The sequence below is a fragment of the Medicago truncatula genome, chromosome 4 (assembly GCF_003473485.1).
Source record: "Medicago truncatula cultivar Jemalong A17 chromosome 4, MtrunA17r5.0-ANR, whole genome shotgun sequence".
NCBI lineage: Eukaryota > Viridiplantae > Streptophyta > Magnoliopsida > Fabales > Fabaceae > Medicago > Medicago truncatula.
This window is the reverse complement of record NC_053045.1, coordinates 53164823-53225770: the sequence shown is the minus strand read 5'-3', so window position 1 is coordinate 53225770 and position 60948 is coordinate 53164823. Positions and strand designations below refer to the sequence as shown.

General features: G+C 33.1%; 7 protein-coding genes and 1 long non-coding RNA gene across 38 annotated transcripts; 2 read left to right on the top strand and 6 right to left on the bottom strand.

Annotated features, from left to right (window-relative positions):
* Nucleotides 1–240: 240 nt before the first annotated feature.
* Nucleotides 241–6803, bottom strand: LOC25493839 (pentatricopeptide repeat-containing protein At5g61370, mitochondrial). Of its 23 annotated transcripts, none has more exons than XM_039833589.1 (7): nt 6566–6803; nt 3843–6023; nt 2817–2885; nt 2637–2715; nt 2305–2367; nt 1877–1948; nt 241–742 (listed from the first exon to the last, which is right to left on the bottom strand). In XM_039833589.1, the coding sequence occupies exon 2, from the start codon at nt 5319–5321 to the stop codon at nt 3846–3848; it is 1476 nt and encodes a 491-aa protein (XP_039689523.1). In that variant the 5' UTR covers nt 5322–6023; nt 6566–6803; the 3' UTR covers nt 241–742; nt 1877–1948; nt 2305–2367; nt 2637–2715; nt 2817–2885; nt 3843–3845. The 23 variants fall into 23 exon arrangements, with proteins under 23 accessions (XP_039689523.1, XP_039689522.1, XP_039689529.1 ...); XM_039833588.1 differs by having other exon boundaries at nt 2817–2880; XM_039833595.1 differs by having other exon boundaries at nt 2637–2706; nt 2817–2880.
* Nucleotides 6804–12357: 5554 nt separating this feature from the next.
* Nucleotides 12358–17889, bottom strand: LOC25493837 (pentatricopeptide repeat-containing protein At5g56310). 4 transcript variants are annotated; one of them, XM_039833489.1, is made up of 5 exons: nt 15572–17889; nt 15031–15077; nt 14651–14832; nt 13400–13516; nt 12358–13308 (listed from the first exon to the last, which is right to left on the bottom strand). In XM_039833489.1, the coding sequence occupies exon 1, from the start codon at nt 17580–17582 to the stop codon at nt 15936–15938; it is 1647 nt and encodes a 548-aa protein (XP_039689423.1). In that variant the 5' UTR covers nt 17583–17889; the 3' UTR covers nt 12358–13308; nt 13400–13516; nt 14651–14832; nt 15031–15077; nt 15572–15935. The 4 variants fall into 4 exon arrangements, with proteins under 4 accessions (XP_039689423.1, XP_039689422.1, XP_024637155.1 ...); XM_039833488.1 differs by having other exon boundaries at nt 12358–13516; XM_024781387.2 differs by lacking the exon at nt 13400–13516.
* A 774-nt stretch (nt 17890–18663) lies between these two features.
* LOC25493836 (two-component response regulator-like APRR1) lies at nt 18664–23628 on the bottom strand. Of its 2 annotated transcripts, XR_003011090.2 has the most exons (8): nt 23087–23628; nt 21917–22078; nt 21672–21805; nt 20981–21172; nt 20729–20831; nt 20443–20496; nt 19072–20260; nt 18664–18846 (listed from the first exon to the last, which is right to left on the bottom strand). XR_003011090.2 is itself a non-coding variant. In XM_013602467.3 (7 exons), the coding sequence occupies exons 1-7, from the start codon at nt 23259–23261 to the stop codon at nt 19323–19325; spliced, it is 1758 nt and encodes a 585-aa protein (XP_013457921.1). In that variant the 5' UTR covers nt 23262–23628; the 3' UTR covers nt 18873–19322. The 2 variants fall into 2 exon arrangements, 1 of the variants encoding a protein (XP_013457921.1); XM_013602467.3 differs by lacking the exon at nt 18664–18846 and having other exon boundaries at nt 18873–20260.
* Nucleotides 23629–25178: 1550 nt separating this feature from the next.
* LOC25493835 (protein NEN1) lies at nt 25179–28350 on the bottom strand. The gene is made up of 6 exons (XM_013602466.3): nt 27946–28350; nt 27550–27707; nt 26926–26972; nt 26770–26833; nt 25673–26358; nt 25179–25569 (listed from the first exon to the last, which is right to left on the bottom strand). Exons 1-6 carry the CDS (start codon nt 28232–28234, stop codon nt 25335–25337), a joined length of 1479 nt encoding a protein of 492 aa, XP_013457920.1. The 5' UTR covers nt 28235–28350; the 3' UTR covers nt 25179–25334.
* A 10367-nt stretch (nt 28351–38717) lies between these two features.
* Nucleotides 38718–41436, bottom strand: LOC25493834 (uncharacterized). Of its 2 annotated transcripts, none has more exons than XR_003011192.2 (4): nt 41145–41436; nt 40696–41025; nt 40519–40563; nt 38718–39355 (listed from the first exon to the last, which is right to left on the bottom strand). It is a non-coding gene; the product is annotated as an uncharacterized lncRNA (long non-coding RNA). The 2 variants fall into 2 exon arrangements; XR_003011191.2 differs by having other exon boundaries at nt 38718–39218; nt 41145–41432.
* A 1039-nt stretch (nt 41437–42475) lies between these two features.
* LOC112420938 (CENP-B homolog protein 2-like) lies at nt 42476–44127 on the bottom strand. The gene is made up of 2 exons (XM_024780777.2): nt 42895–44127; nt 42476–42493 (listed from the first exon to the last, which is right to left on the bottom strand). The coding sequence occupies exons 1-2, from the start codon at nt 44125–44127 to the stop codon at nt 42476–42478; spliced, it is 1251 nt and encodes a 416-aa protein (XP_024636545.2).
* A 1588-nt stretch (nt 44128–45715) lies between these two features.
* On the top strand, nt 45716–48820 carry LOC25493833 (NEP1-interacting protein-like 2). Of its 4 annotated transcripts, none has more exons than XM_039833728.1 (5): nt 45716–46026; nt 46788–46966; nt 47172–47255; nt 48166–48324; nt 48480–48820. In XM_039833728.1, exons 1-5 carry the CDS (start codon nt 45921–45923, stop codon nt 48600–48602), a joined length of 651 nt encoding a protein of 216 aa, XP_039689662.1. In that variant the 5' UTR covers nt 45716–45920; the 3' UTR covers nt 48603–48820. The 4 variants fall into 4 exon arrangements, with proteins under 4 accessions (XP_039689662.1, XP_039689663.1, XP_013457917.1 ...); XM_013602464.3 differs by having other exon boundaries at nt 45718–46026; nt 48157–48324; XM_039833729.1 differs by lacking the exon at nt 47172–47255.
* Nucleotides 48821–54657: 5837 nt separating this feature from the next.
* LOC112421146 (F-box/kelch-repeat protein At3g23880) lies at nt 54658–58009 on the top strand. Its single transcript, XM_039832809.1, has 3 exons — nt 54658–54847; nt 54912–55823; nt 57555–58009. Exons 1-2 carry the CDS (start codon nt 54658–54660, stop codon nt 55691–55693), a joined length of 972 nt encoding a protein of 323 aa, XP_039688743.1. The 3' UTR covers nt 55694–55823; nt 57555–58009.
* The last annotated feature ends 2939 nt before the right edge of the window (nt 58010–60948 follow it).

Genomic DNA, 60948 nt, shown 5'->3' with positions numbered 1-60948 from the left:
TTGGTTCGATTGGTAAAATTAAAACCGCAAACCAAACCAAATCATGCGGTTGAGTAAAAAAATTGTCCAAATACATCCGAACCAAGTGCCATTTTTTGCGGTTTCAATTTAAATTGGTTATATTTGCGGTTTTTCTATTTTATTAGTTCATTTTAAACACGCTTAGTCAAACGTGATTTAACGATAATGAATACATCGAAATACACAATTTAGTTTAAAAAGAAATTTTACTAATTGTGATATTGGAATTTTAAATCATCTTATTAATGTAACCGTGCTTTTATTTTTTGTCAAAAATAAAAGAAACTGTACAATTTTGAAGTTTTATATACCCATCCCTACACACCAAGCCATGAGGTAACCGTGACCTTTTCACTCATCCAATCCCACATTGCTGAGATTACACCACCACCAGAAACCTTCTCCTATTCCTATTCATTTAACACCAAATTTATATGAAAATATGTTATAGATACGTCTACACAATGGATAAATAAACTGTTGTAGAACAAAAGAAAACAACACATGTGAATCCTCAAATAGAGGCGTTTTCTCGTATAGGGTCCTCATGGAATCGATAGTCCCTGGCTCGAGCACTCCTATATTGAAGTCGGTGATGTAGTGTCTCAGACATCTGGTTGAAAAATTCAGCATCCCATCTCTGAATCAATAAAGGGTCTTCTGCATAGGAAATATATATCGATGTAACAACACTCTCCACCACAACCATTGCCAATCCAACCTGAAAACAAAGTTACATATTTCACGTTCACACAAGACAAATAACTAACTTAATGCATGTTTGAAATCACGGAGAATTTAACAAAATCACTGGACACCGATTTCGTTGAAGCTCTAAAGTATAAATTTTACAAAAATCACGGTGGCATACCGTGATCCTATCACTCCATTTAACCCACACCCAAACACCAGCACAAGTTCCAGTTATGAATCCACCAAAAATGGTGCCCATTAGCAGAACAGCACCTGAAGGGACATATGCCACAAGTGACTCAACCCCAGTTGATTGGAATAACTCCCATGCATCTCTAGCTGAATTGTTAAAGCTTTTACCATTAACAGCTATCTGTAAGTGACATCATATCACCATTAACCATGTCATTGTTGGTGTAAGTTTACTAATTACACGGATCATTCAATATCAGTGTCCTATTACAAATCATGTTTAATGACATACCATTAAGATCTAAATTTTAATATTTTAGCCTATATATTCTTGATCTCCTTTTTAATTATTAGACTATTCACGGTCCGATCTATTCTCTTTATTAAGGCTTTTACAGGTATTTACCACACAAGCCCAAATCACCTTAGGTGAGATTCATCGTCTTTCCTACAACTGACTATACAAACAAAAATGTATTTGGTTTTGGTTTGTATGATAATGGCACAAAAAGTATCAGGGTATGTGGGTTGAATGTACTATCGAGACAATGAAAGTGAATTGATAGCACCTTAAATCATACAAAAGGATATAATTTAACATTTTCTCTTGAAATTACTAAAATTGCCTAACCTCTGCCCATCCCTTTCATTATAAAGGAGAATGAAGAAGCATGACAGAAATAGGATAAACAGTCAACTCATTGAATCACCATATCTTCGATAGAAATGGAACATTATTAAAACTTAGACTACATAAACAATTAAAAAAATATAAGATCAAAACATATAAAGCTTTTGGGTTATAGCATCTATGAACACTTAACAATAATAATAGCCTCACATATATATATGTTCGTACAAATGGAAATTTCAATTCCTTTAAACTGACTTTTTTCTTAACTTGAGAAGCATAAACATATTTTAATTGGGAAACAGCATAATTTGCACACTAATCAAAATTGGATCATACCTATTGATAGTAAAGTGAAACTTGTTATGAGAGATGCTCCCTAATTTTTCCCAGAATCATTTGATGTTGTTGCTGTTGAGCATAAAGAGTTCCATTAGTTCTCAGTTGAGCATAAACAGTTCCATTAGTTCTCAGTTGAGAGGCTACATTAGACAAACCCATCATCCCAATGTCTTATTGTCCTCTTGATCACAATTTAATCATGATAAATTATATTGTTTTGAACTCTTGCATGTTAGTTGAAATTAGGTTTTTCTCTCCCTCTCTTTTCAAATAAATCCGATGAACAAGAAAAAAGAAAGATAATTTAGAAATTTACCAATCTATGTATGCAGGATATGGATTGGGCTTATGGCAAAACAAATCAAAAACTAATAAGCAAGTTAATTGAAATGTTCATGAATAAAAAAAAAGGAACGACATCAAACCAGGTGATGTTGATGAGGATTCACTTCTGCATTTTATCAAACACATTGTGTGCATATATGAAACTGAAAAAGAGCAACACAAGATTAAAAGATATGATTAAATTAGATTTCAAATGCACACACAATCAATATGCATAACAGAAACATCAATAAGTGAATCACTAAACTATATATAGCTGATGTGAAAATAAACAAAAATGCAAGATTTGAAGAGGATGCAACAATGAAAAATAAACACAAAACATGAGAAAAAATGGATTTTGATACCTAATAAAATAACAAAATCATATTCTGCAATTGATTAAGGGAATGAGACAAAGATGGAACTTTACCTCCTTGTTTGTGTTTGTCGCCAATCATGAAGAAGTATTGCAAATTCCTTTTTGAGCTTTCCTACCCAATCTGTTTCAGCTTAAATACGAGATGGGAAAACACAAACAAATCAGATTTCCTACAAAAGTTGATAAAAGAAATTAATCAATAAACACTAAAAAAAAAAATCAAAACCATACCCCACAACACAACAAAGAATCAAGTGATTTCTACATCTTCAAGACTAAGCTCACAAACAGAAACCTAAACTGCAGAGGGAGAGGGATGAGACGATGGAGCAAACACACACACAAGGCGAGCTTATATAGAAAATGGGAACCACACATAACTTTTACTCGACAAATTAAATAAACAGAGGAAGGAACTCAAGCAAGAAATAATGTAGCTCGTGCTCACTGATCCGCCACTAAACGCGCCGACCCTGACAAACAGAAAAAGTTTACCGGGAAGGAGCGATAACAGTCCACCATGACTGTAAGGATGTACCCTGACACAAAAATCTCCATGAACCCACAAGAGAAGAAATGGATTTCACGAAAACGACAACGGAAGCCTGAAATTTGGACGTGAACGGTGGTGGGGAAACCCTTTCAAATTGGTCGATCTACAGGATCCTTCGAAGAACAGTAAACCCTTCCCTTCCCTGTAAGATTTATTGATTTCGGATACTGTTGACAGAATTTTTAAAAACAAATAGACACTGTTTCACCCGGTGGAAGAAAGGTTTCCTGTAAAACATCCTGACCACTACATAATATAATCATATATCTGATGGACAAAATTCAGTTTTCACCGTGAGAGACCTATGTTGTACGCTCACGCTAGCCCGAGCCCTAACCTAAAAGAGTGGCCCCCAATCTATACCAATCTGGTGGATTGGTTTGTCTAAGATCTACCTTGGGATCAAGTTGGATTGAAGGAAACGGTATGACCGTATGACTAACTAACATGTATAAAATCACAGTAAAATATGAACTTAAATTGACTATGATTTGCTAACATGTATAAAAAGCACAGTTAAGTATTATGAACTTAAATTGACAAAGGATAAGATGCAGTTTAATTGGTAGATCAAAAAGGTTTTTTCATGCAAAGTTTTAAATCCAACAATAAAGAGAGCATATGGTTGCTAAGCACAAACCTGCAGTAATACAAAGTTAATGTATTATTATAAATTGTTTGTTCACAAAGACTACATAAATTACAAATTAAGATGCTTCAGATTTCTTTTTCGTTTTCTTCTTCCATGCTGCAGCTTTTCTCATTTTCATTCTCTCAAAATAATTTGAAAGTTTCTGCTGAGACTTGGCTTTTGGGCTATCCACAACGTTGATTTTTTCTGGTCTTTTAGGTATATATACTTCTGTTATTGAAGGATCCAAAACATCCTTTGAACATTGAAGAGTGATGCCCATTAATGTGCCTTCATCCCAAAGCTCTCTTCCCTTTTCAAAATTCCCTCCTCTACAAAGCTTTGGAATGAGCACATCATAAACCGGTCCATAACCTCCCACTGAGCTTCCTTTCATTTTCTCAAACAAATCAAGAGCATGATTTACCCTTTCAACCCCACAGAGAATACCAATCAAACTGTAATAAAACTTATGGTTTGGTACCAAACCTTTTTCAATCATTTGATCCACTATCTCTTTCCCTTTACCAAATCTACCACTCAAAAACAAAACCCTTGCCACCAGATAATAGCTAACCCAATCTGGAGCAACACCAGATTTGTTCATTGCTTCAAGTATTTGACAAGATTCCTTAACTCTTCTAGTCTTCCCCAAACAAGAAAGCAAAATGTTGTAACTGATTGAAGTTGGAAAAACCTTATAAGACCTCATCTCCATCATCACATTCAAAGCTTCCGGCACAAGTCCGGAAGGATTATTTCTGAGATTTCTTTCACAAAGGCACCTAAGGAATGTATTATAGCAAACTAGATCTGGGGTTACCCCATTTGTCTTCATCTCTTGAATAATTCTCCTAGATTCCTTCACATTCCTCTCCACAGACCAACCATAAAGAAGACTTCTATAAACACAAGGTAGCACTCCTTTAATCTTGTCTTTGTGATGCCAAACTACACCTTCAGCTCTCTTAGCATGCCCTTTAGAGCAAAGAGCATTAATAATAGCAGTAACCGTGAATTCATCAATAAGACATTTATACTTATCCAAATTCTTGAAAATACCCAATGCTTCGTCTTCTTTTCCGAGTTTAACATAAGTCTCCGCTACAACACCAAAAGTTTGAGCCTCCATGACTCTACCCTGCTTCTTGAAATCTCCAAGCAAGATATCCATAGCCGTGTAATCTTTCTTTTCGGTAAAAACTCGAAGAGCATAATTATAATCCTTATCTTCCAAATCATTACTCAAATTCTTATTCGACCATAAGAAGAATCTGAGCAATCTTCTAGTGTGTGCCTCATGTTTAACGGAATCAATAACTTGAGCAACAAGTGGTGAAGTTAAAGAACCCTTAAACTTATTTAGACTTGATTCTAGATCATCTAGTCCACCAACAGTGCTGGTGACAATGTCGCAGAGGTCTTGCAACAGGGGTGGTGTAGATATTGGGTGCAATGTGGAAAAGAGGGACACTGAAAGTAATTGGAACTTGTGGGTACTCGTATTTTGGAGCCAATAGCGTTTGAAAGCGGAGTTCAACAAGAAATGCATGCTGAATTTTCATTTGAGAAATTTATCAAACATGTTATGTGCATCCGTTGTAACTCAAAACCTCAAAAATAGCACTGATAGTTGTTAGCGAGGTTTGAAGAAAATCCCCCAACAAAACCTTTTGTGATGAGAGGAAGAGGTGGAAATTCGAAGGGGACAGTCTTACTTCAATGGTTGAAGGCAGAGATCGAACCGTTAGAACCAATGGCAGAGCCAGACAAAAAAGTTTGGGGTGGCTGCTATTAAAAAAACTTGCGGAAAAAACGGGGAAAAATACAAAGAGGTGCCGCCTAAATACGTAACACCAATTCACCGAGAAAACCCAAAACCAACAATGGCATCAAACAATGAGGCCGAAGTATATACTAGCATAGAGCAAGCATACCCCTGCCTCACTCCCGAACTAGCCAAGCATCATTGAAAAGCAACCACCAAAGACAGAAAAACAGCTGCAAGCAGCGCTGATCTGCTACACCAGCAGCACCAAAAAACCAGTAAAAAACTGAAAACAGCAAAAAATAAACTGGCAGTAAGGCACAGACAGCTCCGAATACTAAACCATGATCTCTCCTATGGCTCTTGCTCTAGCTAGTTGTCAAACTCAAAGTTCTTTTCTAAGGTTTCATTTTATCATGAATAACTCTTCTTCTCTTCTCCAACATTAAGCTACAACCGCATAGCTATCTTCTTGCTCCAATTTATCTAACATTACATAAAAATATTCACAATTTCAAACAACCATCAAATATACTGCATATCATTTGTATCTTTAAAGCATTTATAAAAAGCAGAGCAAAGATGCAGAGACACTCTTATAAATACTAAAAAAATATTCACAAACTTGAGTCATCATCCATTCCACTCCATTGGATTTCAATTTGAAGCAGTTTAAGATGTAAAAAATTTAGTCCTGCATCAATAATACTATATTTCACATAAAATTAATCAGTAGATTCCTCCAAGAATTTACCACAAAGACTTAACTAAGTAATTTCATTAGAAAGTGAAACCATCACTAGGCTATGATTAAAACTATGATTAACAAAAAAATATTTGTAAAGAGAGTAAATGTTATGCAATTATGAATTTATCAATTAACAGAGGACAGTAAATATGGTTACCACCAAAGGGGCAAAGAACAACAGTCAACAGGTTTAACAATTAGAGTTGACAATCAACTAAAGAACATGTAATCATCAAATCATAATCATAATTGAAGGAAATTACATTCAATTTCACATTACCTTACAAGTTACAACAATTAGGGTTTGTGGAGAGAGATGGAGATAGCTTTCTAAACTGAAGGAGGAGGAGAGTAATCGCGGAGGCGGTGATGGATGGAGAAGGAGGAGAGTGATCGCGGCTCACCGGCGGTGGTGGATCGATTTGCTTTGGTTGGGAGAAGAAAAGGATCGCGTTTCTCACTTGTTCTCAGATGAAAGAGAAACGGGAAGAGGACATGAGACTGAATAGGAAATATTAGTACTATTGAAGGATAATTTCGTAATTTTAGTATATAAAAATTTTTTTTTTTTTTAGAAATGATATTTGAACATCCATTTTATGACAACTTTCTCTCTCTCATAATCACATTATTTTTTACTTTATCTCTATTATTTTGGTTTTCGTGCAAATACCAACTTTTTCTTTGTAAATTATGGTTGTCCCAAAAGTTGTCAACCAAATAGTTGTTCAAATAACAATCCTTTTTTTTTTAGGATGGGGTGGCGGTGGTTCTCCTTACCACCCCCAGTTCCGCCAGGAATTACAATGAGAAAGAGGGTGCTTTCGTCATATTTATAGTTTTTAGTAAAATTAATGGTTTTTTTTTTTTTTTGTTAAATGTAAAATTAATGGTTTGAATCAAGATATAAATGTGAAATGACCGGTGTAACACCCCGTTATCCAAAAGCATTTAAATAACAAATATTCATCAGAGTATTTCACCAAAACGGACATGCTACACTACATTTCAAATTTTCTTAAATATAAAGTAAAACTATTTAATTCAACATCATTCGTAACTTCAAAAATTATGCAGCGGAAAGTTTGCATTTCAAATAACCACAACAACGGTTAAATTCTCCAAAATAATATCTTGGCATAAAGCCTAAACAACAATAAATCAATCAACAAGGGCCACATCATCAAATTCCAAAAATTGATACATAGGAAGGAACAACGACAATAATACTAATAATAATTCACATCCCAAGTATCAAAGCCCTAGACACGACTCTTGAGTCACCACCTACTACTCAGGATCACCTGCAAGTTACCCATAGAAAGGACAACATTTTCAAGCAGAAGGGGTGAGATTCACAACAAATAAATATAGATAGTAAAATCTTTAATTGAATCTAACACCCTAAACAACAAACACATCACCTTGCAAATATAAGCATATAATTCTCAAGCAACAACAGACATCATCAAAATTCATCCACCACAATATGTATATAAATATATATTCATCAACAACATCATCATCATCAATGTAACAACCACAACCAACAACTAAGACTCATGCAAATGACATGACAACACTGCTAAGACAACACCTTAGACTCCTCAAATATGTAAATATGTATGTGGTACCAGACAGGACCGAAGCCCTCACCGCTTTTGAATGGTTAAAGCATTCATCAGGACCGAAGCCCTCACCGCTGTTGAGCAACTAGTGCTCCAGGACATGAGTCCTCTCCGCTGTTTTATGCATATGCAATGGACCTACTTGTGTATATCTACATACAACTTGACCATGCATACAAACTCCATATAAACTCCACTTAAACAACATGTATGGTTAATAATAAGCATACATTTCAGTCATCATCAGTAATCAACAATTCAGCAATCCAATCATCCAGAATAATGCATAATTACATGAAACTATGCTCAACACAACAACATTAAATCACTACCATTCATGCAAGCAAATCAGCACACAAAAACAGGGTAGCTCGCCTCGCGAGCACATCTGCTTGCTATGGTGAGTTCACAAAACTGGCTGCTCGCCATGGCGAGTTCAATGCGAACTCGAGGCGAGTGAAAAATAGGTGCTCTCGGGAAAAATGACATTTTTCTCACTCAAACCTCAATTCTAAGCTCCCTATTCATCTTTTTAACCTAAAACTTGCTCCAGTCATCATTAAAGTCGTCTAGGTACCTAAAACCATCCCTAAAACATCTTATAACAACATTTCAAAAATCAAGTTTTGTCCAGGCTTGCTCGCCATGGCGAGTTGGTCTGCTCGCGAGACGAGCGATGAAGTTGCTCACTCGCGAGGCGAAACATGAATGCTCGCGAGGCGAGCGATGAACTTCTGTACGGGCAGAAAACTGATTTTTCTCAAAAATCCCATTTTTCTTCCATTCACTCCCCAAATCAGTTTACAGATGTAAATTAGCTTTCTGTATGCACTTAGAACCTATTTCTAACATCAAATTCACACTCACAACTCCAAAAATCAACATTTCATCATAAAACCCCAAAATCCCAATTCTCACTAAAACTCTGTTAAATTCAAATTTAGAAATTAGTAACTACACTATTGAAGTAAACCTCACCCTTACCTTAGTTTTGCAGAAAGAAATGCACATCAAAAGGATTCTCTTGGTTCTAAGTTGCTCTTCTCTCCCTCTTCTCCCAAAAGTTGGTTTTACGTGAAAACTGCTTCTGACATCTATTCTTTTCCTAACTTCCCATTAATTAACTCCCTTCTATTTCATTAACTCCCCATTAATTTTAATAAATATTAAATAACTCCCCAAACTCCAAAATAATTAATATTTCTCACTTATTCTAATTATTATTAAAATAAGTCATACAATAAAATAATACACCACATAAATCACCAAAAATCATATATATCTATATATAGACTCCACATAAATCAAAATAATTAAATATGACGACTAGGGCGTTACAACCGGTCTCGTGATCATAGCTGAGTTGTTAGTATAATGCATTATTATATACAAGGGTCGGGGTTCGAACCCCGGACACCTCACTTATTCATGTTATAAGGTGAATTCTAGTCAGTAGGAAATAACTTGAATTAGTTTATCAAAAAAGGTGGATTCTAGGGTGAGGGTCCAATTAGATCCCTCATCGATGGACCATGAGAAAAACAACGATAGATGAAATAGATGGTTCAGATTTATTCAGATTAAAAGAGATAACATGTGCAACTTTTCACATTCAATATTATCCTTAATTGAATTTCACTTATCATGCACTCAAACCATAAAATCTGATATCAAATTATGAACCCTAAATTAAAAATTTCTTATTCTTCTTCAAACATCAATTCCTCCTTTTCATGTGCTTTAAATAACTTTATGTGAAGCCAAATGGAGAGGAGGAAAAATGTCAAATCAATGTATATATCTTAACAAAGCAATCAATTCACTTTTTACTGCCGTATTCATTTTTTCTCATTTCAATTTATCTCTGGGGTTGCATTCAATGCAAAGGTTCCCTTTGAAGATTTTATGAGATTGCAATTATCTGATTTATCGATGAAGAAGAATAAATTAGTTAATTTTAAATTTGATAATTTGATTTTCATATTTGATGGTTTGAGTCTAAGAGCGGTAACTGATCATGGATGAAGAAACTGATTATGGAGGAAGAATTGGAACACCAGTTGCAACTTTTCACATTCAATATTATCCTCAACTGAATTTCACTTATCATGCACTCAATTATTATGCACTCAAACCATAAAATCTGATATCAAATTATGAACCCTAAATTAAAAATTTCTTATTCTTCTTCAAACATCAATTCCTCCTTTTCATGTGCTTTAAATAACTTTATGTGAAGCCAAATGGAGAGGAGGAAAATGCCAAATCAATGTATATATCTTAACAAAGCAATCAACTCACTTTTGACTGTCGTATCCATTTTTGCCCATTTCAATTTATCTATGCGACCGCATTCAATGCAAAGGTTCCCTTTGAAGATTTTATGAGATTGCAATTATCTGATTTATCGATGAAGAAGAATAAATTAGTTAATTTTAAAATTGATAATTTGATTTTCATATTTGATGGTTTGAGTCTAAGAGCGGTAACTGATTATGGATGAAGAAACTGATTATGGAGGAAGAATTGGAACACCAGTTGTAACTAGGCTGAAACCATTTTAGGATAGGATTAAATGTGAGTAGTTGTACATGTTCCCACTTTTAATTTGAATAAATCTGAACCATCTATTTCATATATAAGTGTTTTTCTCGTTGTCCGCCGATGAAGGACTTGATTGGACCTTCACCCTAGAATCCACCATCAAAAAATGCTATAAATAGTAAAAATAAATTATAAACTCGTGAGAGAATAACGGTTACCAAATACAGAGGCGGAGCACCTCATGGGCCAAGGTAGATCATGACCCACCCAAAAAATAATAATGCTTAGTAGGTATATATATTGTTTTGTGCACAAAAATATCAGTTTTGCAATGTGTTCTAGTGGTTATGAGGTTTTTTGGCAAGCATATCGTGCATGGTTCAACTCTTACCTAAGCCATTTTTTCCTTCTATTTTTTATTAAAAAACAAAAAACATTCTCCGGTGATCTTGCACATAAGCATTAAAATTCATAATTGAAATGATCTTTGGTTAATAAAACACAACTCTTTTGTTCAATTTAAAACAATCCTTCTTTCTTTAGTACAATTATCTCTTTTACTCTATTTTTTTTTATACAGGAAAGGACTTCAACTCTCTTTTAAAACACATAACATATAATATAAACGTTAAAATATCCGTAAATAACATTATGTCAGTTCCCGTGAGCTTAGCTCAGTTGGTAGGGACATTGTATAATTTATGCAGGGGCCGGGGTTCGAACCCCGGACACCTCACTTCTCCACATTTAATTGTGTGACTGTGTGAGTTCTAGCCACTAGGCTACCAGACCAAAAAAAAAAAAAACATTATGTCATAAAAATATTTAATCGTATAAACACTATATTTTTTAAGTACAATTCTTTATTAAATAAAAATATATTTCATTACTACATGTCACGAGTTTTATTTTAAATTTTTTTACTCGGTCGTCTAATGCAATTCAATTTAATACATATACATCTGTTTATAGAAGTTGAGTCATTTGATTCAACCATGAGGTTCAATCAATGACCTAGTTGTTCGATCAATGATTTGTACTTTGTTCGAGTTGGTAATCGGTTCAAATTTAAAAATATTGATTTGAACAATATTCAACAAATAATAAGTTTATAGTCATTCGAGTTAACCAATGATGAATCGTACGAATAAGAAAATATATATTTCCGTACATTAAACAAATTGACCGTCTACAAAAAATTAAGCTCCATCACTGTTTATGGCCCCCCCCAAGATTTTTTTTTCTGGCTCCGCCACTTACCAAATTATCTTTTTTAATCATATATGAGATTATGAGTTAAAAAATATGTTTTGCCAATGCCAAACAGACCCTTTGAGGATTTGAAACATTTTACATTGTGAATAAGACATATGATTCAAAATTATTTTTGAATAAGCCAAAAACACATTGATCCAATGTTACTTGCTTTTTTGTGTACAAAAGTTAGTATGGTTTGCCACTGTGTTTCTAACGAAATAAAAAAAAAAAAAAAAAAAAATTCAAAGAAGACTTTGTGTTCACTAAGAAGAATATAATTATTTAGTACAATCCATCTTCAAAATGATAGTCGTGTGTGGATTGGAATCGTCTCCAAGCAGAAATGAATTTCATGTATGAAAATTCTAAATGCTACTGTATGTGGTGGTATGTTGTTCTAGTTTTAAAAAACGAATTTGCTACAGCCTACAGTGCTGCCCCTTGGAAGAGGATCCAAGTCTGTTATAGTATGTGTCAAATACCAAGGACAGAAAATGCATATTTAATTGAAGAAAAACTGAATTTTTATTATTTTGTTGGATCGCATTCATTTATGTTTGGCACCACACTCTAAACTTATAAAATCGCATTAGGTTCAAAAGACTAAAATAATAACTGGTAAATACATGAGGAAGTTAAAGGCTTTGAGTTGGCAATGGCAAAAAGGAAAATGTCATCAACTGGCCCTTGTACATTGTAATATTCACAGTCTTTACAACGTGCGAGTTCAGCTAATAAGATGTAAGGAAAACATGCAACTTAAGATTTTCTGTGTCCAGCAGATTAACAGAAACTAACATTTTAAAAAACATTTTATTTTAGTGCTTTGTACAAGGATTTCACGGTACTACAGTTGCAGGGCTTTGCAAATCCAGAAAGCTTCTGCTCTAGTGCTGGACAAAATAAAGCAATTGAATGATGCAAGCCAATGCCAGTTCTACAGCAACAGAAAGCATGCTCTGCTACAAAATTTTCTTCTTGAACAATCATGAGATAGACTGGTTCCATCATTTTCATAGCATTCGTTGGAGGATAAGCATCCGCCACCACGTGCATCACTTTCCTCTGTGGGAAAGATCCAGCAATCCAAAGACCCATTTGGAATAAACTTAAAACTAGTCTTCTAACAAAAAGGACTATTGGCCATACAAATCTGATTCAAAAACATGCCATCAAAGAATCAGCTCCTAAGCTTGTTCTGCGCTCAAAGGTCCCCATGTGGCATGAATTTGTTATCCACTCCAGCTTCAATAGATAAGCATGTAAGGCTCATTTTCACATTATCATCGTGGAAAGAGAAGCTTTGTAAGTCATAACTGGCCTCATAAGCATTCACCTTGCATGGGTAGATTCCTGCTCTTCGGTTAGAGCAGGCTGTCGGTGCAAAGGAGTAGAAAACCCAGTCAGCAACTATCTTTTGCCCTCTTATTTGTCCAGTTAATGCACTTAGCCTTCTCCATTTCAGCCTCTTTCTCAGTTTTATTCTTCTCAAATTCTTCTTTCTCAGTTTTATTCTTCTCTAATTCTTCTTGTTTGCAATTCTCTTCATGTGCTTTTTGGAACAACCTTGTAAAACTTAATATAGTTGCAGTAACTGCAATTATTAAACCAGAAACAAAAATAAGTTAGCTTGTTCATTGTAGAAATAGACAGGAGAACATATCACTACATATTCGAAACAAAACCTAATCCCACGTGGGTGATAAAACTTCATTCAGTTCAGCCCTCCCATTTTAATAATCCCATATATCCATCTTGCTACTCCTTGACTATTCATATAGTATATCTAATTATTTCAATGTCTGAACAGTCCATGAAAAAAAATGTAAGTCAGATAATAAACCATATAAAGTAGAATTAGATTAGTTCATGTAATATGATAGAAAACTTGATTACATAAAAAGAAACACAAATAATGTTTATGCGAGAAAAAAAAGCATAAAAATATTATATTTAGCTTGTCATCGCTATTGATCAACAACAAACAAGGACATGGTAGAAAAAAATATCCCATAGGAACATCGGTAAAATTTAGGTAAGAGCTGATCAAAAGAAATGGAAAGCCCCGTTACTATGATTTTGGGTGTACAAACACATATGTCTAGAGTTGGTGACATTAATCAGGCCTTGTACACCCAAAAAAAAAAAAGTGATTGGGCTTTCTATTTTTGAGAAATTGAGAGGATGTCCACTCTTAGGCGAAGAAGATAAGTAATAATCCCAGATAAGAAAAGTAAAGAGAACAATTTGGACACAGTGAGAAAATAGGTAAGAAAATGAATAAGGATTTGGAATTGTTGAAAACCTATTCTATTGTGTGCATCAGAAATTCTTGCTCAAGTATGCAGTTGTAGACAGTGCACCCAAGGGCATGTCATATAAGTCAGATTTATATAACCTCCAAAACAAAAGATCCCACAATGAGCATGAAAAAATAAAAAATGCACCAAGGCTTCCCATTTTCTCCGCATCACATAAATTGTCATTGTTCAATATTCATAAGCAAAACCAAAGAGAAGCAAAGGAAAAAATACATATATCCTCTATGAGCTTAGGAAATGAAACACCCTTAAACATATGAACATGCTCTAACCAAATAAATTATAAAACAAATAACAAACACCTAGCCACTGCAGTTAAAACTTGGAAGAAACATAAATCTGCTTTTTGAACAAGTCATTTAAAGGGAAGCCGGCTACCATATCCCTTCTTTTCAAATGCAGGTTTGGGGTTTTGAGATGCTTCTGGGATTCTGTATTTCATTTCTAAACCCAGGTGATTATGATAGTTGTCATAACTACACAATCAACAACATCCAAGATGCGGTAAAACCAGTACTCCAAATTTATTTTAGAAATTTAACTTTATTTGTCACTGTTATTATTATTTTACTGATATAATGAACAATCAAGAACCTGAAATAAAAAGATAAGCACCTTATAGAAAACTTCGGGCACAGGTCCATCAATTTCAGATGCAGCTCTTGTTTAACCTTTTCTAATCCCTTGTTGGTTTCCTGCACCCCTTCTGTTAATGATTTCAATCACATCTGAAAAAAATTCTTTTCTAATCCCTTGTTGATTTCCTGCACCTCTTCTGTTAATGATTTCAATTATATCTGAAAAAAATTAATTTTTCCAATCAATACAGATTGTAATATCATTAACTAATACCCAAAAGTTATACAGTCCTACCTGTCCCAACAATATATTATTCTGGCTAAAATGCAAATAGATATTTCAACTTTCACTAATAAGTTACGGGTATAGCAAATGACTAGAAGGCATGGGCTATAAGCTTTTACTGGCACAAGTACCTGTGTGTTTTCTTCCCAAGACCAAAATGGGAAGCAAGAGTAGCCATCTGCAGATAATAATATTACAAATTGTAATTTACAATTCACAGATGCTGTATGTCAAAACTTGAATGAACTAGCCTTCATTCCCACAAGGTGCAATGCTCTAGTTTGCATTGAATGGGATGTTTTGAAGAGCTTTTAACTCATATCGTACATGTCAGTATTTGAAAGAACCTATAAACTATTACATTCATAAAGTGTTTTGAAGAGCTTTTAATTCTTCAATTATAAATTTTTATTCTCTTATTGATTAATGAGAGGTTAATTTTAACTCTTATTTGTAGTGGTTGACATGGTTATGTTGCAAACCTTATTGTAGAAAAATGTAGGCAAATGTGGCTGCAATTGCTGTTGCAGAGACTTCTAAAATCATTATATTCTAAAACTTTGTATTGAGGTTACAGACTACAAATTAGAACTATGAAAACAAAAATATAACGAAAGAAGTGGCTGTATAAGGAATTATTGCGGCAAGTTATGAAGAGAATGATTATGATACCTTCATGTTACCAGCTCTTTTTCCGAACTTTTGAGTCAACAATACCAAAGAGTCAATTGTGTGTTTGGGTTCACACAGTTTTCTCGTTTTACATATTACAAGTTTTCCTATGGAGGAATGTGATGCGGTGTCAATGTTTTCATGGTGGATGAAATTTTTTAGAAGAATACTCTAAATCGTTTTCATGGTCACTGCTTGGGAACTAGTGTTTGTTTAGAATCACTGTACGGAACTAGTGTTGGGCAATGGCAACTGATACACTTGAAAAAACAACAAAATGAGCACTTGCCTTCTGATAAGTCCATGCAAAAATAATTGTAAAACCAAAATGCACGAAGCAAAAATTATGTTCTTCCTATATTTCCTATCCCTCGGCATCCAAGAGAACCTCTGTTATGTCTGGTTTATAGCCTTCGACACGGGCTTGCTCGGTAATCTCACAAAGGGTTTCATAGATTAAAGATGAATGCTTATGAGTCATATCACCCACCACAAAATTATGAACAACCCCATAAATTTGGATCCAACTTTGGCCAGGAGGTTTTTTCACACCCATCTCAATCATTTTCTGTCTTACTGCAATGACATCCTGCCACCTTCCGGCAAAGGCATATATGTTTGACAAGAGCACAAGATAGCCTGCAGCTTGATCGGTGCTGTCAAGCTCAGCAACTAACGTGTTCGCAACTCGTGATGCTAGCTCCGAATTCTTGTGTATTCGACAACCACCGAGAAGGGCACCCCATATTGCATCATTAGGCTTAAAAGGCATAGTTTCAATAAGTCTATATGCTTCATCTAAGCAACCTGCGCGACTCAAGAGATCAACCATGCATCCGTAGTGTTCAATCTGCAGGCTGATTCGCCAAGTATGTATCATCGATTCAAAAATTCTGCATCCTTCCTCTACAAACCCTGCATGACTGCAAGCACAAAGAGCTGCAATGAAGGTTGTTCCATCAGGTCTTATCCCACTTTTCCCCACACCATCACTAAGCATATCTTTAAACAGATCAAGAGCTTCCTTACCAAGACCTTGTTTTGCAAAAGCCATGATGATGATAGTCCAAGACACAGTGGTTTTCCAAGACATCTTGGTAAACATTCGATAAGCTTCATCAATGATTCCACAACTAGCATACATATGCATGAGTGCATTGTTCAACCGGACAGAGGCTTGCCGTTGCCTCTCTTGAACATACCAATGGATCCATCTTCCTAACTTCAGATCCCCTAATTCAGCACATGCTGATAAAACTGCCACCAACACCACCTGATCCAATTCCACACGTGCTCTCCTCATCTGACCAAACAACGACAAAGCTTCAACACATTTCCCATTCTGAGCATACCCAGCAATCATAGTCGTCCAAGACACAACATTTCTAACCGGAATTTCCTCAAAAACATTTCTCGCAGCATCAAAATCACCACACTTAACATAGCCAACAAGTAAAGAATTCCAGCTAACAACACTTCTTTGAGTCATATCATCAAACACATACCGCGCTTGCTCAACACCACCACAATCCGCATAAAAATTAATCAAATTCGTATTAACAAAAACATCGGAGCAATAACCTTTTGCCAGAACAATCCCATGCAACTGTTCCCCTTCTCTAACCAACCCGCCTCGCACACAAGCACTCAATAGAAACGAATAAGTAAACCCGTCAGGCTCACAAGCATTTAACACCATTTGATTGTAATACTGAACCGATTTCCACGGCGTAATACTACTAGCATAGGCTCTAATCATGTGATTCCAGACAGTGGTTTTTGGGTTATGGATTTGAATGAAGAGTTTGTGGGCATGTTGGAGTTTACCAGAGGCTGCATAGAATGAAAGAAGCTTGGCGATGATGTTATGCTTGTGAGAGAGACCGTTGAGAATTACTTGGGTATGAATTTGAAGGATATTGGTTTCGGTGTTGTTGCAGGTTTGAAGTAATGAGAAAATGTGTTCTTGAATAGCTCTTTTCCCGGTTGCAGGAACACCACGTTTGATCATAATACAACCCCAACAATCAACAATGCACCCTAATCAAAACCTCGAACATGGCATTGAGTGTTTGAAGGAAGTTCTCCAAGAGAATCTCTCGATATTTAGCTACTGCACCAATATGCGCTCAAAAGAAAATTCAAATTGCAATAAGTTACTTCCTTGATCAGAGTACAGGACTTAGGTCACAAAAGAAAAGAAAAAATGGTACATGACTTATCAACATTTTTTATTTTATTTTAGAGGGGGACTTTATCAAAAGTTTTAGATGGTGCATCCTATCAAAAGTTTTAGTCATTGTGTTACATCACTCATACCTCTTACATCATAATCTAAAAGTGTTTGGGATGATAAAGAATATTTTTCCTGTTTGTTATAGCTTTTTTTAACAAAAAAAAAAATCACTTGTTTTAAAAAAATAATCACTTGTAAGAGTTTTGCATTCATTTGTTACAGCTTTTTAAAAAAATCAGAATCTAAAAATAATCTAAAAACAGCTTTAAATAAGAAGTTGTTAAGAGGGAAATGTAGAGGAAAGTTCTTTTTATAAAATCGGAGATTTGTAATTGATGTATGTGTATTGAGATTAGTTAATTCTATGTCTCGACATATATCTTCATTTAATAGAGAAAAAAGTGATAACCAGAAGAAGAAGAAGAAGAAGAAAGAAGGAAAGAAAAAAAAAAAAAAAAAAAAAAAAAAAAGGAAAATAAGATGATGGAAGGGTAGAGGTCATTTCCCTTCATTTAAGTTAGGGTGTGTTTGAATTGAGAGTTTAGGAGGGGAAGAGAGGAGATGGTTTACTTTTCTTTTTTAAATTACGGACTATATAATATGTAAAATAAATTAAGTGTGATTGAAGTATTATATGATCGTTTATCATTTTAATATGTTAACTTTTTAAAAACATTTCGTAGTGTACATAATTTAAAAAGATTATGAAAAGTAAACCATCCCCTCTCTTCCGCTCCTAAACCCTCCGTTTGGGTTTGAACTTAGGACCTCCAAGTCCAACTCCGTTTCCCTTAGTTCCAACCAGTTGAGCCACCAACCCCCATTTTGGTTTTAACGTTGTTTTATTTTAGTCTCATTGGTATGTACAATTGATTTGAATGCCTCTAATAAGGATTACATAACAACTAAAAGTCCAAAATGAATATTAGACAGATATTACAGGGGTTAAAAACGATTTTAAGCCCCAGGGAATTACATGTAGCCTGCATCTGTATCTTTTACAACCCTGTTCTTTATTTTGTTTTGCTGAAAGAGCCCCCTGAAAATTTCAAGAGTAATGAGAAATTCTAGAAAGAATATAAGGGAGGGGGAAATGCTTTGACTGATTGTGAATTTTGTTTGACAAAAAACTCATTTTTTGGGACAACTTAAAGGTGTCTGACATATTTATATTTATGAAAACCACAGCCTGCTCCAAACAGTTCCAATTAAACATAAGTGTAAAACTTTTAAACTCATTGGACATAGCCAGCAGGAGGTTCACCTTCTGCAAGAGCTCAGTAGGATGAATCATTTGAAGAAGTGATATTCAAAAGAGACCAAGCAAGAGTTTGTCTGAACTCCACAGGATGAGGGTGCCCAGTGGAATTGGATCAGCATTTTAATCAAAGGCACGCGCTCGTCAACTAAAGCGAATACAATAACTTTCCATCAAAGCAAGGATCAGAGGCAAGTCCTGCATAGGACAATTTTAGTGCAGGGAGGAATTAATGGGACAGAGGCAAATTGACCTTCTCAAGCATCCTTAGGAGAGGAATCTCTGGTGTCATTGTTTTCTTCCTCCTCTTCATCCTCATCGTCATAGTCGGTGGAAGCAGGTTGTCCATTTAGATCCACATTAATACCATTCAACTTCCTGACAAACTGTCCCCTAACACGAGGCCGCCTTTCTGCAAGTTGTTTCCGATTGACGTACCTAATTTTCTTATCGAAGCAACGCTCTTTTCTTTTCTGTCTAAACTTCATCAATGCTGCTTCTCTCCTATCAACTTTTCTTAAGTTTGCTTCACATGAAGTTGAACTTCCTAATGACGGCCATGGATGAACTGTAGAAACCTGACCGGTTTGTAAACAAATACTCATGGGAAAATATGGGTAGGGTGCCATCCCAGTTGCATGAGGTGGACATTGGGGAAGTTGATTGTACTGGGAAATCATAGATGAACTAACATGACTCTGAAGGTTCTGGATATTCTTTTGATACATATGCGTTGCTGACTGCATCATAACATGATTAGCAACTCCTGGCATATAATACGGATAAGCATGTTGGGCAGGCATGCCCGATTGGTTGAGCTCAGAACCATAACTTCCATTTCTTGGATGAACCACCCCTTGTGGATGTTTTTCCTTGTGATTACTATTTTGCTGTGAAACCTCCATTGATGCAGGTGGGGTACACGATCTCTCAACAGAGAAAGAATCGGGGATACTATTGCTTCTAGGTAAGTCATCTTGTGAATGGCTTTCAATCGTTTCTCCATTTTCATGTCTTATAAGGTCATTACCCCCTTGTTGAGAACATGCTTGATTCATATCTTCCACCCTCACTAGTAATGTACCGCTATTGTCTAAATGAGCAATCTCTTCCAAGTTTCTCTTCATTGTTGTTGCTTTGACATAAGTGAAAAAGGCTGATGATTCTCCAATTCTAAGTTCACTCTTCTTCGGACCTGATGAAAAAATGTTTTACAAAATTATGTAGGATCAGAGGCAAAATAATGAAAATGACAATGGGTTCTCGCATCAGTAAATTTTATTCAGCTTGAGGAACTTAACTATCCCTTCTAGACTGAAGTCATTTTCATAATTAAAAAATGAAGCTACAGAAGGAAAAATAAGATGTGCAAACTACCATCAAAGCTACTATTTGTAACTCTGTTGCACGGCGGATGCGGTGCTGAAGAACCTGTATAATAAGCAACAGCAAAGCATGAACAAAAGCACTTAATTAGTTTTCTTTAAATTGAATAGAAGATATGATATAACAGAAAATTGGCTACTAGAAGGCAACAAAGGATAGGAAAAAATCGAAGTTAATAATAATTTGGCATATATCTATCATACAAGTTGTCTAATGCAACTACAGGAAACAACTAGCTGTGCACGAAATTGTATTCTTCAAAGGAAAAGGAGTCTACCTGTTCTTCTTCGATCACTAATTCCAGGTACATCAGGCTGATATTCTGATACATGAACATATGGATGCTCCTCAATAACAGCAGCAGCAGTGGCAATACTAGCCTGAAAAAGTATACGTGAGTTATATAGCACAATCTCGACCATACCATCATAATCGATATGCCTTTTTGGAAAGCAATATATGAGAGTGTGAACCATGCTGATATTAAAGTCAACACACTGAAATAATTTCCAAAGCAATTAACATTCACCTCTTCTTGTTGGATTGAAATTTCCGCCTGTTCTTGTTGGATTGAAATTCCAGCCTCGGGATTATTGCTTCTTTTGGACTTGTCGTCTGTGTCATCAGAGAAGAAGGTGGCACTGTTTGTATTGGCATCACTAGGGTCTGATGCTACCAGATCAAAATCATAATTCAAGATGTTGTTCTCTATAAGTCCAAGCTGTCATAATAATAGATTAAAAAAAAAAAACCATTTCAAGTTCCATTTGAGAATATAAAAGCTATGCATTGCATTGGAAATTAAAAGAACAATGTAATGTGGATGTGCAATGGAGTGGAGATATGCCAAATGCGCGTGTAACACAAGATTAAAAGGGGCAAGGATACAACAGACCAAAACGTACAAGAAGACAAGGAAGAATAAGATAAGGAAATGTTCACAAAAAATCCAGATCGGAAAAGAAGCGAAATGGAGATACACAATTGCACATGCATAATAAAGAATCAAACAAGAGTAAAGGGGAGACGCTACCCCAACATTATTTATATATTTCATTTATGGTTAGTACATGTGAATGTGTGTTTGTGCATGAAATCTGCTTTTAATTGAAAATGGATTTACAATCATCGGGTGAAGTTTAAGAACAAATGGGAAAAGAAAAAATAGTACAAATAAACACAAGTAGCCGACATCCTTAAATATGTAGTACAATACATACCATGCGTCTCCTTCTCCACATGTGGGTCCACAAATTTAATAGTTCATTAGTACGTAAAGGCTTTACTAGATAGTCTGCTGCTCCGAGCCTCAAGCACTTAACAACAATTGATACCTCATCTTGTGCAGACATCACTAAACCAAAAATAAAAAATAAGAAAATAACGTTGACAAAGAACATAATATAATTTGCCTAAAACAATTAGTCTTACAAGTTCCTTATGAAAACAAAGAACTAAAGCTTACTTATAATAGGGATTCGGCGCAGTTCTTTATCCCGTGCTATGTACTTCAACATCTTCATTCCCTTTTTGATTGGAAGGTCAACTTCCGCTAGTATGATATCTATATATTGTCCTTCCGCATTCAATGCATCAATCACTTGCCGTGCGGATTTTACAGACGTAACTGTGAAGCATGAAAAATCCATAGTTTATATATCTTCAGAGAATATTTGAAGAATCAGAGAAACATTAAATCATACAAGCCAGACTGTCTCCACGAATAGGAAGAACTTAATGAAACCATTACATGTAAAGTAATTTTCGTTCTTGGAATTGAAAAGGAAGGGAGAGGTTGCTCCACAGGGGAAAATATTGCACAAGTTCATACTTCTAGGCGTTGATTCTTACAGATAAAATTGAATTTCGAAATTCATGAAAACTCGAGAAAAATCCACACTATTCATGGTTCTCAAAGTTGAAGTAAGCAAGTTCCTTGCGCAGGCTTAATTAAGTCTAGCTTATGGAAGCTAAATACTCCTCTTGGAATAATGTTTCATGTACACCTTGAACAAACATGCGTATGCATCAAACGGGAAAAACAAATTTGATAATTTCAACCAGCCAATGAGCACAAATACTTAGGCAGAGAACAGAATCAAGTAAATAAGGTCATATTTGGATAAACAGCTTAGTTAAGGGTTTATGCTATAAGCCCTTATCATATAAGAACTTATGTATAAACTATTTCTATAACAAAAGATAAAATCAAATCAAATTATTCTCATATAAGCTATAAATTGTTTTCATAAACTGTCCTATAAAGCTTATGGAAATAAGCTGAAAACAGCTCATGGACATGATATCAGTTGTTTCCATAAGCTCTCTCAAACAATATCACATGTGGTTATGCCGGTAGATAAGTTCAAATAAGTCAATCTAAATAGGCCATATCTCCACAACAAGAAGGCATCAATTTATAGCCAGATGAAATTTTAATCTGGCTTACAAAATAACAATATGCTAACATGTTTGTTTTTCTACCTAATCGAATAATACTCTAATGAATTTAGAAAACTCAACCTCACTCACACTACACCCTTATAACAAAGCAAAATTTGATATATAATTAAGGATTTAGCACAAGAAAAAAATTCACATAGCCAAAAAAAATAAGGAAGGGTGAATTTCTTACCCTGATAAGAGCAATTAATAAGAAGAGTAAAAACCTCTTCTGAACTCTTGGAATCACTATCACACAGCAAAATCCTAACTTTACTCCTATCAATGAATCCATCACCACTCTTGCTATTATTTCCACCACAATTAAGCTCTTTACTGTTTAAATCAATAAGTTCTTCAGTATCCATCTCAAATCAACCCCTTTAACCTAAACTACACACAACTCAATGTAACAACCTAACCTCCATCCAAAATCAAATTTTTCACACAAACCCTTAATTAACTAGATGTATGAAATTCATAAGCTATTCTCATCATCAAATTTATCCAAAAATCTAACAGCTAAGGAAAAAAAAATCAAATTTTTGGGGACCCAAAAGGATGAAAATTGGAAAGGAAAATGGGGTTTGTGAGATTGGGAAATTTGCAAAGGGTGGGGGGACTAACGTGCGCTGAAAAGGAATAAAGAGGGGAAGATGGGGGTGTAAGATAGCAAAAGGGAAATGACGTGGAAAGAAAAAAGAGAGAAAAAGTGAAAAAAGAAAGAGAAATAGATATTTAGTAATAGTGGGTGTGGCTGTGGGTTGAAGTTAGGATATTTTGTTAGAGATAGATAGCTGGCCACGTCACTTCAACTTCAATCAAAGATCTTCCTCATTCATGCCAATTCTATGCAATGGAGCCATTGATCTAATCTCAGCCAAAATATCCCAAAATATCTAGTTGACCAATCATGCATTTGTACGCAATAGATAATCCAACCTACGGTCGTTGTTGTAATAAATACATGCAGTTTTAAATTTTGGTCGTTAATTGAAGATTGAACTGTTTAAATTAAGTGTATCTTTTGTTAAAATGATCTTGAGAGTAAATTTTTAGATCAAATGGCTAACATCTACTGTAAATCCTATAGAAAATCTCAATCATTGAATTAACATGACCATTTTTTTTTTACGAAAATAAAATACGTTTAAACTACGTCGCAAAATATAAACTAGATTCAAAGACTAGGTATTTGTTTGATATCAATGTGAATTTCTCGAAATCAAAATATAGTTGTAATACAAAACAAGCACTAAAAGTAGTTGGTCCCAGGTGAACGCGGAGAATCCACTTCCAAAATATCTTTCTTTCATTTTCTGTTGGATGCATTGCTCTCTACCAAACAATTTTTGACACGTGCCATCCCATTCTCATATGTCAACCCACTTACAAAAGAAATTTACTAATTATATACTGTTTTCTTTATGAATAAGTACAAATGGTATGTCACAGTTGTTAGTGTATAAGCTAGGCTTAATGGCTTATGGTGCAGTACAGAATTATATTACATAATAATAATCACAACTAAGACTTATTGAACATAATTCACACCTAAAAATGTTAATCGAACATTTAAAAGTTAACAACACTGTACCTATATTATATACTATACATACACTGTGTTGTACTACAAAATCATTTTCCAAATAACATTTCTCATTGCCTAATGTCAAGGTCTACAGGAGCTATAGTTCACTAAGCATGTTTTTTTTGCTAAATCTGTGCTTGTCATTTACTCATAATGTGATGTGTATTAGATACTATGTAACAGTATTAGTCACACTAGTTAGTTATTCTAATACTTTTTTTATCAAACTTACGATGTTACTCAGAAAATAAAAGAACAGAGTTTATTTGAGATGTGTTTGAAGAAACTGTGCTGAAAAAGAAGTCCACTATACTTTCCTTTTTTTTGTCAAGTAGCCTAGTGGCTAAAGCTCACACAATTAAATTGTGGAGAAGTGGAGTGTCTGGGGTTCGAACCTCAGCTCCTGCATATAATATACAATATCCCTACCAACTGAGCTAAGCTCACGGGGATACAATATAAGAAGTCCACTATACTTTCCTTTAATATTATCACACCTTTGATAAGAAATATCACCCATTGTATTATTAGTCTAGTTCTAAATCGCATTTTTCAGTTATTAGCAGGCCTTCAATTCAATAATTATCGGTCATTGAAATTAATTAATAATCTCATGTTATTTTTGTATTTATTCGTTTCCCACAAGAAAGGAGGTTTATCCTTGTAGTCCTACATCTATATGGAGTTGAGCAGATGTCATCCATGAATAACCAGAAAATTTATAAATGTGAACATAAATTAAAATACTACAATGAAATATAATCTTTGCAATATAAACAATGGTTAATCTATCAATCCTGATGGCATGAGGTATGTACCATCTAATCTACGCTTCAATCTATTCTTCCTTCTAGTTGCAATGAATGGTTAATTTCTTGGCAACCAATTTAATCCCTGCATTCTGATGATAGTCATACAGATCTAAGGAGAAGGCTGCATCAACAAACGTCCCAGGCTTGAACAAGGAATCAAGTTCTGCAGCATCAAACTTGCTGAAGAGAAGCCTTTGCACAGATCCAGATGATTCTTTTTGATATATTTCTGTTGCGTAAATGGCAATCTCTTCGCACACTGCTGTAGGTATACTGTAATGCATATGTCACGAATGTCAGAGAAATTTTCATTAATCAAATAAATATGTGTGTGTGTGTGTGTGCAAGCATACATGTGTACAGGTCAAGAACTTACTGCAATCTGATAGTAGGATAGTTGAAGAAGCCCTCTTTCCTAATAACAACTGGCCTCCAATCAGAGCTGCTACCAGATTCCGAGGATAACTTACGTGCAACATTGTCACATGCATCAAGAACATTACATAAACTTGGTGATGGATCAACCACAAAGTTTAACCGTGGCCGGCCAGCACTATCAACAAACTTTGTGTTTATTCCAAACCGCACTTTCAAACCAGAACAATGAAGCTGAAATGGGAAACCTTCATGATGTAATTCTATCCTTTGACTGCCATAATAAGATGGAACAAGAGATGCATCAATAGAAGATATTGATAAAAAATCGGGCTCTAAAACAGCAATAGAGCTGCTGCCAGCCTGATGCACAGAAGATGAGGCTGCTGAACCAGGTGAATATTGTATGGATTTGTCATCCATGGCTACATCTGTCCTAATGGATTCTCTATTAATTTCGTTCTGAAGCTCACGGAAGCTAAAGGTATCTGCAGCATTTGAAACAGCGATTTCTGTGCTGCTTGTTGCAAGAGAAAGGATTGGATGATTTTTATCTTGAGTTTCAGTTTCAGGAGATGATACCAACAAACCCCCTTCTGGCCGTGATTTCCCATTACTGCGACTTCTTGTAACAGCATTTGGTGAAACCCAACAATTTTCAGTGAATATATCTGGGAGACTTGACTCCTGTAAAGACAAAGATGTTATCATCATTTTCACCATAGGTCCTCAACTAGTTCCATAGAATACTAAATAATATCTGGAAGGAAAGTTTTTTAAGTCAAATGAGCAAAATATGAACTAAACAAAGAGTGTTGTTTCTGAATTTTATCAAAAAAACAAAAATGACAAAAACTCGACTGTGTTCTACTTCTACCAAACACACATCAGGTTTAGAGACTCAATGTAGCCACAAGTTTTTTCTTTCTAAAAGTAATTAGAATGGTGATGAACTGACATCAAGTTAACAAAGAGTCTGGTTTTATTTCTTACTTATGATTTGAGAAAGCATAAAACTGTATCAACTAATATGAATCGTCTCTACAACAATGGATGAGTAGTTGTTTGCAAAGACTTAAAAAGGACATTTTGAATTACCAAGAATAGAACTGTTGCACAGTATTTGAGGACTTCAAGATTCATCCGAACATCATCTAAGCTCCTGAAGATGCAAACAAAACATAAGCAAAAGGATATTGAATTTAGAAGATGACTGGAATGCAAGGGATATAAGCTTTTTACGGGCTCAATTACCTGTGTGTCTGCTGCCCAAGACCAAAATAGGTAGCAAGAGTAGCCATCTGCAGTGAACAACATCGCAAATTGTAACTTAAAATTTACAGATGCTGCCATAATGAACAAACCTTCATTCCCAAAAGCTGTAATGCTCTAGTTTGCATCCAAGGGAACATTCGGAGGGATAAATCTGGACACCCAGAATTCAAGCATTCAGTACATCAGTGACCGTTGAATCAAGGATCAGATAGTCCAGATTTCAAGCTCAGTATTTATTTATTTTCAAAATGAATAAAAATCTGAATATTTTGTGAACTATCCGATCCGAATCCAATGGTCACCAATGCATTGACAACGTGAATGCAGGAATATCTCAATTGTAAGGTATCCATTTCCATTTGGAAGAACTTTTGACTCGCATCATATCTTACATGTAAATAAGTATTGAATAGAGCTTTATAAAAATGATATTCATAAACTGTTTTTAAGAATTTCCTCTCATTTTCTCTTAAATTAGAAAAGCAGTTCATGCATATTCTCTTATTGAATAATAAGAGTTTAATCAAGTACTTGTTAATTCAATTTCAAATGCCCTATGAATGTAATAAGCATATAACTACAAGCCTATGTAGAAAATGATACCTTCATGTTACCAGCTCTTCTTCCAAACTTTTGAGTCAACAAAACCAAAGAGTCAATCAAACCCTTGGGTTCAGGCGGTGGCTGTTTAATAGCAGCAAAAGCATCTCTAATCCGAACACAATCAAATCTAATAATATTATGACCCGCCCAAATCCTCCCTGCACAAAATTCAACACCATTAACCCTAACCCATTGACACAACACCAGACATAACACTAACACGTCAACACCTATAAATGTAATAATTTGCAAAAAAAAATTGCATAGTTGAATGTAATCACATGCCCAAAATCTGACACAATAGACGATTTCCATTAGAAGTGCCGGTGCTACAGAGACCCTAACATCAAAAACCCCAACATTTAAAAGAAAAGATAAATGAAAAATGAAACGAACCATGGAGAAGGTCATAAACAGAGTGAGCAATATCAACAAAGGTAGGAGCGTTGGAAACAGCTTCAGCGTTGATTCCGTTACATCGCTCCGATAACGGAGTGATGAGTGAAAGTTCGGAGGGTCGGACCAAAGTTGAGTAGTTTCGAAGCTCCGTCAACTTCCTTGGACAAACCAGAATGGCTCCGAATTCCAAAATGGCAAAACCCTGACCTGGTCGGGTCGGAACGGTGGTTTCTACGTCGAAGAATACAATTTCTGATCGGTCATCGCTGAGAGGAAGAGAACCCATTTTTCGAAATTGAAATCAGTTACAAGAATTCAGAAATGTTCTGTACTAGGAAATGTACTTGGCTAAGGTATGTACTTTGATTGATTGATGTGTACTTAAAAGATTTTATTTATTTGTTTAAACGCGGCAACGACGTTAATTTATAGGATAGGGTCGAAAGTGAAAAAGGAAAAAAGAAAAGAAAAAAAAACATGAATAAAATATCAATTTAGTCCATGTGTTTTTAAATTAGTTGTTGACTTTATTAATATTTTAAAATAATTTATGTCTTTGTGAAATGTTTTTCAATTAGATTCCTGTCCTTATATTTTTATCACATGACAAGACACTTAATCAAAAAATTTTTTGATAAAAACAATGATTATTTTGAAATATTATCAAAAGATTTTTAATTAGACATGTTTTTGTCACATAACAAAAGAATTAATAGAAAAACTTTTGGCAAAAGCAAAGACTAATATTAATAGTTATTAATTTAAGAATGACTTACAAAAACATAGATCAATTTGATGGTTTACTAAAAAAAATACAAACATTGTAAGATGATAACACATAGAATTGGTTTGTGTCGTGTGGGTTTGTTTTGTCATTTGGGCTATTTACGCCAATCACGCAAGTTATTACAAACCCGTTTGTGAGGTTGATTATAGATGCAAGCTAGGTATATACCATTATACCCCCCATTTCATGAAATGTTAAACTTAAACTAAATTAGAAGGCAATTAGTTCTTGCACTGTTTCTTTACGTATTTGCTTTTGAATGAAAATGGTGTTAGTTATTGTTAGTTATACTTTGCTTTGTGAAGGAGCTTGCGGCACGTTTGGTAAATAGGTACAAGCCTCGTAGGGAACCCAGTAAAGCATAAAAAAGATCCCTTGGTATAACCTAGATAGCAATTATCCCTTTGATCATTGTTGGAAAATGATCATTTGATCATATTGTTTTGTCAAGGTTGTGAAAATTGATAAGAGTGTGGCTAGCTATTTTTAACAATTTTAAATGCACTTTTAATCTCTTTATTTTTTAAATGAAATTTTGGTCCTCCAATTTAATTTGTTTTTGAATTTTGGTTTCTCATCTCATTTTTTGATATTTTTTAAGATATGGTCTACTCATTTATATAACTTAATACATCATATTGTGTAACAAAAAACAAATGCAATGTGTCATCAACATATAAGTTAAGTGCAATGACTTGGTTGAAGTCTTTGCTCAAGAAAATCATAAGTGGATTCTAACTTTATTGTATAATCATCCAATAACTTAGAAAGCTTGATTATGTTTTTAATCATTTTCTTTATTTTAGGTTTAATTTATTTGGGACTTATTCATTCTAAAATAATATCTCATGTTACATATACACTGAAATAATGTGATCCTTATTCGTCTATTCATTTAAATTGAGGAATCTTTTCTCGATCTTCGACAATGTGGTTCTCAGTAAGTTGTAATCTTTATACGATCCTCGATGCATGTCGGATCAGAAATCATTGTGGGGTGGATGTGCAAAAGACACTAGGGTCGGGAGAAATGTGTGATTGATTAGCCGTGAAGACGCCATAAACGACATGTAAGATTTCATTGATATACTACTTCCTTCGGCCTTAAATATAAACAAAAAGTCAAATGTATTTAGTCCAAATTTAAATCAAATACATTTAAATTTTTGCATAGATTTAAAAGCGGAGGAAGTATAGACCAAAAACTGAGCCAAATGAAGGATATTTTAATGTTAAATTAGCTCTAGCCTTACAACATCCATCACATTTTCAGCAGCAGTGAGTCAAAATTTCCCTAGCATGGCCCAACAAACCTTTTATCCACTTATGGACATTTTCATGTATGAATGAATGTTCATCGCAACAACACAAAAATAACAATACAAAAATATTTAGAAGTAAAATAAATATATTGAAAAGATTTAAAAAATGTTTTGGCCCCTTATCTAATTTTTTAGACATTTTTTGTTGATGTGATAGTGTTTCTTATTAGACATATTACTGTTTATTCAATGTGGCCAAAACATTGTAGATTGAGATTCTAATCCAACATCACTTTGTTTCTCTATAGAGACAAAATTTCAAGTAGTCTCGGGGGCAGCTAATTAATTTACCGAGCCATTTCTGAAAAAGTTTCATTATAAAATGTAGCTTTTGTTGTAATTGTAGTAAAGGTGTAAAAAAAAAAAAAATTGAAACAAAATTTGTAATATTTTATTAAAATGTTGATTAGCATCCGAATGAAATCTTCTCGCCCAAAACCTTTACTTGTGACAAACAATTTAATTTAATTATTTAACATATATTAATTGTTGGTTTTTCCATGCAAATCTCATTATTCAATTTAAGAGTGTGTTGTTTTAAGATTGTAATATGATTATCGGAAATGTGAGATTGAAATTGCAACATTTTAATGTTTGTTTTAAGTTTTGAAAATTTGATACCAGAAATATTATTTATATTATTTACGCATAATTTCTTCTATTGTTATTCTCATGCTTAAAGGATGGGAATCTTACATTCCTACGAGAATAAAAAAAAAAAAAAACTCAACTTACTATAAATTCTCACCACCACTCATATTTATTTTTTTAATTAAATAATTTCTCAAACATTTTTAGAAAATTTAAATTTTTATCAAACACATGAGTAAGAATGTTATTCATTGAAATATTATTCCTAGAAATGTCATTCCAATGAATGTAATTTATTTCGTTGAAACAAACACACCATACTATAAGCATCTATATACTTAAATAAATTTGCAAAGTCTCCGTTATTAGTTTCATCGTTGTATCGCTTTGTTTCTCCGTGCAGCCATACTACTTTCAAGCATTCTAAGAGACAGCTGATTAATTTACTATTGTAAATTTATAATCTTACTTACTAAAACTTAATTTACCCTGTTGATGTGTTATACCATTGAGCATGCAAGTATAATTTTTTTTTTTATCATCACCTGCGTTGTTACTACCGTTTTCTGATTTTAATACACCATTTTTTTTTTGTTGAGGGGGCTAGCTGTTATGCTACCTACAATGTTCGGTTCAGAATTTTGGAGATCAAATTGAAAATGTTTGCTACTTTGTAGTGAGTCTGCTAAGGATCCGATAGTGGTAATACCTGTGCTATAACCCATTATTTTCGTTTGTATTTAGGCATGTATATATGTATATTTTTCTGATAATATTTGGTTATCGGAGCATTGTAATATGGTGATTTTTCAAGCAATACAGATGTGATTGAAACTCCGGTGAGCAAACAAGGCTTAAAGAGGTTGTCAAGTGCTGCAGAACTCTACCTGTAAAATTATGAGCTTCTGCATGACGCTTTTTCCAATTTTTAGGTCACATCTTGATCGCCCTCTCCTCAATTATTCAAGAACGAGAAAGGTATCAATGGCGGTCAATCTCTTGCTTTTTATGTTGATGATTTTTACTTTCAGTTTCAGATTTGTTTTGGTGGCTGATATGTAATTGTCTTTGGAATGCTTCTGTCAGAATGGATAACAAGGAAATGTGCTTTATTGAAATAAAATTTACTAATGATGGATGAAGAAATTTGTTTGCTAATATGATATGCAAGGTTGTAAGGAAAATGGTGTTTATAAATATCTGTTATATATATAGTTTTAATGCAGAAAAATCCTCAACATTCTACTCAGTCAGTGATGAAGAAAAGGAGTGAAGACAAATACGTTTTCTGAAGTTTGGTAGCCTTTTCATGTTTAAGGTCTCCGATGACATTCCTTTGGCCAAAAGTCTCCTAATATGCCTTATTGGTTTTTGTTTCCTTTTTAGATTTACTTTTGATACATTAGTTGACATGTAAAGAGAGAAGAAATAGACCATAAACATGTAAGCATTTGGTCTGTTTTAAGCTAGAGGTCCACATTTATTTTATAGTCGAATCATTAAATATATATTATTGTAAATTATTAGTGTAAATTGAAACACTTGCCTTGCATGCATAAATGTAGCCGTTGAAATTGTCTTCAAGCTCAAAGTTTTCCTTGAATGAGTTACAAATACTCGTACTACTAAATTCTAACAGAAAGGTGAATATCCTGTCAAAAAAGAAAACAGAAATGAATAGACAATGAATATTTTTTATATTTTTCAATTATATGTAGCCTAAAATTCTTTTTATTTTTTTGGCTACATACAATAATTTAAACATACAGAAAAAAAAAAAAGAATTGTAGCCTAAAATTCTTGGAGTTAATATTAAATTTAAACATACATAATCCAATTTCTTACCATAGTTGCTCTCAACAAAAAAATATCATACTTAAGCCATTAAATTTTAGTCTTCTTTTTAATTATTTTAAACGCAATGGTATTGTCTTTAAAATATCATACTATTACATGTTTGCATAAAAAAAGGTTGACAACTTTGGGTCTCCGTTCCTCAATGGTGAAGTTAATTTGAGAGAACTATGGATCTCTATAAAAAAAATTACGGATATGATTTTTGAGTAAAATAAACAATTATGCATCTATTAAAAATGATTGACATTAAGAGTTACATTAAAGAAATGATTTTTTTATCGATGGTGTGTGTAAAGATTTAAACATGACTTTTCCTTCAAAAAAAAAACATGACTTAAAAATTTTCTTATAAAACTTATTCTATGTTTCTATATAAGTCGATGATCATATCGCCTATTTCATCACATCGTTGGATTTTGCTACAAGTTTATATCTACAGTAGAAACTCTTTAAATTAATACTCGGTAAATTAATAAACTCTCTAAAATAATAAATTTGTCCGGTCCCGACTTAGGCCAGTGTAAAAAATTGAATAATTCGATAAAATAATAAGATAATAATTTTTTGGGAGATCCCTTTATAATTTTCGGTCCCAAGAAAATCATAAATTAATAATTCATAGAAACTGAAAAAAAATATATTACACTTCGTGAGTGAGATATGGTTTGAATACTTTTAAGACATTCATGTAATTTATATATGCCAAACTTGCTTAAGAATACATTGAACATTCCACTTGTTTACATTTACTATACACTTCAAAAGTCAAAAGTCATATTTCCAATGAATATGAATACAATATTTATTAATTTACATTGAGTCCCAAGATTTGGTGCAATGTAATTCTAAGAGACATAGACTAATTTGCCTTTTTGTTTGATATGTACAGTATAATTACTTAAAAACTCTTTAAATTAATAATTATTAATTTATCGATAAATTAATAATTCTCTAAATTAATAAATTTCTCCGGTCCCAACATTATTAATTTATAGAGTTTCTACTATACAATGAAACAATACTACATATTTTGTTGATATATAGATTAGCATTTACATAATTTTGTATCGACTATTTCAATGATATATAATAGGAAAATGATTCTTGGACACCCAAACTCAATCCACCTACAGTGAGAAAAAAAATTAAAAAGAGTGAAATGATAGATATGATAAGTTTATAATATAATATAAAAAATAGATTGAAAGAAATGTGGTGTGAAATAAGTGTATTAAAATTGAAGGTGTGAAATTATAAGCCCTCTATATAATTTATGAACTTCAAAAAAAAGTTTTCAAGTGGAAGATGGAATTAGTCCTCTTAGATTAGTCATATTGAGTTTTTAAAAAAATATATGAATATTTAATGTAATTGACTCACGGGAACAAGAGATATGTGTATTGCTTTTAGCAAAATCTCTTCTGTTAAAATATTATAGTTCATTGCTGAATGTAACTAAATATTTTGAATCAATTATACATTTTTTTTTCTTTCAATTATATAATGTATATTGAGTATTTTAATTCGTGAACCATTAATTTTCAAATTACTTTAATATATGTTTCGTTGAGTGAACATATATACACTATTTCAATTTAAGAAATTTGTTTAGAAATATTAAGCATATTAAAATATAGTTTTTAAATGCCACTCAAAGGTATATAAAGATCCTTTGTGTTTTTTAACTGCACAGGTCAAAAGTCTTGATGGGTTGAAAATAATAAGGAAGATGGTGATGGTACTATAATGTGATTTCAAATGTGGTCTATAAAAAAGTAGTATTTTGTAATGTATGATAATTAATGTAAAATGTACGGTTTTCGAACTATATTAATGTCACTATGATATGATTAATGTAATACATTTTTATTATATGACTTATTACATTACAATTTTAATGTACGGTATATTTTATTCGTGTTTGTAATTTAGTCGGTAGGACCCGGGCATCGCATGGGTCGATGATCTAGTGCATTTTAAGAAGAAAAACATACCCTTTGTTGGTATTTGAAGGGTTGATACAACCTTTGTAAATAAATATTAATCGAAAGTTGATTGAGAAATAACATATTGGACACACCGAATGAAAATGTAAGTAATTTTGCTTGAATAAGATATAATCACCGGACAGAGATCCTCTCCCGTAGGCTTTTAACTGGATATTGGATAATGTCCGGTGAACATCATAGCCCTTCAATTGGTTATGACTGCATGTGGAAGTGGTGAAATAATGGCTGTGATTTCACCGGAGAAACTGTACACCGGAGAATATATGCTCAACTCGGTCTTATTTATGTTTTTTGTGATACCCTATCCCCAAAACGTTTTAGTAGAAATATACTTTCTACGGTGCTTTTTAATTGAAAAGACCAATTTCAAAGCCAATAAAACAAGTTCATAAAACGTTTTAGTAGAAAAATATACTTTTTATAGTTTTTGGTCACATTGAGCTCATAAATGCGTATTATAATCTTATTGATAATTGATTGATATTTCATTAGGTTTTGTAAAAAAAAAAAAAAAAAAAAAACAACAACAACAAGAAGAAACTAAATAAAACTATCTCTACCCTTGACATGCGGCTTGTGGCACCCATGTGACTCATCATTAACCTTGTCGATTGCAACTTTGCCATTGTTGTTTCTTTTCTTTTTTTTTTAAATCTTTTTAATTGCCATCCATGCACGTAGACCTAATCTTCTCTTTTCTATTTTTCCTTTAGTGGCTTGACCCTAACGGTATGCCCAACACTACTAGACATGTGATGCTTGTCATTGTTAGAAGATGCCTTAAACATCTTTGTTTGTCTTTGGAAGTCTTGCTGGTTAAGTTTTCGTTAGCTAGTTTTCTTTGTTTTGTGATGAAGATGAGAAAAACATAAAAAAATGAAATTTAAATGTGTTACTTTAAAACTTTGTGCTTTCAAATATTTGAATAGGTTGAATAAAGGTTGATTGTTGTAAAGGAAAGTAATGACAATGACTTGTAATAAATTACTACAAGGTTTAACATAGAGTAGAGATATTAATAAAGAATGAAAAAAAAAAATCGACAGTTAGTCTAGTTCACCACTGACATAGTGACTTTGTCTTCTCTATGAAAAGGACTTACTCAATTATAATTAACCAATTACAATGACCACACTATCTCTTATCTCAAGATATATACTCATATTTCAACCACAAAAATCTAACTCAGTCGAGTTCTTCTTACTCAACAAGTCTGGTTTCAACAAATCTATTGAGTCTCTTGCAAACCTTTCGATTGGCGTTTCTTCTTTGTTTATTCAAAGCCCTAGCCCAATTGACCCATAGATTACAACAAATCTGGAATTAGTGTTTGAGATTACAAGATAACTCTTATACAAAAGGGATATGAAATGATAGCTTAAATACTAAGATAACTCTTATAAAAAAAATGATATGAAATGATAGCTTAAATACAAGTGATTAGCTTTCTTTGAAAGGATTTGAAATTTGATTCACTTGACTCTATGTATTTACGACTTGAAATTACCAATGATTCAAATTTCTTTCTTGAGACTTCAAACATAGCTTTGGTGTGTTTCAACATTTTTCGTCAGAATTGTTATTTTGAGAATTCTTGAGTTAAGTAATTATGATTGGATGAAATCGTCCTGTTGGGACGGTGTTCTTCAAGACAAATATGACCATGGATGATAAATTGGTGTACAATCCAAACATTGTAATAATCTCACTGCATAGTATAAACGTTTTGTCGCGTGATGCTTGTCCTTTGTGCACCAGGGATGACATTTTCTAAAATTTTGAATTTGATGCTTTGTGCAGGAAACTTGAAATATTTTCTTCAACAAACCTTCATATTCAATACGAAAGACGGACACCTCTTTGCTTAAAGGATGAAATCAGTTTCTTGGCTAGGTTAACTTCTATACAGATTATAGCAAATTAACCACCAGAATGAATTAAAATTATTTATCAACTTTAAAGAGAGATCCAATTTTTTGTCCTACCCTCCTTAAAAACTTGATCATCACACAATTCCAAAGGTAGCTCAAAAAATCATACCCAAACAGCCACTTTAACTGAGATTGATGGCTAATGATACGTACGAAGGACATGTTCAATCACAATGTACCAGTCTACTAGAATCCTCTATTTATATATATCACATCCGAATTTTAATACGTTTTAGTAGGTGGATTATTATATTTAACATTTTTTAATGAGAATATTTAACATATATTTGTTACAACATGTTCAACGCATGATATCATGGTTGTACAAATATCATTTCTCTATCAATGAGGTATAGAGTAGTGTGAAGTAAGTAGACACGTTTTTGTTTTTACAAAACAAATAATGGACACTTCCTATCAAAAAAGAAACAAATAGTGAATACTTAAATCTCTTAATAATATTGGTGAGGGGTTCCATCTGTGATAGATATACATGGATTTAAAAATAGCGTTAAAATAGAACAACTTGTTTTGAAGTATGCGGTCAGACATTTAGACCGTGTGATTGAGATCAGATGAACATGTTATTAGTTTAATATTTTAAACTAGACTTTTGACCCTTGCGATAAAAATGATCTTTAAATTATTTTTAACATGTATCACATTTATATTTTATAGCAATAATACGATCAAATATAATAATATAAAAAACACATAATTTCATCAAAACTTTTACTATAAGATCATGGGAGTCCTTTCATTTGCATCAGCAGTATCTTCTTGGATAATCCCATTGTTGGTTAGCTAACTTCTCACGAACATTTAGTCTACTATGTTGACAAATAGCAATATATCAGACAATAAAACAGATACCATTAACTGTTAGTCAGGTGGTTCAAATTAGTTGCATAGTTGAATAATCACAGTTAGAGAATTGCAGGTTGTGCATTTACTCTAAAATGCTGCTAACTTTTTTTACTCGATACTTTAGTGGTACTAATGCACAAATAGAATAATTTTTGTACTAATGCACAGATAACTCAATCAAAGTACTCATTCTAATATGCATTTGAAGTTAGCTCAATAAAACATGAAGTGGAACTATAAGTATTAATTAAAGCTATCTATGAGAGATGAGGAAGATTTCCACTAAGATAACCACAATTCTATTTAGAAAATTTCTGCCAGCAAAAAAGAAAAAAAGTTCATAAGGGGGAAAAGACTAAGGGGGTGTTTGTTTGGGAGATAAAAAATATATTCCTGAGAATAAGGGCATTAAATACGATATTCCTATGTTTGGTAGAAGGGAACAAAAATAATATACCCAGGAATAAATGATTTCCAGGAATCTTATTTACCCGTTGACTCTCTATTTTTATTCCCGGAGGTGGGGGGCTGGAATCTTCAATTCCTGGGAATGAAATCTCCACATTCATGGCAAAAACCCACCCATACCCCTATTTTACCCGCGCTTCTTCCCTCCTAATTTTTCCCACGCGTTTTCTAAATTAATAGAAACCCACATATATATATATATATATATATATATATATATATATATATATATATATATATATATATATATATATATATAAACCCCTCTTTGCTCTCTCTTTTCACTTATCTGGATTCAGGTCCATCCATAACATGTTTGTGTCTTATGTTTTGTTTTGTTTTTTGCGTTTTTTTCAACTGTTGGACAGATTCTCGGCCTGCCAGGCTGCTGTACCAGTGGAGCTGGGCCGCGCAAATGCGAGTTTCGGTGACTGATATTCGAGCGGGCATCTGTCAAAGGTGTTGGGCAGCCTGCCAACCTTCAATTAAATGGCGTGTAACAACTTGAAACAGGGTACTCTTGTTATGTATTAAAAAAAAAGTATATACCCTGACCAATACCTTTGTTGACTCACATAATTTACTTTGCTTAGATTAAAAATAACATGAAAAATATTATTTTTCATCTATTGAATGTAAAAGGGTATTTTAATAATTTTGACATTTATTCCTGGGATTATACATTTTAAACCAAACATATTTTTAGTATTCTCAGGAATTTAGAAAGAAAGTTCCAAGGAATTCAAATTGGTAACCAAACGTACTTTATAATCATTCCAGGGAATAATTTTTGCATCCGTGAAACAAACGCCCCCTAAGAACTTGATTTTTAGAGTAAATGAATGGAGAAAATAAGTGATTGATTTTAGAAACCTCATAATCAGTACAATAAGAAATTGATTTTCGAAACAAAAAGCAAATTTATAATCAAACAGAATGCATAAATAGAGAAGAATTCCATAAACAGAACAAAAAACAACAAAAAAACATTGGTAAAAAACATGAATGAATGGAGAAAATAAGTGAGTTGCAAACATTTTAAATTAAGAAATCCTTCTGCTGCATCCCCGTGAGCTTACCTCAGTTGGTAGGGATATTGCATATTATATGCAGGAGCCGGGGTTCGAACCCCGGACACTCCACTTCTCCATAATTAAATTGTGTGAGCTCTAGCACTAGGCTACTTGACCAAAAAAAAGAAAAAAAGAAATCCTTCTGCTGCTTCTTGCATTGATAAAATTGTTTATAACTGAATCCATTTACACCAAATTGAGTTCTAGGCAGATGGCATTTCAACTATATTTTCTACTGCTGCAAGGAAATTCTCTTCCTCCCAAGGATTTGCCTTTAAAATATAGCAAGAAAGCTTCACAGACCTGTTGAGCATTTTCTACTGCTGCAGCTGCTGCAAGGAAGTTCTCTTCCTCCCAAGGATTTGCTAAATAAGGAATAAATTGAAGATATTCATATGCATGCTAGCTAAAATGCTAAATACATACCAGAGGTTTTTTTTATTCAATAGACCAAAGCTAAGAATGCACATGTAAAATGCTTTGAGTTAAAGGGTATCAACACCTATATACATAGCAAAAAATCAATACTTTCTTTTTTAAGATAGTAACAATATATCAAGAGGAGGGATATTTTTACTCCAAATCACATCCCTCCATTTAGTTTTAATCTAACCATCCTAATTGATTATTAAATCATCTCTAATGATCAAGTAGCACTAAATCATTGCCTCACCGTATGCGTAGAAAAAGTAGCGTCTTCTTCCTCCCATGCAGATCTTAGGAAACAATGATTTGAATATGAATTAATTAAATTCATTGATAAGTTTTTTGATAAATTTCACATCTTTGTTTTTATGCTGCAAAAATTATGAATTACAGTGTTTGCCACATTTATACCCAACCATCTCACCTCACCTCTCCAAACAGAATTTTGCACAATAATTTAAGTTTGAGAATTCTATTTATTCAAATTTGAGAATTCTATGTTATTCAAAGATAAGGAGGATAAAATTATTGGAATCTAAAAATAATGTCGAAAGTCGCTAGATTTTTATGGAGTTCAAATTCTTTGTGGGAATCAAAGGGCATAAAATAGAGATCCTGTAAACATAGAATTGAAATCCAAAGCCAATTTTGTTCATGACTATTGTTAATCTTTGAGAACATATGTGCAAGGATCGAGAAAAAAGACCCAAACAACGTATTCATTTTTCTTAGTGACGCGGCAACAAGGAAGTGATGTAGAGGATAATAGTGCGTGATCATGAAGATGATTTAATAATTAATTAAGAATCGTTGGATTAAAACAAAATAGAGGGATGTGATTTGGAGTAACTCTTGAGTCAAAATATCCTTCCTCATATATCAAACCCAAAATATAATCAACATCAACAAATCAATATCTATACAAATCAATATTCATCATCATCATCATCTATCAATGGACTACTTCCTATTCAACTGCAGTGGTTCAGCAAAGTATGTTATTCACTACATCAATTGCTAGCAATCAATTCACATATTGGTGTTTCTTCAAAAAAAAAAAATCACATATTGGTGTTTAAAAAAAAGACCATGTGTGGTTATAGTAAATCATGATTATAAAGTATCAATCATTTGATTTTATTTTTGAAGAAGATTATCACTCATCTTATTAACATGATTCCTACAAAGTAATGACCTGTTACAATACAGGATAGTAAAATCTGATACTCTGTTTGTTACCTCTAAAAACTTCCTCCGCTGCCAACCCGAGCCAAACTTATTCATCTAAGAATTCAAAGAATTTGAGTTGATTCAAATGAATCATAGCCAAACCGAAATTAAAAAAGTAGCATACAATAAAAAATAAAAGAAATTAATTACAATTGATTATAAAGAAAGGGTTGATAGGTTGATTACCATGAGAAAGGCATACATGCCAACAAATTCAAGTTGCTGCCAAGGATTGAGAAGATTCAAGTTATGGATTTGATGCGTGATTCTATTCTATTCTCACTCAGTTCACTCTCGCTCTCAACCTTGCGTTTTTTTGAGATGAATACAACAATCAAAATGAATGGATTCAATTTGCGGAAATCAATATTCAATATAAGAAATAGTAGCAAATTAGATAACAACACATAACTCATCAGATCACAAATAACCAAAAATCAAATTATAAATAAAATAAACTCAGCGATCTGAGAATAGTCATTAGGAGCCTTTTGAGTACACATATTGCATATAGTCCTGTGAAGAAAACAAACATAAATAAAATAAACTCAATTAAAACGAATTAAAACAAAGAAAAATCTCAAGAAAACGAAAAGAAAGAAAAAGTAGGTCAAAATCAGAGATGAAAAACTCACGTGTACAACATCACGTAATCTTCGAAATTTTGATGTTTTTTCCTTGCTTCTGAATCTGGTTGTTTGCCATTGAGGAAGAGATATGGGATTTGATTTTTCATATCTGATAGTTAAATTAGTGTGCTGCATTTTTTATAGATGAAATTGATTAGATTAAATAATTGCAAATGTAAATCAAGAAAAAATTAGGTTAAGTTGATGCGACGTAACAAAATTCATAAACAAGGATTTAAAAATATCAAAGTCGACTCAATAATTTAAACTAACGTCAAAATGAGTTGGAGTTTGCGGATTTAAACATAAACTTTACGATGTTTTCTATTTGAATATTTTTAATGTTTCAATTGGTTGAATGATTGTTCTTAGGTTTGATTTTTTTTTTTTTTATGTTTTTTTTTTTGGGATATAGGTCTCTTTCTATAAAATCCACATGTAGATATTTATCATTATTTTATTGTTTGAACATATTTACCAATTTAAATAGAAAGATAATTTTCCTTAAAATAAAAATATATGATAAAGAAGTTAAACAAAACTTATTAACGGTAATCTCAATTAAATCATATATAACATTTATCGTTTTAAAGTTAAGAAAATACCTTGAAATACATTCAAATTATTAAGATAATATATTAGTTAAAAATATATTAGTTCCTTGCAAAAAAGATAATATATTAGTTAAAAATATTTATAAATATAATTTATAACATATTAAACACATGTGTACTTTTATGTCATTTTATATTTTTTAGTCATTTCAAAAGCTAATTTTACCAAACATTTTAATTTCAATCAGTTAGCTTTTCAGCTATCAGCTAACTTATCAGCTATCAGCTAGCTTATAACTTAATTTTACCAAACAAACCCAAAGTAACATTACAATTTGAAGAGATATGGTTGTCTTAGAATAAGATAGACAAATGATACTTGTGACCCAGTTTTAAGATATAATCTCAATCCAAACACTATCTATATTTTGGATTGAGATTTACTTATGTGAAAAAACACACGGTTTTGACACAATTTTGAATTACAGTCGTTAATCATAGATTGGATGGTTCAGATTGATACCGTAATAAAGCTGATCTAAATAATCTCGGCCACACGTTTTAAATTAGACGGTTCTGATCTAAAATAGTGTGATAACCGTGTGGATTTCTACGGCATGAAATCATGTTCCCTATATTTCTGTGTCTATCTCTCACTAAATAACGTTCTCCATTTATTTTAAGTAAATGTAGATGGTCCTTACTCATCTCATGAAATACATTTGATCTACTAAAAAATAAAAGGCGAGACAAAACATCTCCAATAATACTACAACAAATATCTCATGATTTGTTGTCATTCTTCATTGAATCACATGAATAGATTTAACAATAATGGAATTTCTGGTATCTGTATTTTACTAAATCACATGGAATTTTACCTAACTCAACTATGAAATATTACGTGTGTGTTTGGTTCAGCTTTGGATATACAGTAGAAACTCTTTAAATTAATAAACTCTCTAAAATAATAAATTTGTCCGGTCCCGACTTGGGCCAGTGTAAAAAATTGAATAATTCGATAAAATAATAAGATAATAATTTTTTGGGAGATCCCTTTATAATTTTCGGTCCCAAGAAAATCATAAATTAATAATTCATAGAAACTGAAAAAAAAAAAAATATTACACTTTGTTGAAATATGATTCAATAGTTGTTTGTTTTCCTTTAAAGTTCAAGTCTGTTTGGAGCTCATCTCTAACTTTTCTTATTGCATCCAATAGCTGAGGTGTTGTATTTTTGTATTGTATCATAAAGTTGTGAAGAGTGTTCGACGCCATAAGTGCTTCCTTTCGCGTAACAGGTTCCAAAGACACCGTATCATCTTCGTCGTCATCCTCTGCATTGTTCTCAATGATAGTACGCACAATATCTTCTAAACTCTGAACCTCCGAACATGCTTCATTTTCACCTGGGTAGTTCATTAGATTGTCGATATCCATCTTATTACGATAGCCACATTGATTGATCATAGTCTGGAGGTCTTGAGTTTCTTCATCAAAAGTGGATTCATCCAAATTTCCTACAACGTCACTAGCTGAACGAATTTTACAGTGTCGGAAGCAATTCGCTATTGTTTCTTTTCGAACATCTATCGTCCAAGCTGGGATTGCCAAATTGATAGCATCAAGGACATTTATCTTCCCTGGATCAGATTGTCCCACCTCATAACCTTCCAATATTTTGCGGTAAAACCTTCTACGGTAATGCATCTTGAAAGCTCTTATTATCCCAACATCGCAAGGTTGAATCTTTGATGTCATGTTGGGTGGCAAGAAGAACAACTCAACGTTTCTTAGCCCTTCAATATTTCTTGGATGTGCTGGACAATTATCCACCACAAGTAGAAATCTTCTACCATGCATCATTTGGTCAAATGAACGAACATATTCATCAAAAAGCACACTAGTCATCCATGCTTTTTTGTTAGCTCGATACTGACAATCCAAGCTATTCATGTTGACATTCTTGAAGCAACGAGGCTTTGCATATTTCCCAATAATCCATAGAGGGATTTTTTCAGAGCCATCTTCATTGCAACAAATAACTACCGTCAGCCTTTCTTTATCTTGTTTTCTTCCTTCAAGTTGTTTTGTTGCCAGTGAATGATCAGCTTGTAGCCTATAAAACAACCCAGTTTCATCCATATTGAAAACATCTTTCATAGGGAACTGATCAATTTTCTCTCGAATCGATACCAATTTCTGCTCCATGTCTTGTACATCAACAGACCCACTCTCGCCAAAACGACGAAATGACTTTATGCCATGTCGGTGCTTGAATTTCCCAAGCCATCCTGTAGAGAAGTTAAAATCTGAATCATCATGAGGGTACAAGAGTTTCATTGTATCTCTTGCCTTCTGCAAAATTAATTCTCCTGTGATATTCACACGTTCTTGATGTTGTAGAAACCACTCATAAACAACCTTCTCCATGTCAGGATATTTTGCTAGTTTTGTGTCTTTTGATCTCCGCTCTTCCCTTTTCTATTTCAGCAGAGAGATAATCATTTGACCGCTTAAGTGTGTTTGATATTGTTCCTTGACTAACTTTCAACTGAAATTTTCCCTCAAGCCATCTCTGCAAGTCTTTTTGTGTGCTTGCAGGATTATCTCTCTTGTACTCGCACAACTCCTTACGTATTTGATCTGACATAGTTGATTTTGCAACACCTTTTAGATGAGAAGCCATCTCGTGAGTGAGATATGGTTTGAATACTTTTAACACATTCATGTAATTTATATATGCCAAACTTGCTTAAGAATACATTGAACATTCCACTTGTTTACATTTACTATACACTTCAAAAGTCAAAAGTCAAAAGTCGTATTTGATCTGACATAATTGATTTTGAGAGAATTGATTCTGACATAATTGATTTTGAGAGAATTGATTTATGTTTGGATACAATAATGCAAAATTGATTAAACAAACTGAATGTTGTTTGGATAGTTTTTATCAAAATTGATTTTGAATGTATAATTAATAAAATAGACATAGCTAAATTCAAGTAAATGTGCATAGTTGAATGTACATGTAGATCAATACTAAATACAGATATATTATTTAAAGCATAATAAATACGATCATTAAACTAATTTTTTTACAAAATATTTGTTCATATATTAAATTTTTTTGATAAAATATATTTAAGTTAAATAATACTAGAATTAGTTGCAAAAAATGATAAAATATAGCGTAAAATAAAGGTAAAAGAAAAAAATATAGTAAATCTGAATGGGTACACCGTAAAGGAAAATTTAAAACTTGGTAACTCATGACCATAAACAATTTTCGGGGGCTAAATTGGTTGGTTAAGTTTTCTTATTAAATTTGGTTCATCAAATTAATTACAAAGTAAAAAGAAAGAGAATTGATAAAGGGAAGTAAAGGAAAATAATAGGCTTTAATAATCAAAATATTAAATTGAATGTAGAATTGATTCTAGAAAAGCAAAAGCTATGAATTTTAGCTTTAAGAAGAATTGCTTCTGGAGGATATAAGCAATTCTGAAAAGCCAAACCAAACAACATTGAAAACTCAATTTCCACTTTCGAGGTTTGTAGAAGTGTTTCTTGGTTTTGAAAAGTCAAAACAAACATACCCTACATCCGCATGTAAAAAAAAGAGTTTAATGATGGTGGTATGGTGGGTTGACAATCTAAAACTTTGCACATACAACAAATCAAAATATTTATAATTGTCAAGTCAATTAATATTTTAATTTATGTGGTAATTTAAAATATTTTAATTAATTATGTGTGCAAAATTGTTTTATATCGGCAACACAATACTTCCTCCATTTCAGAATAGAAGCAAAATTCACTTTTTAGTAGGTTTATTCATTTAATGACGTATGTGGACCACATACGTCATTAAATGAATGAACCTAAAAAGTGAATTTTACTTATATTTTAAAACGGATCAAGTACCATTAAACTCATAAAAAAATGGTTTTTCCAATTAATTTATTGGTGGGTGCGATAAGTCAAATGTCAAATGTTATTTCATGCGTCTATACTGTTGTCTTGTCCTTTATCATTATCACAGAAAAACGACGCACCAACACCTTACCTTTCATTTTCCATTGATTGCTGACGGCTCATGATTTCTTCCCCAAAAATCTAGTCAGCTTCATCTTCCTTATCCTTCCATTTTCAATCATAAGTTGCTGTTGTTGCACCTATGGCTCATAAACGTTTGCACACTCTCTGATTGGCTATCATTCATGGAAACTGGTGGACGAAACGAAACACCCTTCTTGGGTTTTCGTTTTGTCTCCAAATTTCTATTATGCGCCGTATCTGGAACTCTCACCGCATGTTTTGCCTTTGGTAATTTTTTTTATAATATCCTTGCATCATCTATTCCTTCATTTGATTGTTGGGGTTCTGACCTCTTTAGGATTTTTGGGTTGCCTTAAAGTTTGAAACTTTTTTAAATTTCACTTTGATATTTGTGTGTGCAATTTATGGGGTTTATACTAGGTAGAAATAGAATTAGAATATGATGATTTGGCTGGCTTTTTAGTTGTGAAGCTTAAACATGAGGGATTAGTTGTTTGCACAAATCAATTTATGCAGGTTATTTTTTGTTTGTTTGATTTGACTTGGTTGTAGTGAAATTCATGGTTGGTCTGATAATTAGATTAGACTGTGTTGATGTTTTTTGGTTATGAAAGTTTGAGATTTTTTGGGGTGTTGAATGTTTGCATAGTCAATAGCACTTCTTTAAGGTCCTGTTTGGATAAACTAATTATTTTGCAGCTTATAGCACAAGAGTTTAACATATAAGCACTTGTGAATAAGCTATTTCGACGACACATGATAAAATAAAGTCAACTTGTTTTTATATAATCCATAAGCTGTTTGTATAAGCTATCCATAAGAGTTTATAAAAATAAGCGCGAAACAGCTAATGAACATGCCGGAAGCTGTTTTCATAAGTTTTTTTTTTCTTTTTTCAAACTATGTCGGTAGTGCTTATGCCAATAGATATGCTCAAATAAGCTAATCCAAACAGGCCTTAACCTAAGTGTTGCTTTGAGGTGTGTTTTTGTTGGCCTCTTCTCATGGATTGTGTTTTTCAATTGCAGCTGGGGCCCTTACAGGAGCTATAGCCGGTGCTTTAGCAGCTAAGGCTACCAAGAGTGGTTTTCTCCGGGGAGTTTCATTGGGTGCAATTGCCGGGGCTATACTCTCGGTGGAGGTGTTGGAAGCTTCCCGTGCTTATTGGTGTATGGAACAAACTGGTTCACGCGGCGCGTCTTCTATGGTTAGTGATCGTTATGGTCTCAATTCACCTTGATTTTTGTATGAGGACAATCTTTTTTAGCTTAAAATGCATATATATAGGAGATATTATGACTTGTATTGTGATTTGTGCTGCCTGGTTTTTAAGATACATCTTAAGAGTGTGTTTTTTGAGTGGCCATCTCTGATGCATAATTTTAAACCAATTCTCTAACATTTAAATCCAGGCAGATTTCATAGAGGAACTTGTTCGGGGAAGGCTTGTAGAAGAATCACTTACACCTGCTATTTTAACTGCTTACAATTTGCAAGTAATAACCTTCTCTATATCTCTCCCCCAAATTTTGCCTTTTAAAATCAGTAGCTTTGTGCGTACCATTGATGCATATAAATATAATAGTGTAGTTGCGATGGTGCAATATGAGTTGACAGTATCAAGAGTCGTTCGGTACGGCTAATTTGTTACAGGCAACTCAACTTGTTACAAACTCTGCATGTAAGATCAGTGAATAATACCACTTGCTTTTCCTTTATAGTATGAAAACCTGCAAAATGCAAACTTTCCGTTCCCGCTCTTGTCTAGTTTTTTGAGCAACTTTCGGAAAGAAAAAAAAACAGAAATTAGCCTCATTTTCTTTCATTGCTCCTGAAATGTTTTTTTTCCTTCTCCTGTTTGATCGGCTTGTGGTGATTGAAAAGTAGAATTGTGTAACCTATATCATATTTGAATTCTGAAACTAAAAAAGAGGAAGCTTTTAACTATTTTTAAAAAAAATTCAAAATATCAAGAATGCGAATCAGATATCATGAAAAACATAGATGAGTATTTATCCATACAAATTTAACACATATTAGGGCAAGAACTAGAGATACAGTCTGAAGCTTGTTTTGCAAAGGTTATTGAGCTATGTATATACATTGGTGCTGCATGTGTGCAGTATCATGTTTAATCTTTTTATGTATTTTTTAAAATCTGTGTTGATGTCCATTTAGAATTTGCTATTTATGTTATTAGCGACAATTATTACGTGTGTATCTTTCGGGTTCCCCTATTTAGAATTTGCTTTTTATGTTATTAACGATAATTATTAACGACAATTTTCTTTTTAAAGATTTATTAACATGCAGCTAAAATGAACTTCTGAAAATGTTTTCTGTGCTGATTTTTTGTAGCACAATATATAGTTTTTGACATATTATTATTTGTTTTAGTTTGAGCAGGTTGGAGTTGCTAATAACACTGGCTATGATGAGTTTCATGATGTTCATAGCTTAGTATCATCCACAGGATTGTCGGGGGATTCATTGAATAAGCTACCGCACCATATGGTTTTGAAGGGCATGAAGGCAGAGGATACTTTCTGTGCAATATGTTTGCAGGTGATTATTCTTTTCAGGATTTGTGATTTAATGGTCAAAAAGAAGCATTTGCTTGCACTCATACTTGCCACAATTTTTTATTATCCATATATGAGATTTGGATGATATGATAGTGTTAATATAATCCATTTAACATTGAGAAATATAATGTACAGGACATTGAAGTTGGGGAAGTTGCGAGAAGCTTACCTCGTTGTGACCATACTTTTCACTTGATATGCGTGGACAAATGGCTTGTCAAGAATGATTCGTGTCCTATTTGCAGACAGAATGTGTAGTTTTATTCTTATTTTGTGTTTATATTTACGGGCAGATGTAAATGTTGTATTATTTAGTTGTTATATGAGAACTTTTTTAATTTCTCCATAAAGCGGGAGGGGGAATTTGTACAGTTAACGTTTTCATTTTGGTATAAAAACCAATACTCAGTTATCATGTTTTGAAGAGAAATTTATCAAATTTGAAAAAGCAAATGAAACACCGACTAAAATCCAAATGCAACAGTGTTTATTTCTTCAACTTTTCTCCTCTCTTATTTGTGGGGTCTTTCCGGTTTTTACCTACATTGATAACAAGGCCAACCAAACTTGAAAACTGATTTTACACTTACTCAATAATTTGACAACTGATTGATGACAACCAAATACCATGAAAATCCTTTCATGGATCTGACGAGGTTTGGGAAAGCTTTGTGCAGTTAGTTAGAGCTTTGAAGAAACTCATCAAGTTAGTTAGAGCTTTGAAGAAACTCATCAGAAACACTTGTCCAAATATTTGTTTTTTAATGGAAACAAAGCTAAGTTCTACGGACCCTAACTATAGTGCTAAATTTCAATGTGGTTCTCTTGTTAGTTACTCCTAATGAACAATGGGACTAGAGCAGGGGTTTGGTCAGGAACTAGCGTCCAGACGGGCACGGGAGTGCCCGTCTGTCCGCTTTTTCTATTACACTAACGTGTGTCTATACTACATAGTGCCCGTTTGTACGCTTTTTCTACTACGCTAACGTGTGTCTATACTACATTATAATTTAGTTAACACCACGTAGAAAAACAACAAAATTAAGATATGAATTGAAATTGAAATAAAACATAGTACTAACATAACCTTTGACTATTTTGAAAATCCTTACAAGACATCAATGTTATCAAAGTCTTCAGACATTCTAATCAGCATCATCACATTCTTGAAAAATGAAAATCATATGCCATGAAAAATAAGGTTGGGTATACGTAGCGATTTTTCTTTTTGTCATGAAAATAGAGATGTTTTAACAATAATGGTAGTTGTACATCCTATTTTTCTAACACTTATTTAATGTTTGTTTTCTTTATTTTTAGTTTCATTACACCATTAACCTGTCACATATATAACACTATTCTCTCTATTACTTTATCTCTCTTTTTATTTGATTTGTCAACCTATCACATATCAAAATTATTTATGAAAATATTTGAAAAATAGAAGGATGGTTGAATCAATGCACTAACCTTAGCAGCAACTATGGGGTGATATGTAATAATATCGTCAGTCCTTTGCTTGTATAAAAATATATCATCCACTTTTCTCAATCTTATATTTTTCTTTACCCATTTTTATATGTCAAATTAATGCACACTGTAATAAAGAAATTAATACATGCACAATAGTTAAACTCGTCAAAAATGATGCCAAATCATGCCATCATCAATATTCTTTGTGCAAAAAATTTAAGTTCCCTTTGATAAGTAGATAGATGGAAAGAGTCGATAAAAACATGTTACACAAACCATTGATTATTGGAACATAAGTAAATTGTATTGAATCTTACCGGACAGCTCTATGCTTTTGATAATGCTGGTCAATTCTATGTTATAGTGACTTAAGAAGAAAAATCAAGGAATGCGATAAGCAATAAAATATATACACAAACCATTAATTACCACCATCTTAATTCAAAAAATAAATAAATTTACCACCCATCTTACATATTCGAATATTGCAATAATCAAATTGAATTGAATGAAATTTAAACTACTTTGAGTCTAAATGCTCCAAAATCAAACCAAATAAATAATAAAAAGAGAAGCACAAAATTAAAACAAATTACTAATTGTCGTCCTTCCCATCTTTTAAGCGTCGAGATCTTACGCAAGCAGAGCCCGAAAGTTGGGAAAAATGCAGTCTTAGTTTAATGTTCCCACTACTAAGGGTGACTATTACTAAGCGCTGGTTCTATCCCGACCAAGCAACCAAAGCCGGGGACCTAGGTGGGAATAGTGAAAGAAAAGAAAGAGAAGGGGAAGAAGCGGGGTAGAGTAGTGTAGACGCCTTTCAGAGGTGGAATCTTCTGGTTCTTACTATTTGACCCGAAACCAATCGATCTAGCCATGAGCAGGTTGAAGAGAGCTCTAACAGGCCTTGGAGGACCGAACCCACGTATGTGGCAAAATACGGGGATGACCTTTTAGGTCTACTTTTTGTCGCCAACCTCTCTCTCTCTCTCTCTCTCTCTCTCTCTCTCTCTCTCTCTCTCTCTCTCTCTCCTGGTTGGTCGTTTCCCTTTTCCTTAATGCACCCCCTCTCTCTTTCATACGGGTTGAGTTTCTTATTTCTCACTTTGGTCGCTACTCCTCTTCTTTGATATGTTGATGGGTTGTCCCTCAAATAATATCACCGTTATAGGCTCCAATTTACCATAAACAGAGCCACTAAAAAAGGAAAAAAGAAAAATTAACACGCAATTTCATCTATGAATTATCTACATAAAATTTGAACAAAAACATTGAAAACGAAGTAGAGATATAGAGAAAGAATGAGATAAATAAATAGATGTAGAAGAATAAGTAAGAAAGTTAAAATTGGACTGAATATGCATGCATGGTGGCAAAATGACATACCTCATATGTTTTCTTCACATTGTGCCTTTCGTTTCCTTCCTTTTCTTTGGAAAACACTAATACTAACTTCTATACGATGCAATTACTATTTTATTCAGTTGTTTTGAATATTAAGTTCAAACGGGTTTTTGATTATACTATTGCATTGGACCAACGTCAAATTTGTAGATAAGGAAACTACCATAAATGAGTTATAGATGGACATTTTTGGAGAGAAAGAAGGGCTACCAAGTACCATATGAGCACCAAAATTTTGTCTTCAATTCCACCAAATTTAAATAAAATAAAAGCAACAGAAGAACCATTCATCTCTATTTCAAAGTAAAGTACTTTAAACATAGAAGCACACATACACAGACACAAACACATACTTATTGTCTTTATTTACTAACCCAATCATATTTTTTGTTACATTTAACCAAATATATTTAGAAAGGTATAAAAAATGCACCAACATTAATAATGACAGTAATAAACAAAAGACAATTAAAACATGATCACGTATATTAACAAATGATCTAAAAAACTTCTTAAAAAAAAGAAATACCCAAAAAGAGACAAAAATTGAAAAACAAAAATGGCATTAGAGTAAATCGAAAAATGATAAAGATATGGATGAGTTTTTTTTTTTTTTTTTGTATTATGCTATTTGATGTTAATATCTTTGTGTGAATCAATTGTTTACTATATTTTAATTTCAATCATAAAAAATGAGTAATTGACAGTTGAAAATAATTGAAAACTTGAAATAGATGGTAATTGAAGTGAGATGCACGTTGTTGAAGAATAGTCAGTTAGTCAATGTTTACAAATTTATCGTTAAGATAACATGAGATCCTTCCAACCATTGGCATATGAGTCCCTCTCATAACATTGAAGTATATATGAAGGTTAGTAGGCAAATAGGCTATTACTTTCAATCTGCATATTTTTGTTTCCTGTTGTAATATCCTCTAGGGTTAAATATGTTTTTGGTCCCTATAAATGTATCAACTTTTCGTTTTAGTCCTTCTAAAATTTTCCTTCGATTTTCAGTCCCTATAAAATTTTCAATCTTCACTTTTGGTCCCTCTTTTAAAGTAAACTCATATGTAGAATTCATATTATTTAATAAAATTTTCCAGAAAAATTCAAAATATTATAAGAATCACTCCAAAAAAAACTCAAATTTTTTTAACAAAACATGAATTTAATATGAATTTTTATATTTTTTACGGTTAAAAATTCATATTTTTTTGTGTTTTTTTAAAAAATTCTAATTTTTTAAAGGAAATTTTTTTAGAATATTTTACACATTTATGCATAATTTTATTAAAAAATACAAAAATTAAATTAAAAATAGGGACCAAAAGTAGTGATTAAAAATTTTATAGGGACTAAATGTTGAAGGAAAATTTTAAAGGGACTAAAATAAAAAATTGACATATTTATAGAGACCAAAAACATATTTAATCCGATCCTCTATCCTCATTATATGTTGCTTCTAAGAAGAAAAGAAACCGTAAGGTACCAAAAGAAAGATGGAAGAAAAAAAAAACCTGCAAGGAAGTTATGCAATTAACTTTTTTTTAGAGAGAGTGAGTGGCTTTATCCATCTACCATTTTCCCCTCAATTTAAGAAGTAAAATAGTAACAGCTGATAATTCTTTTTTATTTTTTTAAGAAGTAACCGCTGATAAGTTTTTTTTTTTTACATGTGTGAGTGTAATTAATTGGAGAGTAAGGGGTAGGGATGACAATTGGACCCAGACCTGATGGACACCTGCAAAAAATACCCACAATAGGTAGGGTAAAACTCCGCTTTTATAGGTATGGGACGGGTAGGGTAATTACCCGCAAATTTTAATGGGTATGGAACGGGTAAGGGTATTGTACTACCCAGCCCCGCAACCCGCATGTACATATTTATATAATATAATAAATACTTTATTTATTTTTGGTGTACAATTATCTAATTTATTTAGCTATTTAAGTCTAAACCTAAACCTAAAATCTAAGCTATTTAAGTTTAAACCTAAATACTACGATTATTTGAATGTTTTTATTTTAATTTTTGAGGGATATTTTGGATGTTTTTTTATTTGACCAAATACTACAATTCGTACTATTTTATTAGTTGATTTAAATAATTTTGGATCATAGTTTTATTTTAATTGTGATGTTTTTTTATTGTCTTTTCATAGAGAAAGTGCGGGTAATGGGTGCGGGTATAGGCACTTAGGTGCCCATAGGGTATGGAGAAGGGCACTAAAGTTGTTGCCCACGAGGGTACGGGCTCGGGTACCAGCATTTTTTACAAATGAGGGTATGGGGATGGGTACTATAGTACCCTATCCATTGGGTACCCATTGCCATCCTTATAAAGGGTAAATATGAAACAAAAATAGGTTACATCAAAAGAAAAGTATTCCCTTTATTAATAGATATAAGTATACATAATAATGTAACTATTGATATTTTGAATCATAATGCAAATCACATTGATTGTTATGTCCGGATAATCTTAATAGTTTAGCTTGGTATGCTTCAGGAATAATATGGTTTTTCCATGAATAACAAAAGGTTGTTTACTTGTGATAAATGTTAACCGATATCTTTGGGGTATTGATTAAGGAAATAAATACTCCATCCGTCCCTAATTATAAGACCCTTTTGAGAATTTTTTTTGTCCCTTTTTATAAGATCCCTTTGCTATTTCCAACTACATTAATTATTTCTTTACATGCATACCCTTATTTATTATACATGATTTTCTTCAATCAGCAATAAATATCATATTGAAAACATAAACCAATTCTCTCTTAAAGGATAAAATTGTAAAAACAATAGTAATTACAAACATATTTAATACAAATATCCACTATCTTAATTCCCGTTATTTTTATAAAAGGGTCCTATAATTAGGAACGGAGGGAGTATGATAATATCTACATTAAAAGCTGTGTAATCAATGTATTAAAAGTTTAAAATGTATATTTTTTAACTTACAATTTCTTCTTTTGACTTCCTTAACGAGTGCTTCGGGGCACTGGTTAACATGATCCATGATTAAATCATTATATTAGGGCATCTATATATTTTTTTTGCTTAATTTAAAATGTACTCCCTCCTATCATATTTATAAAAAACATTTGACTTTTTTGATTTATTGCATAAATGATATATTTGGTCTATAATCTAGACAAGATACATCAATTATTCAATAAATCTAAAAAATCTTTTTTTTTTTTTTTTATAAATAGTGCTGAGGGAATATAAATTATGACATGGCTTCGACTTCATTAAACCAATTAAAAGGAACAACTTTTTATTAATCCTTAAAAAAAACAATTATTTATTAAAAAAAGTATGTATTTAATATATAAAATGTATAAATTTCAATACAGAATTACTATTCAAAATAAAAACTAGTACGATTTTAAGCAAGCGTTTGGCAATTCAGAAGGCCGCAGACATGGGTGTTACGATCGTGATGCGCTCGCGTTCAGGGAAGCGTCTACTACGATATCATCAAAACGGCACTGTTTCGATTCAATCGGCGTCGGAAACCACCGTTAACAAGCCATTGCCGCCGTTTTTGCCGGAAGAACTCATCGTGGAAATCCTCCTCCGACTTTCGGTGAAATCTCTCCTTCAATACAAGTGTGTGTGCAAAACCTGGAAAACCCTACTCTCAGATCCTCAATTCGCAAAAAGCCACCTTCTGAGCTCAAACGTGCATCCACAGTTGGTCTCTGTCTTTATGGGGTATTGCAAACTGCCATTTCGTATCTTATCCTTTAAAACCACTGTTGGATAACCCATCAATTAGTGCTGAACTTGAACCCGCTAGCTTTGAAACGAGACACAGCACGTCAATCATAGGTTCATGCAATGGGTTGCTTTGTTTACGTGATTCCTCTGGATTTACTTTGTGGAATCCTTCTATCAAATTGAAATCCAAATCATCTCCTACCATTGTTGCTTTTGATCTTTTCCGTTTACTATATTATGGCTTTGGCTATGATCAAGTTAACGACAGGTACAAGGTCCCAGCAGTTGTGCAAAATGGCTATAATTTGGATGAAACTAAGACCTTAATTTATACCTTTGGGGAAAAAGATTGGACAACTATTCAAAAGTTCCCATGTGATCCGCGGTGTGATCCTGGTCGGTTAGGGGTAGGGAAATTTGTGAGTGGCACTTTGAATTGGATAGTTAATAATAAAGATGTGATAGTTTCGTTTGATCTCGAGAAGGAGACTTATGAAGAAATTTGGCTGCCTCAATATGATGGTGTCAATCATGTGTTGTATGTTTCAAGTAATTGCATTTGCGTGTCTATTGATCACTCAAAGAAAACTGTTGTGTGGATGATGAAAGAGTATGGAGTTGTTGAGTCATGGACTAAAATGATGATCATCCCCCATGATAAGTTGACATGGGATGTTCGTCCCCTAGTCGTTTATCTGATGCCTTGTTCATCTCGGAATACGGAGTTCTCTTTATGAGACCTCAGCATTCCAAACTTAGCGTGTATAACTTAAATAATGACGGTGGTTTAGATTATCGTACTACAATTTATGGTCGATTTGCACGTAATCTACATATTTACAACGAGAGTTTGTTATCACCACACTGGTAATTCATATATTCTATTGTTATCTTTTAGTGATATTGATGTTTGAATTAATGTTTTGTAGTGTGATCTTCTTTTTAATCTATTCAGAAGAAAGTATGTTTATGTTGTGTTGTAGTAGAATACTTGTATCTTATTAGTTCTGCTTTTACTTTACATGCAGAAACAGCAGGCTTAACAATCTGTTTTGCATCTACACTTGCAAGAGTAATTTGTCTCTTTTAGTGATATTGATGTTTGAATTAATGTTTTGTAGTGTGATCTTCTTTTTAATCTATTCAGAATAAAGTATGTTTATGTTGTGTTGTAGTAGAATACTTGTATCTTATTAGTTCTGCTTTTACTTTACATGCAGAAACAGCAGGCTTAACAATCTGTTTTGCATCTACACTTGCAAGAGTAATTTGTCTGTTGCAGGCTTAATAATCTATGCATGCATTTTTCATGACAATTTCAAATTTATCAACATCTCAATTAATTTGTTAGAAAAATTAAGTCCTTCTTCAACAATGCGGATAAGTTAATAATGAGATGGTAGGTAGTAGATTTGCTTTGATCCTGCAACTGAAGAACAACTTATATGTTGTGTCTGCAAAGTCTACTGGCTGCTGCTTTTTGCCTAATAGACTGCTGCATAATTCCTTGCTGGTAGTAGTGTGTGGATTTCTTTTTTTACTAAAGAACCAAACAATGATGGCAAGGGTGTTGATGGCAAAGGTAGTAGATTTTTTTTTTTACTAAATTTTTTTCTCCTATGAATATTTTAATTTGGCTTTGTTGAAAAAAATTACTGTCATTTGCCAAGTTGGTCTGAAATTATAAATAATGTTCAATTTTGGTAAAGAACCAACATGCGATTAAAATAAGCATAGTGGAGATGAGGATGTTGTGTTGGATGTGTAGTAATACTAGACAAGATAGTATTAGAAATGATAACGTTGGAGAGAGAAATGGGGTAGTGTGCCTATCATAGAAAGGATGGTGAAAACTCGGCTTAGGTGGTTTGGGCATGTAGAGGGAAGACCTAGAAAAATAAAAGAAAACTATTAAGAAAAATCTATTTTCATTGTTGTTGTTGTTTGTTCATTTCCGATGATTGTTATGTACATGTTTATACTTAAAAATTTATTTTAGTTACCAAATTGCATCATTTATTTTCGTGTTTTATTTTAAATTTTCAAATTTAAAGTTCATCTTTGATTTTGAACAGTTTTTTTGTTTGTTTTTGGTGTAGCCTAAAACACAGTGGAAAGAGAAACAAAAGAAATAGGAAGCAAAAACTAGGATCCGAGTACATTATTTAAAAAATGGTAAGGCAAGAACTAGAGAGACGGCGCAAAGCTTGTTTTGAAAAAGTCATTGAGCTATGTATACACTGGTTTTGCATGGGTATCTTTAATCTTTTTCTGTATTTTTGAAAATAGATGTTGGTCTTCATTTCTAATTGCAATTTATGCTATTAATAACAATGATTGTATGCGTCTCATTGATTTTCCTTGTCGGTTTTCGTAACCTCAATGTAGACCATTTTAAGATTTATTAACATGCAGCTACAATGAAGTTCTGAAAATGTTTGTTGTGTTGATTGTTCTGTACTTCCATACGGTTATTAGTATTACATCTAGGGTTTTATCGTTTTAGAAGTCTTTTGTAAATCATGTGTTGGGAGTTCATTATTTTGTCATTTGTAGCAAAATGTATTGTTTTTAACGTATTGTTACCATTTGTTTTAGTATGAGCAGGTTGGAATTGCTAATTACACTGGCTATCATGTGATTCATGATGTTCATAGCTTAGTAGCATCCAGAGGATTGTCATGGGATTCATTTAAGTTACCGCACCATATGATCTTGAAGGACACGAAGGCAAAGGATTGTTAGATACCCTTCATTTAGTTTTAATTAGTTTACTTTAGTTTTTTGTACATTTATAGAGTAATCAGAATACTTTTAGCCAGTTAGAGTGTTTTCATATTTTCTAGGTTATAGTTACTTTCCCTTATCCCTAATGAAAAGTGATAAGTTTTATACTTTGTTCATCAACTCTTTCATTCCTTTTCTCTCCCAAATGTGTGTTATAGTATTTAACAAGGATGCTCACTGTGCAATATATTTGCAGGGGATCATTCTTTGCAGAATTTGTGAATTAACGACCACAAAGATGCATTGTTTGCACTGAGATACTTGCCACAATTTTTCACTATCCCTATTTGAGTCTTGGATGATAGGTTAATCTAATCATTGAGAAATAATTTGAAAAGCAACTGGACCATTGAGAAAATGCAAGTTTTTTTCCTCGTGTATTAAATGGTTAATTAACAGGTCTTAAAATGGAAGAGTTCTCTCATATCTCAAAAGGGTAGATGAGAATTTAAAGAATTTTGATCGTTGTAGACACTACATTTGAATCTCGATGAGGACAATATTAAAGGCTCTATTGCCTGTCTTGGAGCTAAGTATGTTTCGAGGAAGAACAGAGAAAAATTGTAGCTGGTTACCTTTCAAACTTACATGATGTCAAAAAGCAACACAACTGTAAGTTACAAGCTGGTCGACAGTAAATCGCTTTCTCTTGAGTTAAAGAAGTTCTGATACTATGCATTCACAGGAGAAGCCTTACTTGACTGATTATCTAGCTAATTCGAGAGAGAAGCAATTGCTGGTGGTGATAGCAAGCCATGCTTACCATGAACATTGTCTTTTTTTTTTTTTGACAGTAAAACAACTTCATTCAATAGATAAAGCAACAAGCATTACAAACAGATTGAGACACTTGAATTGGGGCATTCCCCATCCATTGTCGAAAATCAAAGTTGAGAGAAAAACTAACACAAACATAGTTGATCATACACATAGATCCTTCAAAAGTCAAAAGGACATAACCAAACCAAGAACAACAAACTAGCATCAGTTCGTACAACCTCTTACAAACCCGAAACCTGGCAATATAAGAATGAGAATCCACGGTCTTTTTTCCAATCCAGTTATGGATAATATCTTTGACTTGTGTTCGCACATTTCGACTATCATTGGTCTCAACATTGTCCAAATTTTTCAGATGTTTGATAATTGGTGGATGAGTAAAGAAGTTGTTGCAATGGGAGTCAGCCTCGTAAGCTTCCTTAGTCACTATGGATTGCCAACATACAATGGCTACTTTGTTCCAAAAGACATAACCCTTTTGGGGCTTTTTGTCAAACAACAAGAGTGCAGCCTTAAACCAGACAAAACAAAGACATAAACTAAAAAATAAACAAACAGCAGAAGCTAGAGTAAAATTAGCCAGATCTGAAGGGCCCAAGGACAACAACCATGAACATTGTCTGTCAGGTTTCAAACGCAGTAAAATTAACAGTAGGAAATTAGATTGAGATTTTGCCCGGGAAAAAAAAATTCACATTTGTTTTTCGAGTTGCACATTTTATCACGCAGCTAGAGTTAATCTCCTAACAGTATGGAGTATTATCAGTCAGATACATAAACAATTGAGTTGAAAATTTAAACATTATGAATATTGAAATTGAAACCAGATTTGAAGCAACCTCTGCAATTATTTTATTTAATTGATTATTTCTTAAATTAATAAGTATGATCTTCAAGAGTGCAACCGTTGAATCATAAACTGAAATGTCAATTTTAATGCGAAACCTTGATGGTACAAACATGCATGCCTGGGTTTTAGGGACATAATTAAGACCAAATCAACCACCGGCAGCAACACAATAAGATTGAGATTTTTTTTTTAATTACTAAAAGAACTTAAAAAAATGTAACTCAATAGACTACAATCGGAAATGAATAAATAGAGAAATTAAAATTGACATAATTTACTTTTCCAATTTATTTTAGCACCCGAATTTACAACAAAAGAACCTTGACTTTCATCGACTTAAGGACACTAATTTGGACAGTAAGCTAATTAATAAATATTGTAGAAATGTGTAATTACTGGTGGAATGAAAGTTTAAACTTAAACCAAATGTTTGAATTTCCAAAGTTCACTACTAGAAAAAACAAAATTAGCGAGGGAAATTAGTGACGGAAAAAATGAAATTCCTCTCGCAAAATTTAGTGACGGAATTAGAGAAGGATTTTACGTTTTCCCTCACTAAATTTAGTTTTTTTAGTAGTGGTTCGTGAACAAGGGTCAAGTGTAATTCACCATAAACAAAAGATTATGGTGAGTAAATTCGAAAGTAACGTGACTAATAAAAATTTAAAATGGACATTTTCTATTATGTTTATAAAGTATAGCTCCGTTATTTCATCTGCCGTATGTGTTATGGTTGTTTGCCAACAAGAGTTCGGTTAGAAGATAAAGATGTGCAGTGTCCCTTTGATTGCGTAAGTTGTAATGATGATGCAAAAGATCTAGTACATGTCTTTTTTCACTGTCCTTTTGTTGTCCAAGTTTAGCATTTGGTTGTATTATGGGATGAGATATCTATTGCTATTTATAATAATGTCTCCACGGAGGAAGCTATACTTGCGTTAATCCATAAGTTGCAGGTCGATCTTTCACATAGAATGGATACTGTTTTATGGAGTATTTAGAAGCACAATAATCTCAAACTATGGTAAAATGTAAATGAGCCTTGTGTCTATGTTGTTGATCGTGCACACACCTAATGGACGAATGGTCTTGAAAAATTAGGTGCAACTTCTCATTAAGTTCTTCAACTTCAAGCTCAACACGTGATTCAAGCACCAACTGGCTTGTTTAGATGGCAGAAATCGCAACCAGGTAGGTAGGATAAAGTGTAACATCAATGTTTCATTCTCATCTTTATGGAATCATATTGGCATTGGCATTGGCATATGTTTACTTGATGAAGATGGTACTTATGTGCTTGCTCAAACTATGAGTTTGCCAATAAAGTATTCAATTGATGTGGGTTGGTTTGTTTAATGTGCTACAATGGTTAGTAGACATGCACTTCGACAATATGGATTTTGTGGTAGACTCGAAGCTAACAATTGATGCTTTCAAATCTAATAGTCATAATGTAATAGAGTTTGGCAACATTATTACGGAATGTTCTTGCAGGCAAAACCACAATCTATTTTGATGTTCCCGAATTTTTTTATTTTTTTTTTAAAGGAATGTTCCCGATTCTATTAACACAAT

Excerpts from the sequence above, each read along its gene's own strand:
- LOC25493839 (XM_039833580.1), bottom strand. The coding sequence starts at position 5,321 with ATGCATTTCTTGTTGAACTCCGCTTTCAAACGCTATTGGCTCCAAAAT.
- LOC25493837 (XM_039833488.1), bottom strand. The coding sequence starts at position 17,582 with ATGATCAAACGTGGTGTTCCTGCAACCGGGAAAAGAGCTATTCAAGAA.
- LOC25493836 (XM_013602467.3), bottom strand. The coding sequence starts at position 23,261 with ATGGATACTGAAGAACTTATTGATTTAAACAGTAAAGAGCTTAATTGT. Across the intron at positions 20,832-20,980 it reads TTTCAATCCAACAAGAAGAG|GCTAGTATTGCCACTGCTGC; the intron begins GTGAATGTTAAT and ends ATACTTTTTCAG. Across the intron at positions 20,497-20,728 it reads TAGTGATCGAAGAAGAACAG|GTTCTTCAGCACCGCATCCG; the intron begins GTAGACTCCTTT and ends CTTATTATACAG.
- LOC25493835 (XM_013602466.3), bottom strand. The coding sequence starts at position 28,234 with ATGGGTTCTCTTCCTCTCAGCGATGACCGATCAGAAATTGTATTCTTC. Across the intron at positions 27,708-27,945 it reads TGTTTATGACCTTCTCCATG|GGAGGATTTGGGCGGGTCAT; the intron begins GTTCGTTTCATT and ends AATTTTGTGCAG. Across the intron at positions 25,570-25,672 it reads TATCCTACTATCAGATTGCA|TATACCTACAGCAGTGTGCG; the intron begins GTAAGTTCTTGA and ends TATGCATTACAG.
- LOC112420938 (XM_024780777.2), bottom strand. The coding sequence starts at position 44,127 with ATGGAGAAGGTTGTTTATGAGTGGTTTCTACAACATCAAGAACGTGTG.
- LOC25493833 (XM_013602464.3), top strand. The coding sequence starts at position 45,921 with ATGGAAACTGGTGGACGAAACGAAACACCCTTCTTGGGTTTTCGTTTT. Across the intron at positions 46,027-46,787 it reads CACCGCATGTTTTGCCTTTG|CTGGGGCCCTTACAGGAGCT; the intron begins GTAATTTTTTTT and ends TTTCAATTGCAG. Across the intron at positions 48,325-48,479 it reads TCTGTGCAATATGTTTGCAG|GACATTGAAGTTGGGGAAGT; the intron begins GTGATTATTCTT and ends TATAATGTACAG.
- LOC112421146 (XM_039832809.1), top strand. The coding sequence starts at position 54,658 with ATGGGTGTTACGATCGTGATGCGCTCGCGTTCAGGGAAGCGTCTACTA. Across the intron at positions 54,848-54,911 it reads ATCTCTCCTTCAATACAAGT|CTCAAACGTGCATCCACAGT; the intron begins GTGTGTGCAAAA and ends CCACCTTCTGAG.